This window comes from Akebia trifoliata, chromosome 11 (genome assembly GCF_017979445.1).
Source record: "Akebia trifoliata isolate Shusen 1 chromosome 11, ASM1797944v1, whole genome shotgun sequence".
NCBI classification, from domain to species: Eukaryota; Viridiplantae; Streptophyta; class Magnoliopsida; order Ranunculales; family Lardizabalaceae; genus Akebia; species Akebia trifoliata.
In genome coordinates, this window is record NC_141385.1 from 5,798,643 (window position 1) to 5,870,731 (window position 72,089).

General features: G+C 34.1%; 2 protein-coding genes across 12 annotated transcripts; both read left to right on the plus strand.

Annotated features, from left to right (window-relative positions):
* The first annotated feature begins 17,952 nt into the window (after positions 1-17,952).
* On the plus strand, positions 17,953-30,647 carry LOC147390566 (agamous-like MADS-box protein MADS1). 3 transcript variants are annotated; one of them, XM_086458240.1, is made up of 9 exons: positions 17,954-18,112; positions 18,584-18,820; positions 26,185-26,266; positions 27,768-27,829; positions 27,914-28,013; positions 28,124-28,165; positions 29,163-29,204; positions 29,408-29,574; positions 30,373-30,647. In XM_086458240.1, the coding sequence occupies exons 1-9, from the start codon at positions 18,081-18,083 to the stop codon at positions 30,374-30,376; spliced, it is 768 nt and encodes a 255-aa protein (XP_086314366.1). In that variant the 5' UTR covers positions 17,954-18,080; the 3' UTR covers positions 30,377-30,647. The 3 variants fall into 3 exon arrangements, with proteins under 3 accessions (XP_086314367.1, XP_086314366.1, XP_086314368.1); XM_086458242.1 differs by lacking the exon at positions 17,954-18,112 and adding an exon at positions 18,278-18,420; XM_086458241.1 differs by lacking the exon at positions 30,373-30,647 and having other exon boundaries at positions 17,953-18,112; positions 29,408-29,578.
* Positions 30,648-45,929: 15,282 nt separating this feature from the next.
* On the plus strand, positions 45,930-72,029 carry LOC147390567 (alpha,alpha-trehalose-phosphate synthase [UDP-forming] 1-like). Of its 9 annotated transcripts, none has more exons than XM_086457237.1 (19): positions 45,930-46,136; positions 49,778-49,804; positions 54,559-55,033; positions 55,361-55,458; positions 55,620-56,008; positions 57,670-57,784; positions 57,994-58,095; positions 59,113-59,263; positions 59,677-59,765; positions 60,704-60,752; positions 60,972-61,072; positions 63,102-63,289; positions 66,150-66,267; positions 69,383-69,559; positions 69,642-69,773; positions 70,704-70,791; positions 71,042-71,172; positions 71,275-71,373; positions 71,491-72,029. In XM_086457237.1, exons 3-19 carry the CDS (start codon positions 54,643-54,645, stop codon positions 71,884-71,886), a joined length of 2,814 nt encoding a protein of 937 aa, XP_086313363.1. In that variant the 5' UTR covers positions 45,930-46,136; positions 49,778-49,804; positions 54,559-54,642; the 3' UTR covers positions 71,887-72,029. The 9 variants fall into 9 exon arrangements, with proteins under 9 accessions (XP_086313363.1, XP_086313360.1, XP_086313362.1 ...); XM_086457234.1 differs by having other exon boundaries at positions 54,569-55,033; XM_086457236.1 differs by having other exon boundaries at positions 49,778-49,801; positions 54,568-55,033.
* Positions 72,030-72,089: the final 60 nt, after the last annotated feature.

Consider the following 72,089-nt stretch of genomic DNA (forward strand, 5'->3'; position numbering starts at 1 on the left):
TTTGGCATGACCGACATGTGGGATATGTATCATGTCTTTGCTCTCATTTTTCATTTATTCTCTTAAATATTTTCAGGAAAAAAAAAAAAAACCTTGAATTATATATTACTTTTTTCAGCATGTTGATTATTGGTAAGTAATGACTGATCAAAACAACGCTTAAGGGTGTTTTGGTCATTTAAACAGAGCATTGGACCATCTATAGTCTAGTCCGTTCATTTCGTTATGAAATCTAACCAAAATCCAACCAATTATTGCTAATAGCCAATCTAGACCTGACAGGAGAGAGTAATTCCCATAAGGTGAAGGGTGTTACCGTCATAATACAAGGAGCTCTATAAAAGTAAGGACGTCAAAATTAAATGTATATAATTCTCTAAATTAAAACTTAATTATTCTTGAATTTTATGCTACTTCGATTGTCAAAGTAAAAGAAAACAACTCTCACACAAACATAATAAAGGGAGAAAACTACCAAGAATTACAAAAAAATTATAAGAACTGATCAAATTGTTTCTCTTTATTGTAAAACTTTAAGCTGACTTTGTCAGTCGGGCTCCCAGCCTAACTAATGCTTCTGAGTACACTACATGAAGGAAATATCTGCTATAGCTTGCAATGGCAGATTTACAGTGGTGGCACTTGCCCTCAAAAGAATTTTCAAAGCGTATGGATCAGCGAGCTGTTGCGACAGATTTTAGGGACGAATAAAAAGATCTTACACTATTACCCCCACAAAAAAAATTGTCTACTCTTGGTTGCCCCCACAACTATTTTTTTTCACTCTTAGTTGTCCCTGCAAAAACTTTTATACTATTGGTTGCCCCCACATGGGCAAAATCCTGGCTCCGTCCTAATAGCTTGATTTCCTTACGTACTGAGTAATCAGTTATAGGAATCTTTCCCTCTTCGCAGCATGCCAAGAATTGTTAGGCCGACTGCCAGTCTATCTATATTAGTCAGGTTTGCCCTACTACTCTTTTATTTGGGTTTCGACTTCACAAAATGTACTATAGAGGGAGAGAGGGACATGATGCTTCAATACCAACAGAGAAATGCTAAATGGACGCGGCTTTTGGCGCACACCCTTGATGCCCTATGAGGTGTTGGCTCACAGCCCAACAAACGTTTGACATTTGGCGCAATGACATCACTAATAGAGAGAGCTTCTCTCTTTTACCCGCTGCCCACATGTTTATTTTTTTAGATTTCAAATCTTAAAAAAGAGTTGTTGGGCCCACATTGATTATCATATTGACAATCCAACAACACAACCTTATAGATTTCATGAAAATGTTTATATTCAAAAAAAGAAAATTAAAAGAATATTTTTTTTTAATTGGATCTAAGGTGTTGAAAATGGACGGCCACCACCATATACCCAAATTTATAAATTTTGAAAATTTACTATTAAATTTTTTTTTTTTTTTAAGTTCATATACTTTTGTCCTCTATGACTCCATTGCATCAGATCATGTTTTTGAAAGTCAAAAGCTTATCAAATAAAAAAATTTACTTTTTTTTCACTATGGGCAAGAGAGAGAAAGGGGGTCAGTGGCATTGGCCAAAAACAGTTTGCATTTGGCATCACTGATATCAATATTTGATGTCTGGTGCAAAATTTCATTAATTGGGTGTTAAAATAAAAGGTTGGTGTGTGACAATACAAACTCGTGTGTGTGGGTGTGAATATAATTTACCTATGTTATAGAATTGGAATCTGTGGATTCATGAAAAAGGATTCATAAAGAAATACGAAATCCCAAACATGTAAACATGTTGACCAAGATTTATGGTATTATTTACTCTCTTTGTTTTTTTTTTTTTCAATAAAAAGAAAAGAAGCTGGAGAGGAGGAAGGTCATGTGACTGTGATGTCTTCAGGGAATTTATGGTATGTATTACTTCATGCATACTGATTCCAAGCTCTTTTGAAGACATAATTATGTTCCCAGTGGTCCCTTCAAATCATAATAAATAATTTTAATTCATGTTAATCCCACATGGCTACTAAACCGTAAGTCCAATAATGATGTTAAATCATTTGGTGATTCATCTTAACAGAGTTGGTTTTATCTAAAAATTTTGAACACATTTAGATAGTCTGTTTAGAAAATAAAATAAAATAATAACAGCTTTTATTAGAAAAAGATTCATGATCTAGAACGGTGTCACCACCGCACCTATAACATAAGAATGGTGACTACGTGGCAAGTTTTAATTGGTGTTTAAAACACATCGGATTCTTCAACAAGCTATGCACACAGTCCTATGTGTTTTAAATCCAACCAAAACATATCATGTAGATACCTTTCCTGGCTATAAGAACTGGGCACTGTTCTGGATACAACTCTTAGAAAAAGGGTATAATAAGAAAACTTTTAAAAGGTCAAGATACAGATTTGTTGTGAAATAGAGTTGGAGTTATAACAAAACTAATAAAATAGGTGATTTGACTTGTCTAATATGTGACAAATGCGAATAAAGAGTGGATGAGATTGTGTACAATAATAATAGTGATCGAAGTTGTACATGTGGTCCTCAAAGTAGATATTGCTAGGATTTTCGCATTGAGATGATGAAGAAAAGTATTTATTCTGTAAATATTAGAAAACAGTGATCATTCAAAACTATAATGAAGATCCTTTAGGTCTGAAGACATGAACAAAAGGTGCATTAGAAGTCCGCTTAATACAATGTTGTCCCCATACTTGAGAACAAAGTAGATTAAATCTTTTTGCCTCGGAATACACAACTGCATATATTTATGGGGATGTGCAAATGTGTATCTTGAGGTAAAAGATTTATTATTCTAGCACATGCCATGTCAAGAGAGTATCTTGAGTATGCCATGTTGGAGAGTCAGATTATCACGACTCTTCTTATTTATTCATTTTGTTATGTTTATGCATTGTCTTCCGATGGTAGTCTTGAATTGGTGAAAGAGAGACAAATTTTGTGACTTTCATCCAAGGGGCAATTTTGCCTTTGTACACTTCATAGATTCATAACCAACTCGTTTTAAAGTTTCTACAAGAGATTCTCAATTTTTCTCCGGGGAAAGGAGATTGAGATATTGTAACCCTTATTTTTTTTATTAAATAGTAAGCAATCTTGTCAAACCACATAAATCATGTGTTTTCTTTACTTCTAAATTTTTTTTTTAATCATTATTCTCATTTCTTGCACCATTTTTTTTTTTTTAATGGATTATGTTTGATGCATTCTTAAGATGTCTGGTGTAATATCTGAGAACCGAACTTCATGAGCTCAAGTATGAATGCAACCCTGAAACCTGTCCGAAGGGGAGATAATTAAAGAGTCGAAGATTGCGTTTTGAACATTTTATGTCAAGAGCTTGAAATCCCAATGTATTTTGCCCACATCCAGATTCATGTTCAAAATGCTGAAAAAATTTCAATATGGCTATGAATCACCCATCAGGCTTACTTGGTTTGAATTCGAGCTTGCAGTTTGTCACACATGAACAAACCCAATTTGTAAGAGTAGGAAGTGATATATGATTCTTCTATAAGTTTAGTTTGGTTCAGGGGCGAATTTACAGAAGGAGCACATGCCCCCACAAGAATTTTCAAAGTCTATGGATTAATGAACTATTATAGATATTAGCGATGGATAGAAAAATCCGTCACTAATTCCCCCAAAAATATTTTTTTTCCACTCTTAGCTTCCCCTACATGGACAAAATCCTGACTCTGCCCCCGCTTTGATTCCCTAATTTTTTCGCTAAATAAATTAACATTCAAATGCATATGCCACCTACTTAGTGTTCTTTTACTATTGTAATAAGGGAAGGGTGAGTTTTATTGATACAAAACTATGTTATGTAAATCTTTCAAAAATCGTTAGGTTAGGCTTCTTTTTTATGGAAATAATATTATCCATCTTTGGTAGAACACCCTTTGAAAATAGTCCAAGGGCAAGTCATCTCGGTATCGTTCATAGATGAGACTAGAAGTCAAAACCAATATTTAATTATTTTGTTCTATGAGACAACAAAATCAGGATTTAATTTCTTCACCTTCAATTTATTCTCTGGTTTTTCTTCTTATTGTTTTCCTTCCCAAAATATATGCACTATTTTTCCACAAACAATTATGAAATTCTTAAAGAAGTCAACCCCTCTCACTCCCTCCCCCAAATAATAATAATATTAATATATAAAGAAAATTGGATTGGGTCTGCATCACTGAACCCCAACCTTCGAGTTGGGGGCACGGTGCCCCCTACTACCATCCAGCCAATTCAAGGGGAGTTAGACCTGTGAGATTCACTCCTTGATGTATCATCCCTTTTCCCAACAAAGTACAAGGCATAAACATAATCTTCCTTTCTTATATAACATTAGGTCAAGTTCTATTAACCAACCAACTACTCCAAAAGATCGATTTGTTTGAGAAGGGGAGAACTATGAATATAAGAGTGTCATGAAACTTAATTGGGGTATGACGCTGTAGGCACCAAAATTTTGATGAAACCCTTACAAATTTTATAAATAAAAATCCCTAATTTTATTAATGGGCCTCAGATCCAAATTGAGTCCATTAACTGGGTACGTGCCCCCTACAAGCTTGAATTTTGGGCATTCGCAGATAAAGTCCATGATCTAAACAAAACCAAGTGATCCACATAAAAATTGGGCCTTACACCCAAACAAACGAGTTCGGCCCAATAATGATCCATAGAATCCTTAAAATGGGATTTGGACAAATTTAGCCTTTTAAACAAATCAATTAAACCTCTTTAAGTTGGGGTATAATTAGAAAGCTAAATTATTTTAAGTCTATAAATACAAGAGCCTCTCTCATGGAGAGGGAATCTGGATCACTTTATCTCAGAAGATAAAAGCTCTCTCTCTAGAGAAGAAGAAGCTCTCAAGCCCTCCTCCAGAGATAAAACAAGGTTCTCCAGAGATCCGGACTCCAACTAAAGAGAAGATCAAGTATAAATCCCTTCTCCGGAAGTTAATAAAACATTCTCAACCGATAAAGCTCGAAACCCGGAGAGAAGAAAATCTACATAAGCCTCTACAGAAGATTAAACACAAAACAAAGCCAATGTCAAAGCATCCTTCCCAGTCGATAAAGCGCGAAGCCCGGAGAGAAGAAAAGCTACATACATCATCACTATTCTTGTACTTGACTGTTAATCAGAGGAAACACTGAGATCTGTATCCACTTTTCATCAAAAATCAATAAAATCATTTACGATCTTATTTCACGAATCTCGAGGTAGATCCGTTGAAATTTGTTGTCGACAGACGCAACTGAGAGTGGAGTGGAGAAAATCTCAACACTCTTCAAGCATAAAAGTTGAAAGATTCGAACCCATGACTCATACAAATCTAACACTTTGATATCATGTTGACAATCATTTAATCCAAAAGATTGATTTATTGAAAAAAGGAAAAATTATAAATATAAGAAACTCACGGGACTTAATTGGAGTATGTTGCACCCGAGAGTGGAGAAAATATACACTCAACAAGCTCTTATTTGATCCCAAATCCCGATCCATATTTAATAATCATACCCGTTTCACAACCTCAAAAAGACTTTCCATCTTTTTGAAATGACATGGATCTTGTACCCCGGCCCAGGTGTTGGTTAATTCCTTGCGGCAGCATTTATCCATTGATGTGTAAATTTACTATGTGCTAAAGTTCTGTACCCATGTCAACCCTCAATGCTGCTCCATATGTAGCAATTATTTTATCCATTTTGTAGAAACCATTTTGCCTGAATAAAATTACATGAAATAAATGAGTCTCTCTCTACTGATTTTAAGTTTAAGTGAAGTTCACGTAGGCTACTTACCCTAATGTAGGCCATGGATAGACTTGTACCAATCTTTTTCCTCTTATTCTAGGTGGGTCCTACTATAAGCACAAAAACTCACCTCACATTATTTATTGGAGATCCAAAGTCCAAACCCATCTTACCTTTTACCGCCACTTCTCATTATTTGTGGTCCACCCATCCCCAAATGAAAGCTTGTGGTCCTCTGTCTTGTGTAAAGGGCCAACACCAAGGAGAGGGGCTTGTACTTACAAAACAGTTTTGATCCCTTTTTTATTTGTAAACAAAGGGAAAAGTCTTAGCTCAGATACGTGAAGAATGTGAAAAACAATAAAAGTGGGAGCCCATGTTCTTTGTCTTTTAACCTAAATTCCTTAAATAATGGGTTCTTCTTTAGTTTTGTTTTGCTTTTATTGGTGTCAGTCAAATTGGTTAAAAACTCATTTGTTTTGCTTATTTGGGTGTGAAATTATGATAGAATGTATTAAATTTGTTTTGGATTATAAAGAAAAATTACATAATTGTAGGGTTGAAATGACTATTGACTGCATGTGCTAAGTTCCTCGATCCAACTTAAGCTTACTGAATAAGGAATGCGAGAATAAACCGAATTTCTTCATTAAAATATTTCTTCTAATCATCATCTACGCCTTATTTCAAATATTAGGTTCTACTTCGATGGACCACATTGGTCCGAGTGACGAACCTGTGAGCAAGGATTTGTCAACCTCAGCCCCATTTTATATGTTCAACTCTAGCTTAACTCCACGATGAAGGTGAAGCCCAAACCAAAGCCCCTTGTGTGCCTTTCCTTGCATTAAACTCTATTTCCTAACCGTATATGCCCACATTCTGCATGAAACAAGCCCATTAAAATGTCTATTTTCATCCCTCTCTTTTTTTTTTTTTTGGTAAGAACCTGTAATATATTATAAACAATTTTCTTTTTTGGTAAAACTTAAATAATCTAATTAGACCACCTCACCAGCTGGAAATTGGAGCTTGTAGGCCCAATGCATTTTGCATGATTTAGGGTACTACTTTAATCAGGATGAAAAGACCCGGCCTGACCCATTAAAAGTCTGTTCTTCAACACCACAAGGCCGGCCATTAACAATTCTTATGAAAAGGTCTACGTATTAAAGAACTAAAGTCATCCCTTCAGTTGCCTAAATTTATAAAAATGTGAGATGAATTTACTACATCTTTTTGTTTGATTCTTTAAAATAGTATGAGTTTTAATTAATGGAGCAGCTCAACAAGTTGGGTCTGGATCAAGGTTAACCCCAAAACCAACCCGAACTTTAGTTCAGCTAACCAAGCCTGGGCCCAACCTGACTCTTGCCATGGATAGTAAATCTGTGCCCAACCCCAAGTCGGTTTGTCTAGGGTTGAGTCAAGTTGGTTGAATGGGGTGAGAGGACATATCAAATGTAACTTGTCAATCAATAGTATCTATATGATAGTAGTTTACTAGTTTAGCAACTTACTAAAAGTAGGCCAATAGCTAATTGTAGGCTATATTTATTAGAATCGTGATAATCTAACGAACTTTTTTGTACACTCCCCTCACAAAACCATGGATCCATTGCTCCAGGATACCCAAGGACAAATAGTTATGGTTTTATATGGTTCTGTGAAGAGAGTATATAAAAAAGAGCGTCAGATTATCACGACTCTATTTATTTTTAATAAATACATAGATATTTATTATGATTGTGACTGAGTTACTTATTATCATGACTAGTTTTAGGCGAATAAAATTAAGGGGTTTTGGTTATAGATTAAAAATGATGGTATTTAGGTTGTTTTTTGTAAGTCTAGAAAAGAATAACTATGTCAAAGAGAGTATGTCATCCGTTTAAAAATTCACCAAAATGTAGAGGGTGTCTAATCACCCAAAACATCGGGGAGTGGGTAAGGGGAGCAAGATCAAAGGGGGTATCTCATTATGTTGAAAATGTAGCGGTTATCTAAAATATTCAATAGAAAGTAGAGAGTTGTCTAAACTAAATCACCAAAAAAATTAAGGGGAAGGGGAGGAGTTGGGCAGGCGGAGAAGGGGGAGGTATCTCATATAGTCACCAAAACATAAAGGGGTGTCTAAATCACACAATAATTTGAGTACTCCTCGATGAGCTCCAATCTTGGAATATATGAGTTGCGCTGGAGTAACATTGAAACTGACATTGTTTGGGACATTGGTTTGCACATAACCATAGATGCTTCTCACTCGTTTCTCGATGGAAGCATCTATGGTACTATAGACACATCCACATCAGCAATGTCTGAAACGATGTCAATTTCAATGTTACTTCAATAGTTTCCTATTTATAGGATCGGGTTCAATAAACATCATTTTAGACAAAGTTTCGTCTTATATGACTAAAAAGTTTCATAATGGGCTCATAGAGATCATCCTCACAACAACAAAAAATCAGCTCATTCTGAAACTTCTAACCCCATGTAAAGTGGTTACAAATTAACGGTAAAAAAATAATGGTTCACGATTCTTCAACTTATAAACTTGGGTTAGAAATTTCAAAATGGGTTGATTTTTTGTAAGGATGATTTTCTCACCATAGAGATCATCCTCACAAAAAATCAGGTATATATATATATATATATATATATATATATATATATATATATATATATACATAATCATCCTCACAAAAAACCAAGCCATAATATATATATATATATATATATATATATATATATATATATATATATATATCAAGAATACATCACATATCCTCACAATAGATCTCAATCATTGGATTTCGTATTTTATGGGTTAGAATTTTTTTTATTTTTTATGAGTCATTATTGTGAGCTATTGATCTCTCTTTAGACCTAAATCCTATATGTAAATATGGGTAACGTTGAAGTAACATTGTGGGGGACATTTCTGACGTGGAAGTGTGTAGGAATCATAGATGTTTTTCATCGTTACTCCAACACGACTTTATAAATATCGAAAGAAGGTTGGGACATCCAAGGGTATGAGATCCTTTCGGGTTCCAAACTTTGGGCTCTTATTCATTTTTCTTATCAAATAATTTGCAAATGATTTCATTAAAAAGAATTGTATGCATGGGGCATACACTACGAGTGCAATGGGAATGTTAAATTTGTAGTCCCCATCATGTCTCCAATACAATATCTCTGACCTTTGGGTAATAAACTTGTAATTTGTATTTTCTTTCTATTTTGATATACATATATTATATTTATTTAAGAGTTGTGATAATCTAACTCCCCACAAGGCATATTCAAAATACTCTCTTGACATGGCATGTGCTAGAACCATAGGTTTTATGCATCGCGATACACATCCACATAAAATCTATGGTGATGTGTAGATGTGTATCACAAGGCATAAAACCTATGGTTCTAGCACATGCCACGCTAGGAGAGTATTTTGAGTATGCCACGTGGGGGAGTTATAAAATCATTACTCTTTATTTAATTCAAAGTTCTTCTCATTCATTTTGATTGAATTATTTTAGTTGCTTAAAACAATATGTTCATTGCACCGATACAAAAAATCAATGTGTTCTTTGCAATTGACACTCAAGGGTTGAGTAAAAAGAATGAATAGGTCATAAAAGAAAAGATTATTTATTTTTAATTAGAGAACAACCTTGGTATGAATGAATGCAGGATGGGATTGAATTGGCTAAGATCTCCTTTCCAACTTTTCATATACATTAAGAACTTGATTCTTAGTTGTAGTTTAGAGGTAGCAATTTAATGGGTTCACATTAAAGAAAAAGACTCAAATCGTGAGCCTTACATTTGACAATCTCCCCAGTGACTATTTATAAAAGGTAAGTTCTCTAATGATTATAAAAGTTTTTGGTATTTTTAAAATATTGTTATTATCGACACAATTATCATATAATGTTGATAAAATATCATCAAATTGTTAATTCAACGTTAGCAACATTTTAAAAATATGAATTTTTTTTTTTTTTTTTTTTAACTATTTGAAAATTTGCCCATTTATAAATTTTTCTAATAATTAATATTATAATTTGTTGATGGAAAATGAAAACATGAGAAGAGGAAAGTACGATTATGATTTCTTCAGGGCATTAATGGTATTACATAATACATGATGTAATACTTCGTCATTCAACCTTTTTGAAGTCCAATAAAGATACTCCAAACACAGTTTTCCTACGTATCAGTGCTGTCCATATGGGATTAGTACAGGGTTTGCTGGGGATTCTTTTCTGCTCGGGGTACCTCGAATCTAACTGTCTGTGTCGTGGAGTGCCGCAAACATTGGCTGAGAAGAGGCTAGTGTTTTCCAAGATATTATTACCTTCCAAGCGGTCTCTTCATAGTCAAATCAAGATACATACACTACCTAGTGGCGCTGCCGCAGGCGGGTGAGCAAAGGTTGACTCCAACAACCTCGCGTCATGTGTCGGCATAGTTAGTTTGCATTTTGCCTCTAGTATATGGGAAAAAAAATAAAAATGCCCATTCAAATCGGATTGAATGTGGGTATTGATATTGACCGATCCAATCTGCCCGAATTCAAATTTAATATAATTATATTTTAAAATTATTTCTTATCTTGATTTTTTTCACACTCATAATTTATATTTCAATATGAATGTTTTCGTTATCAATGTACTTCTACTTACTTAATAATATATATATATATATATGAGATGAGATTATATGGACTGAAAGACTATCTATCACTATGGACCACATGCCAATGTGTTATCCAAAACCACCATCAAGTGCTACGTGTATGTAGAGCATACAATTTTATGAACTTCAAAATAAAAAATTGAAAAAAGAGATATTTTACACTGATAGATTTAAAATTTAAATATGAGAATTCTAATTTTAAACTCAAGATCTAGCCCAATTTTTTTTCAAACCCATTCTAGACCACAAATCAAGAGGGATGAGATGTCGATTGGACTCATGTGGTAGTCTACATGGCTCAAATGTGGACCTTGGTCCATATTCTACATGGTCCCCCAATCTATGTAATCTTTTTCCTATGCATATACACTAAAATTTTCTCGTGCCTACAACATGAGCATCCTCGTTAAGGTAAATGAGAAAGTTTAGTAAAATTAGAGGGATATTATTGAAAATATGAGAGGAGGAAAGACAATAAAGTTGAAAATGAATAAAAGGAAAAAAATAAAGTAGGATTGTGTAACGTCTCAATTTTTAACCCTACAAAACTCTAGTAATTACAGTTGTAAACAACCCAATTTGCCCCTCTAAAAAAGGCCCATAAAAATATCTTTTTTACAATCAAAAGACTTAAGAGTCTAATTTTCGAAATTCCCATAATAAAATGACTTAAAGCCTTTTAATTGGCCCATGAATTTACACGTACTTTTGTGAATAAGAAATGCAAGAAATTATTAACCCTATAATGACAATTAGGGGTCTAATTTGGTCCAGTTCAAATCGATAGCTTTGGGGTGGTTTAGAACAAGTTGTGATTCAATTCCAGGTTACGAAAATGGAGAACCGATCAATTTGGTTCGGTTCTAAGATCAAGCTTGTATAGAACCGAATCAAACTGAGAACCGAATACTTATGCAATAAATAAATATATATGTATATAATGATTATTATGAATTATTTTAGGAGTTAGGACATAGATTAATGATCTTTTATGGATAAACTAGAGATTTTTTCTAGATAGATTAGTGATTTATTGTATGAAATTTTATATTTATTTTTTCATTAAAAGATGTTACTTACAATTTATAGAATATTGACAACCCACAGAACTGAACCAAACTGACTTTAGTTCGGTTTGGGTTGGTTTGGTTCCAATGGAATTTGGTTTGGTTCTAGTTTTTATTTAGTGGAACCAACCTATATCTGTCGGTTTGAGGTGTTTGATTCCAATTTGACCTCAAACCGGACCGAGTTTCACCCCTAGCAACGATCATGGGTTGGCCGTCATTATAAGATTAATAATTTAAAAATAGGAAAAAATGCCTACAAACAACTATTGATTGCTTGTTTCTATACGGTTAACAATTTAAAATAATAAAAAAATTAGAAAAAAAAATGTCGATAGGGATGGCCAAAGAATGGTCCATGAGAAAGATTTTGATTTCCAAAAGGAAAAGAGAAAATAGCAGGGGAACCAAAGCATGGTAAGCCCATTGACTAATAATGCATTGGAGAGATATGAAGTCAAAGATGAGACTATTTTGCTCGAGACCATAAAAACGATATGATTTTGGGTAGGTTGTATATCCTTTTACATATGGAACATTACTATTGTGTAACAAATTTGGAGAGATTTTCTCTAAGTTGCATCTACAAATAAGGCATACAAAAGATATTGGGAGATTTTCTCTCAGTTAAAGCTAGCCCAAAGATGAAATAATCCATATTCAGTCAATTAGGTGACTCAGTGTTTTTTTCTTTTCTTTTCTAAATAATTAGGTTACTCATAATTAAGATTCTATGTTTTTATTTTTTCTTTTTTGTTGTTGTTGTAAAATTGTACTTTTTGCTAAAACATCAAAGGTTTGGGTCTGGATCAGAATCAATTTGACAAGTAGTCTATTTCATAACTTATTGATTTGGAAACAACAATCTCCCAGTCCAATAAAGAACAAAATGTGAGATGACAAGATCCCATTAGGGTTGTTGCACCTTTTCTCAAATCTTGTTATGATGCTTTAGGAGTTGATCCTTCCTACATCCTTTTCCCTAAAATAATAGAACGTGCTCCCAAATTTTTGAGCCCGCTCTATATGAAAAATATCACTCTATTGATAATATTGAGTTTATTTTTCTTAAACAAGAATTTTCTTTATTTCTTTAATTCTTTATGTCCTTAAAAATAATTATTACAATGAAATATTGGTGCTTTTTGCAACTAAAGGATTACAATAACTTGATACTAGAAAAATTAAAATATTATAACAATTACAGGATATATTGGAAATCTTCAAAATAGAAGAAATTGCAATTGTTAAAGACTTACTACTACTAGCACCACTGATAATAATAATAGTTGTAGAAAATGTTGTCAAACTGTGGGCATGAGGTGGGTAAAAATATAGCTAAGTTATGACCCATGGTAGTGTTTTCATGACCCACTTTAGTTAGTTAAAATAAATTTACTTTCTTATAAAATATCATTTTTAAATAATGAAAGAAGTTTTTCTTTTGAAATATGAATAATACAAAAAGAAACGAACCATGCTCTAAAAGGGATCCACGATAAATATTTTTGAACTTGAGTCGCGATCGAGAACGATGTCCCGTTCCAATAACAATGTTAGGTGTCTACATGGCACATTTTTATTGGAGTTCAAACACATTGGGTTGTGTGCACAGCTTGGTTAAGGGGACCGGATCCTCTGTGGTACTTTTTTCTTGAGGCTCCCTGTAGTTTGGATGGGCAGTTGATAGAGTGCCACATGGTATAGAGACCAAAATCCATTTGTGAAATTTTCAAGCTATAGTAACCATTCATTTGAAATTCATATCATCAAATTGAAGAAGATGTGTTTTTAATTTTTGTTTCCCAGATCTGATCCAAGTCATGATCAATACATGACTGATGTATAGATTGTGCTTTTCATCATTATCTCTCTACCATTGATGGAGTACTACAGGGAACTACAGGAAAATGGTACCATAGAGGATCCGCTTCCTTGGTTAAGAGCCCTAGGTGTTTCAAATTCCAACAACAACGTGCCATGTAGACACCTTACCTTATGCTCTTGCTCATGCACATATTCCATGCTCTAGTCACTCGGTTCTTTCCCATACTAGCACGTGCATAGCATGTCCTTTCCCTAGTAAATGTACAACAAGAAAATGAGCTAGTTCACTTTAGAACCTCTCAAACTTACTCAAAGGAGTGTGTCCCCACTCTCTTTGGTTCCCTAACATTCTTCTGTTTTCCTTTTCTCCATCAATGCTCCTTTTTTTCTTCTCTATTAAATTATCAAAATGGCACAATAAAATTTAAAAAATTACCAAAACAGCACACCATTCATTTTAATTCCGAGCGGTTAATTATTGGTAAATCACCCCCTTTTTTTTATTATTATTTTTTTTTTATAATAACCGGGTATACCTATAGACAGCAGACCAAGCCCGTATCTGGGCCCGCACATCACACGCACCGGGCAAGTGAGGGTGAGCCCTTGCTGGTGGCCCTGAGAAATTATTGCTCATACTGGCTAACAAACTCACAACCTACGGACTTTCATCGCTTATCGGTTCAAAATTTCCGTTAAGCCAACCTCTCGGGTTCACCCTATTTCTTTTCTATAATCATTGCAACAAATTAGGGAAAAGAAGAATATAAAGAAAGAGAAAAACAATTGGGGACATCCATCATATTTGAGGTTGACCATAGGTTTGTTTAAAAGGTTAGCAAGAAGCAAGACTAGAATGTACAGGTTAAAAAAAAATGAGAAATTCTATTGGAACTCAGACTTTTATTTACTACACCTCAATTACTTAAATTGTTTATCACTTCCCAACCATTAACTCACGCATTCCATTTAAAACAGGAATTAACATTTCCGCATCAAAATTTTCTTCATAATACTTGCACAAGATAAAAAAGACACGAATTGCCACCATTGACAATGTATAACCCATCAAAAAGAACAAGTTGACATCAACAACGATTGTCTACTCTCACCTATTGATGTTGATCTCGTGCTCTTCTCCCTTCATATCTCTCCATCAAAGAGAATAAAATATCTGACCTGGCGACTTTCTTTCATGAAGAGAGAGAATGACATTCTCACCCTATTAATTTTTAATTTTTTAAATTCAGTTGGGGTGCCAATAGAAGTTCTAAACAATATACAGGATGTTTTATAAAATTGGTCAAATATTTTGCAAAAACTACGGAATCAGCCATGTTTATAATATTTATCAAAATGGCCACATACCTTCATAATTCTTTATTTTTACTCGAATGATAATATATTGTGCGATCTCATTTGCTATTTACTTATTTTCCTTTCCCATGAACCTACACTCAAAACATGGGCATAAAGGTAATCAAATTGTCTCAATTGTTCATCACATAAAAAAATTTCATAAAAGAAAAATAATTATGTAAACGGGTATATACCATGCATTTTTATAGATATTAAAAAATTGGCAGATTCAATAATTTTGGAAAAATTCAAAGTTATTTTAGTAATTTCTTCAAATATATATTTACTTGTATTAAGATGAATGAGATAATATCATTACCATTATGCCTCTTTGGTGTAAGATCAAGTTAGGATTATAATCACAATTATAATTTTCTAATTAGATCAAGTATTAGTGAGTATTATGTAATTAGAGAATGTCTTAGTCAATTAGGATATTAGGGTTCATCCATAAGCATTCCACCTAAATCTTACTATAATCCAAGACATAGCTTAAGTCCTAACTCATCATCGTAAAAGATACACTGGTACTGATATGATTTATATCATTCCCTTAATACAACACCCTTTATTCTATAAAAATGCATGGTAAATTCTCGACACACGAAAGAAAATTTTCGCATTTCTTATCTCTAGATTCACAATTTTCATTTCTTCCTTGTTTTCTCCTTCAATTGGATTAATTTATATGAAGATTAATCTAAATAGAATTTAACATTTTTTTATATTATTAAAAAAGATTTTGATAAATTCCAATAAATTCTTACTTAGTGTAGTGATGAGATTTCTTAAAAGAATCATGGGGATCATGGTCTTCTTCCTCCTAGGAGAGCGGCATTCTCGTTTTTTTGCTCTTATGGACCAAAAATGCCTCAAACTTTAGGGAAGCTAGAACTCCTTGGATCATCACGTGGGAGATTTAGCTTATTAGAAATTCTACAATATTTGATGGTGTGTTTAGATCAGTGGTTGGAGTTAAAAGAAAGATTGATGCTTGGCTATTTGAAATTTAAAAAAACCTCAGGTTTTCATTGGTATATCTAAGATCCTCTCTGTTAAGTGGAGCAGGCCGCCCTCTAGTTGGGTTACGCTAAATATTGATGGTTCGAGCTTGGGAAACCCGAGCGCAACTGGAATGGGTTGTGTGATTCATGATCATGAAGGATGTTTGATAAAAGCTTGTAGTGTTTTCTTAGGCCAAGGAATGAAATCTCTTGTTGAATTTCTCGTTATGTTGCACAGGGTGCAGCTCATTAATCTCAATGACAAGAAGTTGTTAATAGAATCAGATTCATCCCTTCCCGTTGGAGCTTCCAAACGTGGGAGATTCCCTTGGTTTCATAAGCACATTGTAGCTAAGTGTCTGCTTTTACTTAGTGAAGTCGAATGGGACATAAGGCATGTCTTCAAAGAAGGGAATAATGTAGCTGATGCATTAGTGGTTTATACCTCTTCATCTTGTTCTTCCGAGTCTTTTGACCTTGTAAATAATCTTCCTTTAGTGGTAAGATGGGCTTTTATTGGAGACCAATTAAGTCTTCCAAATACCTGAGTTTTGTAATCCTCTTTTTAATATTATTGCTTGATTAACAAAATAAAATGTCCAAGGGACTAACCTAGTTTATGTCTTGGAAATAAGAAATAACAAAATTTTACCAAATATGGTAGTAGATGGCACAAATGTTGTTCTCACCACCACGAATAATCTCAAGTTCCAAACTTTATGGCCTTCTATTACAAGTATCATTTGGCTGAAGATGGGTCAAACCATATTGGACCTACAACGATCTAAATAAAACCTTTTTCTTGATCGAAATGGTAATCCAATTTGAAATGTTGAATGAGCAAAACTATTCAAGTTTAAAGTCATGTAGACAATACTTTTGTGCCATAAAAGAATAGTAAAATTCTAATTTCTAAATACAAACAGCACAACTATGTGGGTTGTATAGAGGATGTGAATGCAGATATATAAGGCTTTAGATGATGCATGGAATGAGAATGATAGGGATCATGAGGTGGATCTGAAATCCCACCGAAACAGAGAAGACATCTATTCAAGGATCGTTGCGTTGGTCAAAGAGGAGAAAGATGAAGGAAAAGGAGTTGCATGAGAGAGAGAGAGAGAGAGGGTTAGAAAGTGAGCCCTTCTCCTTTATTTCCCTAGAAGCTTATTTATAAGTGGCATGAAAAGATTGAAATGCACATTACTCTCATGTATCCAATGACCTGCAATACAATGTATTTATTAGATAAAATGCACTAAATGAGCAATCATGTAGACCATATATATTCATGGTCAATTCACATGACACACACTTGGACTGATTCATTTTACACTATCTCCTGAAGTTACTTATGTGACACACATTTAGTTTCAGAATTAGCTCAAGCAATTGTCGAGTTTGGAACCCTCGTCATAAATATTTTTTTTTAAAGATAGTATACCAAGATAAATTCCTCCATAAACTTACATCCACACCTATCAACATTAGACACGCTAATTAAATTCCAAGTGTAGAGGTAAATAATGAAGTCCATAAAGGATTGTGATATTCAAGTATTGAATAATATGCTTGATTTTTTGTTAACGTTTGTTATTGTTGAAGCATGCATAAATTGACCAAGAGAATTAATCCTGTACGCTCTGTCGAGCCTCATAAATGTCAAAAATGAATTTTGTAAAATTTTGGTATGAAGTGATTGAATAATTTCAGATGAAATGTGTTGAGGGCAGCGTACAATCAACAATTTTTAAACAATCAAGTAAATTACAAGTAAACTTGTAGTGATACAGTTTATCTCATGCACCTCTATGCTCTAATATCAAGTCTAGGCCAAGTCAGGCTTACACGAGTGAGTCATCTCTGTCGGCAATCACAAATGAACAAGGGAATGGAGTGAGGGTGGCATGTTGGAAAACAATCTAGTGGGAGTGGCATACTTGCTTGGAGGATCCAACCAATGGTTCTCAAATGAAAATTGGATCTCAAAATGCAACTTAGAATACTCAGTGACACTGACCCTTTGTTGCCATAAATGAGCAGAAGAATGGGAAAAGGAAGGGCAGGGCATCACATGGGGTGATGGGGGCACCTTAACACTTACACAATTATACAATGCAACCAAACAAACAAAAAAAAGAGAAGTCATAATCTTTTTTTTTTTTTTTAATAACAAAAGCTAACTCAAAACTCAAAAGAACTGAAAACATGAGATTTGTTTTTGTTATTCTCCTCTTCTATATTAACTTTGAGTGCAACTTAAACCAAAAACGTCTCATTCACACTATTAATTTTTTTCTTCCCATAAGTCTCTTTCTCCCTCTCCAATGCCCCATCCATCATACACATCCAATACCTGGTAATGGATTCTCTCTCTCTCTCTCTCTCTCTCTCTCTCTCTCTCTCTCTCTCTCTCTCTCTCTCTCTCTCTCTCTCTCTCATAAGGGTGTAACAAGTCCCCCTCACCTACTTACCTTTGTTCTTAAGTGTAACAGAAATACAGAAAACAAGAAGATGAGTATGGGTTTATAGTTTTAGGTTCTATTTCAAGACTATAAGTATTTACCCATCTGCTAAAACCAGCTCATATTCCATTTTCTCCATCTCTCTTGTGCACAGAGAAAGAAAACTTATTGAAACTGTTTTTCCTCCTTGTTTCCTTAGTGGGTTAGTAATCAAAAACCTAAAGAAAAAACATATATTCTCTCATAATTCCATGCCTTCCCTCTTATGGATTCATCGATTTCTAGTACTAATTCTAATTCAGGCCTAAAATTGTTCTTCTTTGTTAACAGAATTATGAATTTTGTTTTGCTTTTTTTTTTTATAGCTTAACCACGGATTTTCCAAATCGAGCACCCGTGGATTCCGATCCCCAAAGAAAAATGGGAAGGGGAAAGATCGAAATTAAGAGGATCGAAAACACGACGAATCGTCAAGTCACCTTTTGTAAACGTCGCAATGGGTTACTCAAGAAGGCTTATGAATTGTCTGTACTCTGCGATGCTGAAGTAGCCCTCATCGTCTTCTCCAACCGTGGCCGCCTTTACGAGTACGCGAACAATAGGTATTACTTTCTTCTCTTATACACACACACACACACACACACACACACACACACACACACACACACACATACACACACAAGCATCTCTTTAGATCCATAACTGTTATATACATCTCCCTCTATATAAGAGTAAAATTTTTGAAAATAGGGAAAAACCCACGATTTCCCCCACAAAACTTGGCAGTTGGAACACCCCTCAATAAGAAATTTTTTCTTTCTTTCCTTAGTTAAGATCCTTAGATTCTCTTTGTTTGTTATGTAGTTTAGGCCTACATATATTGTTTTCTTATTTTTATTTTATGTTAAAAAGATTTTTTTTTTTAAAAACTAGATCTTAAAGGGATCTTTAACCATAAGAGCTCAATCATTTTGTACAGTTCAGATCGTAGTTCTAACAAAGATTCACTTGTCTTTCTTCTCTTCTCTTCTGTTTTTCCTTGAATGTGCTTTTTTTTTTCCATGTTCTGGTTACTTTTCAGTTCTTTGTTTAGGTAGATAGATCTGTTATAGATAATAGGAATATAACTATGTAGGAATAAATGGTAGTGAGTTAAGAGGATGTTTGCTGATCTTGGAAATTCATCCTCATTTGCATCTCTCTTCCACTGTTTTTAGCTTTGCTTTGCTATTTCTTCTCTTTTCTTTCATTTTATGCTTCATTCCCTCTCTCTCTCTTTCTCTCACTGTTTCTAGTTTACCCAAAAATTTTCTCTTTCTCTCTCTACTTCATGTCACTCTTCAGTCTACTCAAATAAAGCTGTCATGCTCTCATTAGCCCATTTTCTACATCACTTGACACTTCCTTAATAAGATGTCATTTCAACTAAAAAGAAAGAGAAAATGAGTTTTACTATCAAAAGAAGATTAGGGTTTCAAGATTTCAAATGGGTTTCTCTTTAAACAGACTAAAAAAAGTCCTTCCACCAATCAAATCAAGATTAGGGTTTATAAGCTTCATAGGTCTTCCTTGTTTTTGACGGTTTTACCCTTATAGACTCTAGTAGCTAGGTTTGAAGGCGAAGGAGGAAGGACACATGTTTATTTAATGTGGATCTGTTTGTCTTAGTTACGAATCTTTGGTCACGTCACACACGATTTTTCAGTTCTTCACTGCTGACAACAAAGCTATGATCATGATTCCTGCACTGGCCTTCTATTTTTCTTTTTTTAATTTTTTAAACTATATTTTATATTAAACCAAACTTAAGAAAAATTTTCAGTATCATCTCTATTAGCCTTAATCCTTCAATCTAGACCGTTGGATGGGCTTCAAGTGAAAGTAACAATGTCTTGGTTGTTCTTATTGGTTCTCTTTCTGTTCTTCTCATTTCCTTTAACAAGCTTCTGAACTGCTGAAGCTGAACCAATATAGAGAGCTCAGAGAGAGAGAGAGAGAGATGTACGACTACTGCGAGCCAATGGGGGGTTCTGCACTTTTAGGGTTTAGGCTTTGGATACATGGAGAGTGTGCAGAAGTTGACGGAGACAGCAAAATATATATACATCTATATATATATATATTTGAAGTTCATTGGGTGGCAATTTTGATATTTTTGGAGTTTATTGAGGTGGTTAATAGAGAGCTATTACACTCCGGGTAATTGGGAGATTTACACGTGGCGATCATCAGTAATTTTAGATTGCACATCCAATCATGTTTGGGATCTCGTGCCAACGTGGCAGAGTTCTTCCAACAGGAATTTCGATGAAACTAAGGTAACAGTTTATCAAGAACGAAAATGCTGTTTTTGTTGTATTTACAGCTAGCAGTCTAACACTCCTGACTTGTCTCTGTGGTATGCCTATTAGACTACATAAGTTTATTAGGAACCATTTATGAACCAAATCTGGACCGTCCAATCTTAGGACATGTTGACTAGAACCTGATTGAAAGTCCAGATTGGTGGAACGATCGTGACTGTTGGATCAATCTAACTCTTCCCATTAAACTTAAAAGTAGTATATATGAAAGTTAATTCCATTACATTACTATACATGAGATAAGGCCTTGAAGGACTTTTATGAAAAAAGGAATGCATGACCATTTTGTATTCTCATTTAACAAATATTGATGGCTGGTGTAAAAAATTGGGTAATGAAGGAATAAGATTCGTTTAGCCAACCCCAAATCCTTAGGATAAGGGTACGACGATGGTGGTTATGAATGGGGGATAGGGGTGTGGTGCCGAATAAGCATTCTCGTAAGAGTCACGCTACACTGACTTCGTTCCACACTATGCTGACATGGTTGTGCACAAAGACCTATAAATTTCTTTCCTCGACATACAAGGAAAGAAATACGCGATTCTTGTTTATAACTACATATATACTTATCTTTTATATATCTCGTATTTTACTTATCTTTTATATATCTTGTATTTTACATCTTATTGTTCCTAGATGCTTAATTAGCTTATCACATATAATGCTTAGCTAGAGAAAATAAATTTTAGCTCCTACATTTTTATTCTCACTAAATATTTTATTTTCAAATATCATTATTTGGTATCCCTATATATTTTCAACATTCATAACAAGGATAAACTCATAAATTTCACTTGGTGAAATATGGGAGAATATATATGTACATGAAAAGTAATGGAAATTTTTGTTTATAGAAAATATCAATTATGAATTAATATGGTCTAATTTTGAAAATTATTGTAGAAATTTGAGAAGAAAAATTATACCTTAGCAGAATAATCATTTCGAGTAAGTTCAAACAATCGAGTTACGATTGAGAGACCTGATGTTAGAACAACCAATGGATGTGGATTGTGAGAAGGAACTCAAAAGGTTTTGAATGTGTTCATGAAAGTTATCAAATTCAAAGTAGGTAAAGGGGGGAAATTTTGGAAGGTATGTTTTAGTTTAGGAGAAATCTAAATGATTGGAAAGTTAATTCCACAGCTCATATCTCGATTATCAAATTAACCCATAAAAATGAGGGTGTATGAGTATGGAAGTTGAATCATACTGGTTCAATCTCTATATGTTCCTCAATTTGCTGCCTAAAGTTAAAAAAAATGAACTAATATCCCAGCTTATATTTTAAGGGGCCATCAACTTAGTTGAGCACATTGTGCTCCACTATTGTTTTCATCACTTAATTCTCCTAAGCAAGGCAATCTCCCATTTTGCGCCTCTTTTTTTTTACTTCCCATTTCTCTGGAATTTGTCGACAAGTGATTATTTTAATTTTAATTCGTCCCAATGGTGGTAGATCTTCAAATAGGCATGTTATCACAAATAATTCCTCAATGGAAATATCTATTGCAAAAAGAGGCTATTTGATAATCAATTCTAGAGATTTCTTCAAACTATTTGAGATTGTTTTGTTGATCTCATCAGTTTGAGAGGTGTTAATTAGTGAAAGAACCACTACCTTGAAAATAAATATTATAATTATTTTTCAGACATCAAAATGTGTTAATGATTTTAGAGATAATTCCCAAATACGATGATATTTATATTTTAACCTCTAAACTTTACCCATCTTTACTATTATCTAATAAAATGTTTACAATCATGAATCTTACTTAGGATTCATCAAGCCCAAAAAAATTATCAATTCAATGTCATCCTCATTTGCATCATCATTTTCTGATACTTCTTTGGTAAAATGATCACTATCATCTTATGAATATCATCCCTCCTTATTAGTGCATCGAACAGGATTGGCTATGAGAAGGCTGAAATTTTATCCAAATTGACATTCCTTAGAATATTAAAATAATTTCAATTTTTTTTTTCATTTTTCAATTTAATTGCAAAGTTTGCGATTTAATAATGAATTTCATGATTTAATCAAGAAATCTGTAAAAGTCACGAGTTAATGAAAAATTCAAAGTGAAGGAAAAAAAATCATAATTTAATCGTGATTTTTTCAATATATTGCCGAGTTTGCTAACTAGCACTGTTGTGTGGGGGTATTTTTAGGATATGTTTTCAGTATCATGAAAGAAACAAAAGGGATATTTATAGATGGTTGTTGATGTCGACTAGTAAAGGTTTTCTCTTAAGGTAGATTTTCTTATTTTGTATTGAAAAGATAACATTAAATACTCTCTATTAGTGTTTGTATTCTTCTTTTGCTAAATATTAGAAGCTTAAGATTGTTGGGTATTATCATGACGTCGTTTATAACAATGGGAGTGAAGGTGGACAACTTTATTTTTTGGGGGGAGGGGAAGGTGTTTGGTAATCATTTTTTAAATGAGATCAGTAACTCAGTGATAGCAAGAATCAAATCATTATCTATAATTTTATCATCCAAAGACTTTACCAAATAAGCTAGCTAGCACTTGCTAAGGTGGGTTACTCAATAAAGCCAAATTATTGGATTTTCGCTAGGATTAGGTATAGATAGCTTGGTAGGTTTCGTCGGTGTTTTGGGAAGTACGTCTTGACTTCCATTACTATAATTTTCAACTTGAGTAATTAATTTCTATTTATTGGTTTGTCTGTGGATGTAGCCCCATTGTAAGTGAACCAAGTATATTTTGTGTTATGATTATATATAATGTCTTAGATAATTTTTCTATTTGTTTGCACTTGCATTACAAATTCTTGGGGTACTAGTTGCTGAAATTAACTAATTGTTTCTTGGGAAACTTGATTTTTGTAACCAATTTCATGCTTGTGAATGGCATAGCTGTAAATAAAATTAAATGGATGAACAAAACTTATCTAGCCACCTTAGCTTTTTGAGATAAGGCTTTGATGATGATGATGTTGAGTTCTTTTTTATGTTGGTGAATGGGTCTCTTGAAGACTTTTCTAGGAGTTCCAAGAGGTTGAGACAAGGGGATCTTTTGTCTCCTTTTCTTGTTTACTATTATCAATGAGGCTCTGGATAGGATGCTTAGTGAGGCAATGGAGAATGGAGATATAGTAGGTTTTTCCTCGGGACAAGAGAGGTTTATGGTATCCCTCTTTAGTTCACAAATGATTTGTTGGTGTTTGTCGGCGAATCTAGGAAGCAATTGGATTTTCTATGGGGAAATTCTCAATTGCTTTGAGGCAATTTCAGGTTTGGTTGTGAACTTTCAGAAAACTAATTAAAGTGTTTGTTGTGTGGGGTGGGGTGGTGTTCCAAGAATTCGGCTTTTGGTAGTGTGCTTGGGGAGGCAGGTGGGCAATCTCCCCTCTATTTACTTGGGTTTATTGTTGGAAGTGTCGTATAAGAGTAAGGCAACGTGGGAACTAGTAGTTGAAAATGTTAATAGAAGACTTCTCTCGTGGCAAGCAAAATATCTTTCACGGGGAGGGAAGCTGACCCTCATCAAGAGTGTTTTGGCTAGCATCCTAGTGTATTTTTTTGTTTTTATTCACTATGCCTAGGAATGTGGAGGTTGGACTGGAAAATTTGTTTTAGAATTTTATTTAGCTTGACAAGGATGATAAGAGAAAATTTCATTTGGTTAGTTGCATACTATGAGAGAAAAGACTTTAGACATCACTTTTAAATGATGTCTATAAGAAAAGGTGGTGTTTATAGGAGTGATGTCTATTCTTTGGATGAAAAAGAGCATGTAAAATGTGGTTTTTAGACACCAATTTTTCCAAAATCGATTTATAAAGATCAAACATAAATCGATGTCTAAAGTCCCGCATTTTTTTTTGCACGGTCCTGCCTGCAAAAAATACACTTTACATGTAAAAATTGATGTTTATTTAAAAGAAAGTGATGTCTAAAGTATTTTTGTAGTAGAATTGGATAGTGTGTGTGCCCAAAGGTGAGGGGGGCTAAGGAATAAGAAGACTATGTGTCATGAATCCAGCTTTGTTAGGAAAATAGCTCTGGAGGTTTGGCATTGAAGAAAAAAGTTTGTGGAAGCTAAGTTTGGGGTGGATTCCTTGGGTGGGAAAGTAGAGGCTCTAGATACCAGTTTGGGTGTGGAGTTTGAAAAGGGATTCTGAAAATTCTTACTGAGTTTTGGAAGAGAATCAGATTCAAGGAGGAGGATTCTTTTTTGGGATGATATTTGGTGTGGAGAGGCTTCACTTTTGTCTAGAGTCCCAAAGCTTTTCCAGTTGTCTACAAAGAAGGGTCTCCCAGTTGTCTCTTTCGTTCATCAGGATAGGGGGAGCAAGGATAGGCTCATGGGTTTAGAAGAAATCTCAATGACTGGGAGGTAGTCGGGGTGGCGCCTCTTTTGGCATGTCTTGATGGTGCTCTTACTACTTCGGAGTTAGGGGATGAGAGGCCGTGGATGAATAGCCGCTCGAGCATCTTTTCAGTCAGCTCTTTCTATAAGTCTTTAGTTTGTATAGTTATTCATCTGACCCTATTCAGGTACTTTGGAGTCAAAAAGTTCCCTCTAAAGTAGCTTTTTTTATTTTGTGTGCGTCGTGGCTGAAGTTTCTGAGTATAGACCAGGTTATAAGGCGAGGTTTTCCGGTTCCCAGTGTATGCTTGCTATGCATGAGAGACGAGGAATTGGCAAAGCATGTGTTGCTTCACTATGTCTAGTTGTGTCAGATTTGGGACTGTTTGATGTGGAGGGTTGCTTTCCATCTTCAGTCTTGTCTCTCTTTCAGTCCCACCAGAGTGGGGTTCTTTTTTCTTTCTTTGATGCAAAGAGATTGCTTGGAGGCTTACTCCTTTGCAATATGCTCTGGGGGATTCCATCAGTGCTTTGAAGGGAAGATGCGGATGCATCAGCATTGTCTTTATCCATTCTTTCTTGTCTTTTTTTTTTTTTTTTTCTAGTATAAGGTCTTTCAAGAATATAATTGAGTCGCTTATTTGAGTCTCTTCCTGTACTTTACGTCTAATTGTTCATCTCGACCACTTTCTTAATAAAATTTCTTTGCATTTCCTCTATGTAAACCTTCAAAGGATGGATGTAGGTGCATTTAATCATCAATAACAGGCCCCTTTTAGTTGGATGTAGGTGCATATGTTGATGCTTAGAACTTGCCCACTTGGGTTGCTCAATATTGTTAAGAACTATATATTAGTAGTATAACAAGGTTCGGCCACAAATAATAATATACTTGATCTCTAAACTTATCGATCAGGATTAGAATTAGGAATTTGATTTGAATTTGTATTGTGATTCATACGTTGAGTTATACAATTTTCTTTGGCAATAAGCATTGGATTTTCATCTGAAAATCTACAAAGAATAAAGTGATTTTGTAAAAAAATGCTAGGAGCCTCGATCCCACCTTGAATCAGGATGTACCAATTGTCCGATATATATAACTTGAATAATCAGATCATTCTCTCAACTTCTTTCTATTTTATTGTTTTATTTTTGGGATTTGATCATCAAAGTTAAGAATCAGGTTCTTAACATTCAAGGTCATTTAAGGATTCTCTATAGTCATTATATGGTTAAACTGTGGTGATGCAGTGTAAAAGCAACAATTGAGAGGTATAAGAAGGCCAGCACAGATTCCTCCAGTTCACTGTCTGTTTCAGAAGCCAATACTCAGGTAAGATTTCCAATCTTCTATTAAGCAAATATCAATTGGAAGGTATGAGAAAAGACTTGGAAATGTTTATTTTTGTTGAATTAGCATTCTCTTTATGGTGGACTGGAATTGTTTCTTTTGATTGATGCCATTTTTCAAATGCACATGTCTGTAATGTTGTTTCTTCACTCATGCTTGCTACTATAATATTTTTTTTTTAATAAAATGAACTTTAAAGATATTAGAGTATGTGGATGTTATTTTTCATAGCGGACGCAATTTTTTTTTCCAGAAGACTTTAATGATGACAAGGAAAATTAGACTTCATTTTAAAACACTACATTTCATAATGCTCCTTTGTCAATTGATGGTCCCAAATACAAGAATGTACATTTTCTTTGAGTGTTATATTCTCAAGTTCTCAATAATCAGAATGCACAATGTATCAATTTTGGCAATTCCCCTAGAGCAACAATAATCTAATATTTACCCATAAAAAACAAAACAAAAAAAAATCTGATATTTATGTAGAAAAATAAGTAATACTTCAAAAGCAACTAGGTGTTAATGTCATACACACAACCACACTACATAGCCGATATGTCTACGAAGGTCTATTATGTGATGGCTTTCACTTTGGTAATCTCTTATAGGATTTTTAAACAAGATTACGTGGCATTTGAGGTCTTTGCCAGGTCTTGGATTACCTTTCGCAAATCACCTTCCAAGCTCAAAGCTGAGACATGGTGTTGGCTCTGGTATCATTTGACACAAACCTTAAACTAATACACCGAAAACACCTAGGAGGCTTCAATGGTGTGGAAAGTTAAGCCCTTACTCTCTTTGGCATTCTCACACGGATGCCCGTTATTCACAATTTGGAAATCGTTGTGATTCATGAGTCGACTTGGTTATTTAATGTAGTCATTGTACAACTCGACTGGTTCTAACATGACCATAAAAGGAGATACTTAGTTGATCGCAACTCCTTATACTACTCATTGAACTAAGCCTAGGTGCTAAGCTATCTTTCCATCCTTCTTATTAGATTCGCTATCATACAGAATCCAACTCTTCTTTACATCTTGTTGGTCATCCTTCCTAAAAAAATGGTAGTTCTATTATTCAAATAGATCAGAGTTCCCTCTTCATTCGTTTGGCAATCCCTAGAATACTTGCTACCAAGGTTTAAAATCTCATCTCGAGGCAATAGTTTGGTTGGGAGAAAACCAAGACAACCTCGGCCGAAACATTTTGAAACAATCCAAAACATTCCCATCACTTTACCACATATATATCTACTTCTTGATCATCCATGGCTTCTCATTGCTCTTCCAACATGAACTCCCCCAAAAAACAATTAAAAAAAAATCATCTATGAATAAAATGAAATAATACACCTTCCTAAGCAAATTTTGTGACACCATCCCGAAAATGTGTACGTGTGTTACATGTCATCGTTACACCCCCAACGTTATCTATCATTGACCAAGAGATATTCTAACCCTTATGTACATCTCAGTTCTACCAGCAAGAAGCCTCCAAACTTCGTCAACAGATCGGAATATTACAAAACTGGAACAGGTGATCTTTAATGCATTTTAATTTCTCTCATTCTTATGGGACTTATATATCGGGTTCAAGATTTCATTAACGCTTAAATTACAGGCATTTGATGGGTGAGGCTCTTAGCTCTATGAGTGTTAAGGAGCTCAAACAACTTGAAAGTAAACTGGAGAAAGGCATAAGCAGAATCCGATCCAAGAAGGTATTTGTTTCTCATTTTTAGTACTAATTTCTAATTAGTCTAGTAATATTTTTCAGATTTCTTCTTTTTAGCAGAATATGCGTTCTTACTGACACATGCATTTGTTGCAGAATGAATTGTTGTTTGCAGAGTTAGAGTATATGCAGAAGAGGGTAAATAATGATTCTAAATCCTCCTACATTTGAAATTCTGGTATAAATAGTTGGTTAAATTTGTAAGTAGCCCTTTGGGTTTTGGTTAAAATTAGAGATACTCCCATGCACCCCTGGGTTTTCTAACTGATTATGTACTGACTTGACTTTGGTCTTCTCTGAAAGACTAACGAAAAGTACCGAATATCCTTGTCTTCAAACTATTGCTAAATTGAAATATGAAAATGGTAACTAGTTTAGATATACCCCTCTAGGTTTTTGTGTATATTTGGCATACCTAGGTTTTCGAAAGGGTGAAGGAGATATGGGTTCCAGAAAATCAAGTTGTAAGAGAAAAATCTATGGTTTCCAAACAAATGAAACACAAGATTTTACCCTAAAAGTGGGAGATAATAGAACTTTGGGGAATAATCAAGGGCTCTTGAGTAGAGGTTGAAGTTGGGTACTTCTGTCATTTTATGTGAGTCTATCGAAGAAGACCTGTGGGGGTATGTCACCCTTTTGAAAACCTAGGTATGCCAAATATACACAAAAACCTAGAGGGGTATATCTAAACTAGTTACCATTTTCATATTTCAATTTGGTTCACCCAACCAGACAATACAAATTGTGAAGGAAGCGGATCCTCTGTAGTACTTATTTCCTATAGTACCTCGTAGTACTTTTTGGACAGTTGAAGCAGCGCCAGGTTGAAGAAAAATAACACAATTAGGCCTTCAAGATTCATGGTCTAGATCAAATTTGAAAAAAGAAAAAGTACCATAGAGGATCCACTCCCTATTTTAAAATACTATATGGAGGAGGTGTGAGTGAAGTATACTCAACTCCTAACTCTCGATTAGGTGGTAGTTCTGTTAGTGTAATTTAATAATATAAATGTACGAATTGCTCTAGGCGAATCGCTTGCCCAAACGTGTAACGATTTTGTAGTTCACCCTTAAATTATTGAAAAGTTGATTATTAAACTTTTTCTTTTAACAAAATGAGGACTATGCAGGAAATTGATATGCAGAATGATAACATTTACCTCCGAGCAAAGGTTTGTCTCCCGCGTGCACTCTCTTTCTCTTAATATATTACGAGTAGTTTTGAGATATGGAGTATATTTGAAATACTTGGAAAATTATGAAATTCGTTTACTAGATAAAGAATATTTTTCTATTTAGGTAATAATTCTTCATGAATATGTATATGTATGTATGGATGGATGATAATAACAAAGAAATTATTTTGGATACATAGATAGCTGAGAATGAGAGAGCCCAACAACACATGAGCCTGATGCCTCCAGGGAACGAATATGAGGTCATGTCTTCTGCACCCTTTGATTCTCAAAACTTCCTTCAAGTAAATCTAATGGAGCCCAATAACCATTATTCTCGCTCTGATCAAACAGCCCTCCAACTTGGGTAAGCTTTCCTTCTCACAGTACATTTTCCTCACTTTTTTTCTTTTCTATACCTAAAGAACCATAAACCATCATCATTTAAGACATTAATTAGTGCAACACATCACACACATCCTACATTCATACATTAAAGCTGGTGCCCCCCCGCCAAAAAAAATAATAATAATAATAATAACTATAGTTCAACACAGTGAAAAAAACCTATATTTAATGGCCCAAGGCCACCGAATTTCATAAAATTCGACAGATCAAGGTGTAAAAAATTTTCATTGTCAATTTTTTTTCCGACAAATAGAAATCATCAAATTAATGGAGGATGGGAGAAATTTGATAGCTCTAAGCCGTTGAATTGGTGAACATCAAAAATTTCAGCAGCCATGGGCAGTCGAAATTTGGTTTCTAAAATTTGTGGGCTTTGCCCGGTCAAAATTTTCAGTTTTCACATGGTGCAAGTTTGATTTCAATTAAAAATTAGATAAATGAAATAGTTAATTATTATTTATATTACATTTTAAGATTTTTCCTTACGCGTCAACTTGTATCGAGCTGGCCTGACCACCACCAATAGTATTCAAAATGAAATGTCATGTTGGCAGACATAATGCAGTGATTTTGTTAGAAATATTTCTGTAATTCCCTTAATGTGCCAACTGCCAACCAATATATAAAAAAAATGCCTGGAAGCATCAGTTCCATATTATTAGGAGAACATTTATTTTAATTTGGTCCCTTAACTTAATCAATCAAAAGGACATACATAAAATATATGTCTAATTATATTCTTTTCTTTTGTGTACAGTTGATGCTCAATGGTCTCTCTCTCTCTCTCTCTCCATGAAAGCTACAAGGTAAGATGAGGGACTTAGCAATTTCTCTAAGAGAAGACTCGATATTATATTGTGAGAGGGCTTGTTTTAAGAGAAAGAATGTAAGACTTTAAACCTCGACTGCAATCCACTACACTACTATGATAGATAAGTACTACAAACATATAGGCCCTCCCCTCATTTTCTTCTGACAAATGTGTTTAAATGTCTATGTGCTTATATTAAATTTTATGTCAAGTTAGCTGAACATGCCCAATGTATGCAGTTGGTTTTTTATCACGTTTTGGGCAAACTTGCTCAATTCGACACAAATTAAATTATGGTTAAATAATCAGGTTTTTGGATCGATTTTATAGTTTTTGATCCAATCTAACATCCCAATGCAGATTGCCATAACCCGACCCACATGGGCACGGGCTGAGCTTGGGCTTTGTATCGGGTTAAATAAAATTGATTAATAAGATAACAACAAACTAAAATATAATTTTGTTTTAGATTTTATTTTAATAGTATTAATTAGATTGTTGTCATATATATTATTGCCCTTTGGAATGGAACATAGGTGCCGAATTTTAGATAAAGCACCATTGTGCATCACATCTGCACCATAAATATAAGTTATAAAATCCCAAATGTTCTAGGAGTGCTGAAATCCACTTTGTCCTAACAATTTATTTCTATAACCCAATATGTATAAGCCAAACTTTTAATTTACTGGGAGAATATCAAAGCAAACTAGTAGCAATTCTTGCGAAAAAAATCCTAACTTCATATATTATTAAGGTTAGGGTTGAATCCAACCCTACTTTGCAGGTTTGAGATCAAGGCATTAAACTGTTGGTTTTTGGAGCGGGCCCGCTGGGTATGTGAGCTGTCGTCTTAATTAATTAACCCAGGCTCAACCCGATTGATGGGCTAGCCTGGGCCAATTTATGTAGAAGATGAGTTGATCCTGGGTTAGAATATCTCAACCCAATTTCAATTAGATTGAGTTCGGGTTGAGGGTACGAGCAACACCATCCTGATGCTATATACTAATATATAAATATTTTTATATTAATTTTATTTTTTTTATTTAGCTTTTATATTCCATCTTATTATTATGACGTGTGGACAATTAGTTAATATTAATGTGAACTTTGGTTTAGTATAGTTTGTCTAAATATTCTCTCAATGATGGATTTGAAGGTTATATGTGATTTTATTTACAAGCAGTTTTATTTTTTTATGTTGTATTTTTTTTTAAATATAAAGTTTAATTTGCTAATTAAAATTAAATTAGGGTTATTCAACGATCGCAAACCATCCACAATTACCTATCTTGGACTAACTCAAACTCAACCCGATTTTAGAAGATCAAGATTGAGTTGAGATTGGGTTAGTGAGCTTAGGCCCAACGATCGGTTTGAGGGCTCTGCTACTTGGGTTGAGCCTGGGTTTACACTCCAACCTGCCAAGGTTGCAGCCTTATAAAGTAATAGCTCTAGTGATGTTGGAGTCCACTAAGTTTGACTTTAGTGTGCCATGTAGAAACATTTGGCATGATCAATACAGGGGGACAGGTATTTGTGACAACAGCTCAGATCTCATATCTCATGCCCATAGCATCAACTTTATGGAATAAAATTTATACCACCTTTGAATGTTTGTGAGTAGCCTTCTTACATAAGATTGCTAGAATAAAACATCATTTCATGGTTGATCATATAGACCATATCAAACAATATCTATATGATTCGACTAAAGCATTTTATGGTAAAAAGTCAGATACGATATTATTTACCCATGTTCCTCCAACTTAGGTTAAAGATGAAGAACTCCATAGTGCCCTCTTTGTACTCCTGCCCCCATCATGCCCTACTAGGGGGATAGCATGGCACTCGCTCAAATTGTTTTAATATTAGAATAATGCTGAAGTGACCTCAAGATTGAACCTCACGTCGCACATCCTGACGTGAAAATGTATAAGAACCATAGATGCTTTTCATCGAGATTCGAGTGTAAAAGCATCAATGGTTCTATACACTTTCATGTCAGGATGTGCAATGTGAGGTACAATCTTGAGATCACTCCAGCACAACTCTTAATATTATAAATAAATAAAAAAATTACTTTTCAAACATTAGATTTGTAGGGGATTCAGAGTTAACTGATCTAAAAATCCGGAGAAAATTTAGATTTGTAAGGAGAGAAAAGAAATCATATTAACTACACTATGTAAAAGGAACTCTGCATCATGTAAGGGTACTTTTATAATTTAAAATTTAAAAATAACTAACCTCAAAATTTGCTTCAAAAATATTTACTTAGGACTGTCTACGTACAAGTTCGGGTCGGGCTTGGACGAGTCCTGACCCATCCCTAGAAAGGTGGTTGTACCTTAGACCAGTCCTAATTCCCATTGGGCCTAAATTGGATAGGCCCAACTCATCCCTAATAGGGATGCGTTAGTGGGCAATTTGACAGCCCTGCATTCATTCTTCCCTCATAATAATGGTAAAGATGGGAACCTAAATGTTGGTTATAAATAACTATAACCCAAATTGCTCACAACAAAGAAATTCAAACTACATTCATTTTGGGGTGATTGTTATTAACAAATGATGGTTTTAATTGGTTAAGCTCTTGAATTTTTCATTCTGGGGATATGTGTTTAGTTGACGGCAAGTAGACGGCAGGGGGTAAGTGAACCCATTAGATAGCAAAAGGGGAGGTTAATGCAATTGTCAAAATGTTAGGGGCTCAACATAGAATTATGCCAAACTATAGGGGTGCAAGTGTAAATATAATTTACCCTTCTTTTTTGGGCTAGGCAACCAAGGTTATGGGATCAACACTCCTCAAGATTTAAAAAGCTTAGCTAAAAAATGTAATTAATAACAGTTAGTCATATTTGCTAATTACTTATTTACTTCTTGTGAATCTAGTTACATTCAATGAAAGGGTATAAAGGTAAATTCATCAAATTGCTAGTGCAATGATGGTCCATCAAATAAATAAAAAATTATAATGACTCTCCATCAAATGCAACTAGGTTGTACTCATACTAAAAGTAGTATGTGTTTGGAAAATGGATGATTTCACCTTGCAAAAAGTTTTCATTGATATTTTTTCTTTCCACTATTTTTCATGAAAACATAAATATCCAATCACCCTCCATTAATTTAAAAAAAAATGTGGATAAGGAACACAAGGGCTTACGTATATACGCCTCTCGTGTATTTATGATGGAGTCAAACAACGAATGAGAGGCAATATTTTAGAAGTTAAAATGATAGTGGGAACTATGGCATATGGAGTGGTATGGAGTGCAAGGGTGGGACCATCGATTAGTAGTTCGACATATTTTCTTCCTAAATTCGCTCAAAATCGATGACCTATGTGTGGCCAATTTTTTAAATGAACGTGACCGTACTTTACGTTGAACTTTATCCTTAAGGCCACTAATAGGAATTCCACCTCCCTTGGTTCCCTCTCCCATGAATCATGACAACGGCCTCTTTTGAAGGATTAAGAACATCTACACTTAGTTTTTTTGTATAATCATGTGCCCGACATGCCAGGTGTTCAAAACCAATTGATAAGTCCCTTATCGATGTAGCGTGTTGTGTATTGGCAAGCCGAGCCTTGATAAACTCTTTAGGAAGAGTAGTTCAAGTGTTTGAAACCCTACAAAGCTATGAATTTCTTGGGGCCACCCTCCAAGGTCTGGTTGACCCTTAATTCAACTTATTGCATGTAGGACTTTGCAAGGGGGTGGTCCGTGTGACCTTGGGATTAGTCTCAACCGAAGGGTAGGGATACCCATGATATCAAAAAATAAAAATAAAAAAAGGTTGTGTATTTGAGTGAGGGCCAGATTTTCTTCATAAATAGATGGGATCATCAACAAATCCATCCCAATTAGGGGTGCATTCGATGTAGGCAAAATCATAGAACGAGGTGAAAATGAGAGAAGATGAAGAGTCTTAGTTCTTTATTGCAAATTAGGACAAATGCAAGAATCTATCTACATATTTGTGAAAAAGAACTTAAATAATAAAGACAAATTAGGAACATATCAACAATGTGAAATAACAAAATTTCCCTTAAACATAAAAAAGGTTTTAAAAAAAAGACTAAATAATTGTTTCAAAACATGATTCTTTAACGATTAGAAGGGCGAGACAAACTATTGCACCATTCATTGAATGGAAATTTTGATTTCACCTAAATACTATCTTTAGAAAATGGATGATTGGAGCATAAATGGCAACTAAAACAAGCTAAGGTTTCAGCATCATATCAACATTGTTGTCTATCATGCCAGTCGAAGCAAGGAGTTTCACCACTCTCCAAGTAGAAGTTATAACCTCCACTTTTTGTTCTTAATTTCAATGTATGATGATAGTGAAAGAATCTCTCAACTTCTGTTTCCACTTTCCAATCAAGAGGATTATAATCATTAAGTTTTGGAAGATCTAATTAGAGGGTTCGATGTTGCATGATCAGAAGACGGGGTACATTCCATAGGAGCCTCGAAATTAAAAATGAATTTTCATGAGTCATTCCTAATGATTTTTTCTTTTTAAAACTCAATCGAAGCTGTCATACTTCCTCAATGACCAAATGTTGAAATTCATCTTTTTTTTCTTCACTATAGTTTCACAAGAGAGCCCATCATCTCGCTAAAATCTCATTAAACAGGAAAGAGTGCCTAACCTTAGATTGGTTGTGTCATTTTTTTGCCCATAAGATCCGTCCTCTGATACTAAATTGATGGGTTTATGGATTGAACAATTATTGATGGGTTTATGGATTGAACAATTATATGAACAAGTTGACTCACCCAATAAGGGAGTTGGCCCCCTTAAGATGTATTTTATGAATTAAAATTCTTAGTTTCTGTTTAACAAATTTCACCCTTATAATCTCAAAGAAACAGACCTATTGGGGAACAAATCCCACAAATAATCCTAATAGGAAATAAACTTCTTAAACAATCTTATTGGGAAAAAAAAAAATTAATTATAGAAAGGAGAATAATTAAAAAATCAATTCTGATCGGAAACAACCCATTATTAATTAAGGGAAATTATCCAAAGAAAGATGGATAATAAACAAAATATCCTAACATAAGTTAAGGGTTGGATTTGTATAGAAATGAGTTTTAGTTATAAAAAAAAATAATTTTGAATAGATGAAACAATGGAGAAGAAAAGAAGTTGAGGGTTTCTACAAGAGATTAAAGATGAAAGTATTTCGCCACTTTCTGTCGGTGGTCTCGTAAAGAAGACTAAGGTCAATAGCGTTATGTCTATATCAGTTTGAAAACACAGGGGTATGTTAAACATTCACCAAAATCCAGAGGGGTATAATTAAATTATCCATTTTTCTTTTAGATACGAACATAAACATAAGTATAAAATATAAATGCTTTTCTCACTGTCCTTTTCACGAGTCCTTTTCACCTGTCCTTTTCATAAAACTAATTAGCGTCACTTAACTAAAACTTAGCTGCGTCAACAAATTTTGTATTTTTGAGGTAAAATAATAAACAAATAAAAATTTTATTAATTAATGATTTAATCTAAATAAATGTGGATATTTTGTTAAAGTGTGCGCTAAGGGCATACTTTAAAATGTAATAAATACACCATGGAAATTGGAATGTGAGATTATTTTGGCAGAAAAAAACTAATTTTTTAAGAGTATTTTCGATACAAAATTCAACTTTCAAAGTGTATTTATTGCACTTTAAGCAAGACCCAATAAATCTTATAATAATAATAAAAGAGATTTACTATTGTCATACCAACTTTTACTAACACCACATTAATTGTGTGCAATCCTTTAGTGATTTACCTAAGAATTGGTGTGGCATTAGTAAAAGTTGGTGGGGATAATATAATCTCTCTAATAAAAACTTATGATTATTTAAATATAAATACATATTGATAAATAATTTTATAAAAAATTAAGAGAGTTGATATTGCAACACCAAATCCTATGTAAAAATCCCAAATGAAAGGCCACAGTTGGTGTGGCAATAGTAACTCTAAAATTTAAATAGGGTACAATAGTCATTCAAAGAGAGATATCTTGGAGGATTTTCAACCCTGATATCTGGGGCCTAAGGAGGACGTACTTGTAAGTGACGGCATCCTTTTATTGCAAAAGAAGTTCTCAGTGGGGTCAAAAGTAAGGATTCTCTCGAGACAAAGAAAAAAATGAATTCTAATGACTTTGCATCTTTTCTTTCCCAAAAGCATATAAACTGATTATAAAACCATCCCTTGTCGAGTGGTAGGCGTGAATTTATAAAGCTTCCTCCGTATTATTATATAGTTTGGCGCACGTCCTATTCTGCATCACTTTATATCTTGGATTTGTTGCAGCCTTTCTAGATCTAGCTAACTCGACTCAAAGAGTGCTGATATTCTGTCATGGGGATTTGCATTTTTGTTTTCCGAGAAAATAGATCTATGATTCCGTGTCCATAACACATCAGTTGAGTATTGACCGAGTAAAGACTTTCTAGTTAGACAATCAATTGTATATTCTTTTTTCAAATGATCAAGCAATTGCAATTGTTGGAGCGTGTTAAAGCATAAGATGACTTGTATTAAGGAGCATGAGATACATTAGATCATTGTCAATGTATCTAATCACATATGGAAGGCTGTGAAGAAGATATCATTTCGTATTTTTTATATTAGAAATGATTTATGTTAATTAGGATTTTAGGCTTACCATCTTGGTTGATGTAATCTCTATAAATATCTTATTAGGATTCATATAATGATCATCTAAAAATTCTCAATAAATTTTTTTTTTTTTCATTGTTGACATATTAGTCACTCCATGCCTAATACGAAGCAGATGGGATAGATATCATATTTTTTTTTTCAGCTGGCTCATCAACAAGAGCACCATCACCTTAGGTACCATGTTTATTCTCCTTCACGAAATGGTCTCCTTCTAGCATGCATATGCCAAACGTCACTCTTAACTTGGCATGGTGATTGGTTGATTTGGTTCCAACAAGGCCTCCAACTCAAGAATACTATCCACAACTCTAAGATCAATATAAAATTTTATGCAAATTAATCTTAATTGGTGTTCCTATGTAGTTATGCCTTCAATGTGATTCCTATCAACTCATACTTGACTTCAAATAAAAGAATAATTGAAGATAAAAATCAACTAAGTCCATCTCAACTAAGAAAATTGTAGAATGGCGTTGTAAAGTGTATCACAAGGTGAATCCAATTCCAGCAAAATAGTGTCTGGAAATGTGGGAATAACAGTTAACCACTAAATGCACTTGAGCTGTGTAACTACCCAACAAGAAAATCATCTCCCCAAGATTTGATTAAACCGAGGCAATTGTCATAGCATTTCTCTCTAATGTGGTTCGAAAGAATGATAATAATTGTCATAAGATTGTCGAATATGGTAAAATTGATGTGAGACTTGTCAACCATGCACATCAACTTCTCAATAATAATTATAGGTCAGTTCCACTAAATTAGAACCAGAACTAAACCAAAATGTCATTGGAACCAAACCAACTCAAATTGAACTAAGGTCAATTTAGTTCAGTTCGATTCTATGGATTGCCAATATTCTATAAATTATAAAATAAAAGTAACATATTTTTAATGAAAAAACATACTTATAATAAATTTAAGATTTCATACAATAAATCTTAATCTATGCATAAAAAGTCATTAGTTTATTCATGATAAAGTCTTTAATCTATGTCCAAACTCCTAAAATAATTCATAATACATTAATATATATATATATATATGTGTGTGTGTGTGTGTGTGTGTGTGTGTGTGTGTTCAATTTTTTACAAGCTTGATTCGAGAATCGAACCAAATTGATCTGTTCTCCATTTTCTTAACCATAACTAAAGTGTAACTTGTTCCAAACCACCCCACCCCCAAAGCTATCAGTTTGGTTCGGTTCTTGGTTTGTACCGGCCCAAGTTGCACCCCCCAAGTCGTACTACATGCATATATGGAGATATTGGTGGAAGAATTTTTACAATCGAACTTTCCTATTTTTTATTAAATAATTACACATATTCATAAAAGTTTCTTTTGATATTATTTGGATACAACAAATATATATATATATATATATATATTATAATAGGAAAATCGATATCTAGATTTTACAGAGACTAAGTTGGGAGCAAAAATTTGTCTTATATGAGTTAAAAGTTTTCGATTGGATTGATTTTTTTTAGGATTATCTTTATGGCGAGGAGACCATCCCCACAAAAAATCAGCCCAATCTAAAACTTCTTACCCCATCAAAAGTAATTTACAAAGTTGAAGAATTGTGGACCGTCGTTTTTTACCATTAATTTATAAACCACTTTTGATGGGGTTAGAAGTTTTCAAATGTGTTGATTTTTTGTGAGGATGATCTCCTCACCATAGAAATCATCCTCACAAAAAAGTCTACTCAATCCAAAAACTTTAACCCACATAAGATAAATTTTGGATCCCAACATGGTCTCCCTAATGAAGGTTGCCGAACAAGATCCTATATATATACTAGAGTTCGCCCAGCCTACGACACAAGCATCCTCTTTGGGATTAGGGGGTAAAAGTAGAAACAATAAATGAAATTGGAGACATTATTAAAAAAAAAAATTGAGGTTAAAGGTTAAATGATGAAAAACAATAAATTTAGTTATTCTATATTTGTACAAATGACAATTTAATGAATTTATCTTTATTCCTTTGAGCTGAATCTAGGCTATAAGAAAGGTAAATAAGTAAATAGCAAAATTGATCATACATCAAATAACTATTTTTGAAAGATAATTACAAAATCGGGTACATGGCAATTTTCATAACTATTAAGAAAACAACTCTCATTTTTTGCAAAATACACAGGGCCACCAAAAATATGTTTTTTGCATGAAAAAGATGTCAACTATATATTTTGATGACCCAAAAATGGTGATCTAAATTCCAAATGGAGCATACTTTCACAGAACATTCGAATCGTCGGTGAAGCATAATAAAAGGGAAATGACAAAAAATGACTCCTATTTTTCTAGTACAAAAGCTTTTAGTAGGATTTAATTATTTCAAGACCATTTTATAGAGAATCTCATGCATTGGATATTTGTCTAGTATGTGCCTAGCATTAATGAAATATCCAAAAGGACAAAATCAATATCAATCATTCAATTTTCAAGTATTCCTTTTGCTGGTAAAAAAAATAAACCTACCAAATCTTCACAAAAGTTAAAGATTACAATATAAAATGATCATGTGAGATGACTATTTTTTTCCCTAGGAAAATTTTATTAGGCTAGTAGAATCATTGATGGAAGATTTTGACTCTTAAACCAAAATGCAACAACATGTCAAGACAAAGTGTAGTGTTAGAGATTTTGAGTAAAATAAAATATTTGGTTTGGATTCGCATTTTGGTTTAAAGAAAGAAGAAGAGCTAAAAGAACGTAGATGAAGAAAATGAAAATAGATAGGAACGCTTTTTCGATAATAAAAAACGTGACTCTGGACAAAATTAATGGACCTTGAGAGGAAGATTTGTTTGGTAAACCCCCAAATATTTGGGATAAGGCTTTAGGACGAAGACATTGGAAGGTTTAGACCCAATTATGCTCAATCACAAAATTCATCAATTTTTTAATAAAATTTTGAAAAAGTTGCTGAAAAAGAGATTGACAAAGTCAAGAAAATTGTCGATTTTTTTTCTTTAAAGTATCATTAATTTCCCAACAATTAATGGGACAGTTTGGTCCGCATATGTTTTGAATTATGGAGCCAACATACTGTTGGATGGAGTGGAGAGATTTTGATTTTGTCTAAGAAGTTTATCGGATGAGACCCATTTGCAGACATTATGTCCTCCCCTTTATTGGTATATATAATAGACCCTACTTTCTCAGGAACACGCATGATTTCCCAAATTACAAAAGCTAAATGGGCTTTGATTCAATGTTTGGAGGGCTGTCACATTATATGGTATTGCTGGTTTTAATTGGAAATGTGGAATACAGACTAGCCGACAAGGCAACTAGCCTCTTAGAGCATCACATCTTGCCCAAATCCCTCTGAATATGTGATACAGAGCAAACCACACTTACCAAATAAGTTGGGATAGATCCCTGTGAATACCAACGGGGGGGGGGGGTCCTTCGCCCCTTTTTTGATGAGGCATTGACCACTATACTCAACACTTGTTAGTTGTGGAATGATCAATTTAGAATATGTAAAGATGTACTAATAATAACTAACTTAATATCTATACAATAAAGCACAACAATGGGTCCCACTCCAATTATATTTGTAGGGTATAAATATCCCACAGCAACTATAGTGAAGTGGTGTCCACATTGTCCCATTTTATTGTCTTTCGTTTTCAATTCCTTTAATTTTATTATTTTTCTTCTATTCCCTTTCTTTTTTTAATAATATCCTTCCAATTTTACTATCTTTTCTTTTTTACCCTTATAACCTCAAAGAGGATGTTTGCTAATATAAACTAACCTAATACATACGATGATTCTGAATTAAAAGGCTGAAATAAAAATAATATAATTAAAGAGTTTGTTGAAGCATCCAATTTTCAATGCCAAACCAAATAAAGACCATCTAGTTATACATGACTGTAACTAAACTCATGATCCAAGAACAATAAAGTTTAAAAAAAAAAAAAAAAAAACACACACACACACACACACAAACGTATATATATATATATATTTATGTGATTCCCTCAAGATTGAGGTATGTCCATGGATCTACATCGATTCCACTATAAAGAGAAAATTCTTTATTACATATTACACTCTTTCCCAAAATAAAGAACATAAATACGCCCACAAAATGCACTAGGGTTGGGTTGGGTCAAGCCAAATTAAAATTTCACTTATGTCCAAGCTCGAATTGAACTGATCCGCCAAGTATTTGGGTCTATTTATGGGTAGGTCAACCCACACATTTTCATCTAAATATTAATAATACAAGTATAAATATTATAAATGATATTTTAATATAAGTAGGTGCCCCAGCCGCCTCACGAGCCTAGCTGTCAAGCTCAAGCCCGTCCCTAAACATGAATTGGGTCTAGCCTTGCTTGATTATTAAAGAACCTAATGCACTTAGGGGTGCACACGGTTCGGTTTAGGGAACAAATTGGAATCGAACCAAATTTGATCGGTTCTACAAATCTGAAATCAAAACCGAACCGACTACCCTAAACTTTAGTTCAGTTTGATTTGGTTCGATTCTCGATTGTCGTAAACATAGAACCCCACCACATATGCATTGCAACCCCTATTTCTACAAACCCAGTAACCACACCACCACCACATGAATCCCACCACACATGCATTGCGAAAATGTCGTTTTGATCAACTGGATTACCACCTCAACAATCCAACACCTCATCCCTCTAAGTAACTTTGAAAAACTCAGATCCAACATACTACAATTGCAAACTACCAAGAGAGAGAACCTCTTCTATTTTTCAATGAGGAGTGCTGACTGCTGAAGGTCGAGGGTTGACGATAGGGTTTCACCAAAAGAGAGATGGGAAAAAAAGAGTTACATACTCTCTTTTTTATTTTTGTTAGATTTAAAATTTTATTTTGTTAAATAAATGTAAGTATTATATAATATATAAGAGTATGGTTTGGTTCTCGATTTGGTTCGATTATAAGATTACCCTAAATCAAGAACCAAATCGAATTAATCAATTTTTTGAAAAAGTAACTCAGAACTGAACCGAAGACCTTAAAACTCGAACCAAACCAATTTGAAATGACTTGTTTAAGTTGGATTCTCAATTTGACATTTAAAATTTGGGCCAGCCAATGTGTTGTGTTATTGAGGTTCATCCTGATCACAACTTCATTCAATCTAATAAAAAGTACATGCAAATATATAATGTAGATTATATTTCTATATAAGGTAGAAAATCGAAATGCGCATCATGTACTTATTTCAAACATATTATTGGATTGGAAGATATTGATTCAAAATCGTATATGTAAGTTATCAAATTGGATTCTTATTGGAATGGGTTTATATCGGATCCCTATAATACTTTAAAAAAAGTTCCAATAATTATGTTTTGGGGGCAAAAATAAAGAGATCCTAGGTAATTACTAAGTAGGGTTTAAAACATTCAGATTAAAATTGACCTTATTTATTTATTTATTTATAATAATGGGGGTGTCGAGACCTACATCCAACTAGGGGACTGGATGAGTCAGGGTCGGAACCAAGGCATATGGGATCCTCCCCTAGGCACGCTCAACGCCTGCACATCACACGCACCAAGTAAGTGAGGGAACGCTCTTGCGGGTGGCCCCAAGGAAATGTTGCTCATAATGACTTTCCTCAATTTTCAAATTCTCAAATTTAGGAGGGCTATACCTAGATCAATACTATATTGCTAATTTTCCAAATAGGTTGCTTGAATCCTGCCAGAATCTAACCTTGGTTGGGTTTGGGTTGATTTTCGTGTTCTATTAAAAAAATAAATTGAAATTATTTGAAGTTGTTTTTCATCGAACTAGGATCAATTTCTTTCCTTAATTAACCCCAAGGGGTGGTTCAATGGCAATTTCGAATCCAATAAATGGTAAGAGTCCATAGGTTGTGCGTTTGATACCCAATATGAGCAATATTTCCTCGAGGCCACCTACGAGGGTGCTCCCTCACTTATCTGGTGGTGTGATGCGTGGACATTGCACGTGCCCGGGGGAGGGTCTCGTCTACCTTGGTTCTAGCCCTAGCTCATCCGGTCCCCCTAGTCGGACATAAGTCCGGACACCCCATTATCAAAAAAAAAAAAAAAAAAATTCCCTAATTTAGGTTAAAAAACCATATATCCATCTACATTTAATGTACACATAAAAAGTACACTAGCGGACTCAGCCGAGTCGATCCCATCCCTACTCGAATTTAATGAGTTTGAAAATTTTTCAGCCTAACCCTGTCTTTATAGGCTTAAGATTAAGGACCTAAGCCTTCGCTTTTTTTTTTTTTTTTAGTATTGGTCAGGGCTGGATTAACAGCTCAATAAACTCAATTGACACCCCTAAAATGGGAAAAAACTTTGAAGCGTTCAAAATTTTGAAGGAACCCTTTCCATTGGATTTCACATGACATTTTAAAGGAGGTTTTTAAAATTTTGACAGAAATGTAAGGGCGTGATATACATTTAAAAATGCCACGTGTCTTACAATAAAGAAGGCTCCTTGAAAATTTGAAGCGTGTTGGCCGCTTCAAAGTTGGACTCCCCTAAGACAATCAAGGGGTGGGAAAAAGTGGTTGTATACCTTGGCTTGCCATATATAAAGTTTAATTTAATTTTGTTGTAATTTCTTCCAATAGCCCTCTATAGTAATTCCAAGCTGGATAAAAATGGGGTTGAATCAGTTTATTTGTATTTTGGGTAAGCTACTAAAAAAAAGATAGCTTCAGTGGATTGAAAGATATGGCAAGAAGGAACGGTTCAACAATAATAATTGTACTTGTTTCCCTGCTTCGATATAATTTCTTAGGGGTGCGCTATTCACACCCACATTTTTGCTAGTTACCGCTACTTAAATGTTAAATATTGATAATGAGCAAGCATGTAAATACCCTTTTGAATTTTATTATATTTTATTACATACGCCCACCGTACAAACATGACTTTTCTCTCCTACTAATTTGAAGTATATCAAATCCTACCAAAATATCCATATCAAAAAATCATATCAAAATTATGTTGAATCCATATAATCAATTGATTTTTCTTTAGAAATTTATCAAACAATCGTTTTTTTATCCATTTGAGGGATATATTATTCTTTAAAATCTGTTTTATTTATTTATTTATCATTATTTGATCTAATTATGCATTTTAATAGATGGTAGTGAATTTTCATTATTTATTTTCATCATCTTTTGTTCTTGAGATTATTTTTAATCGTCTTGCAAATGAATCATGTTAAAAATTGATTTTATCTTTATCATTTGCATCAATTTTTTTTTTTTTTCAAAATTTTCAGTATGTTCGGTAAGTTAGTATCGAACCCATCAACACTATTTCGGTAGGTACATACTTGTTGAATGTATATTTTTTTTCCAATCTCGGGTGTGTCATACTCCAATTAAGTCCTATGACCCTCTTATATTCATGATTCTCCTCTTTTCCATCGGATTAGTCTTTTGAAGTAATTGGTTGGTTAACATGGTATCAGAGCACTGATTTGTATAAGTCATGGGTACAAATCTTTCTACCCTTATGATCGAGGGGGAGTGTTAAGTGAATATTTTCCTCCAATCTCGGGTGTGTCAAACTCCAGTTAAATCTTGTGACCTTCTTATATTCATAGTTCCCCCTTCTCCATCAGATCAGTTTTTTGGAGTAGTTGGTTGGTTAACAATATCAAATGCATTTTTTCACGTGGGATTCTCATGTAAAGAATTGTTCGGTATGTACCAATCTAAATTTTTTATTATTTTTCTATCAAATGTATCGTTCTTGGATCGATGATTACATATCGAACAATTCCTTACATGAGATCCCATGTGAAAAGTATTCGATATGTTATTATTGAATTTCTTTTGAGAAATGTTCGATATATATTTATTGAAAATTATTGAACTTTTGAATAGATTATTATTTATTTTAAAATAAGTTGGTGAATGAAACTAGCCAACAATATAAATTTTTTTTTTTTTTTTTTGCTACATACACCCTCTAGTAGATACTCTATAACTTTTGGTTCCATGGGAACTCTCTAAAAGAGTAGATCGAGAATTGGAGCAAGAGTAGTACGGTTGGACCCGAACCCAAACTTTAAGTCGGATCCGACTTTAAACCATGGACCACCCCAACTGAGTTAATGGAGTACCTAAGGTGCAGTCCGGACACAGTGTCCTTGCCTAATCTTATAGGTTGCATGCGAAAATGAACGGTCAGGATTGATTGAGTTGACACCATCATTATAACACACTACATTTAGAATCTATATTCTTTATTTATCCCATCAGTGGTCAGAGAATCAGACAACGAAAAGTAGCAGATTCTTTGGCTAAGTATCATGCTAGATTAGCCCACTGATACAAGGGTATTTTCGTACTTTCAAAAAAAGATTTTAAACCTGACAAAAGTTTTCATCATGGCTGCATCAGAGAAAAGCAGATTGCAGCAGCCGCAGGGGCTTGAAAAAGGCAAAATAATTGAAGTAATTATGAACTTTTCAGGGGTTACTTTTGTCAAATCACCTAATTAATTTTAATTTTATATATAAAAAAAAAATGGTGACACAATCGTCCCAAATGATTGGCACTAGCAAAGTTGGAACCTCCTTATGAAAAAGCGCTCTCGAAGGAAGATGTCCTGATTCCCGCCTTTAAAATAATAAAAAAAAAAAACAAAAGTTTTCTTCGTTGTCCCTATGTTTTAAACTGTTGATGTTCCTCGATGTTCACAATCGCGAATCTCTAGAAAAGTAGGCTATGTGGGCCCATCTATTCGGTTATGCTCCGGATCACATCATATTTTTTCCTCTCGTTCTCGAGGACTCTTTAAAGATTTCTTGATCAGAAGAAACACACAGAACTCACTCACTCACTCACTCGCTCTTTTCCTATAAATCATCTCTGCAAGAGAAGTAACTATAGAGAAGATTCTTTAGGAACAACTGAAGGAAAGCTCGGAAGCGAAGCGAGTGCGACTGATAGATAAGTAAGAGGTTAGAAATCTGTAATTCCAGTTAGATTATTGATTTTATTTCATTTATTTGATCTGATTAAATATTAGTTTTATTGTGTTTGAATTAAATTTTAGTTTGATCTGATTAAAGTTCAGTTTTATTGAGCTTGAAAATTGAATTTTATCTGATTAAAGTTTAGTTGTTTTGGGATTAAATTCCAGTTTTAATTGCAGTTTGAGGTTTAAAACATCTGTGTTCTCGAAAATTTCTGATTTAATCTTTGATTTTGTTGCTCGATTTTCACTATTCTTGATGAATAAATTGATCGTGTAAATCAGATTATCGAGTAAATGATCGATGCTATCTATATCTGGATGATAGTTTGTAGTTTGTTTCAAGAATCTGTGATCTTGAAAAGTTTTTCATTTCGTCTTTAATTTTGTTCCTCAATTTGCTATGTTCTTGATGATTAAATTGAATTTGTTCTATGAAGGAACAAATAATATCTACAGCATGAGCTCGAATTTCTTGATAGGTTTTGTTTTCTTTACGATGAGGGCATTTAAGGTCATTTTTTGTCAGTTTATAAGAACAGACTTTGGTCAAGGTGAAAAATTTGCTGTTTTTTATTTTTTACAAGAGAGACGTTCTTGCCACATCAACTTTTACTAATGCCACACCAATTCCTATATCAAGAATTGTACCCAATTGGTGAGGCGTTAGTAAAAGTTGGTGTGGCAATAGTACCTCTCTTTTCTATACGCTGCATTTACTGGCTTGAAAAATATTTTTGAAATTTGTTGGTCATGTAATTTCCTGTTCTAATTTTTCCCTGATTTAAATTAGATAACTTCCATTAACACACCAAATTTTACTTATAATACACCAATCTAAAGTTTGGCAATCAATTGATTTCAAAAGGATTCCTAAAAGGATATCATCATCGCTTGTGCATACAGGCATTATCGAATAGTGACCTTAAAAAAAAGTAAATAAATAAAAAAATTTCAGAAACTTTTCGAGGATTATAAAAATGACGTTTTTGTTATTGAGATCTCACGATTGAAGAAGATAGGATCTTGAGGTTGATGTGTGTGGACATTAATCGGCTCGTCCCTTGTTCGAATAATTTTCAGAAAAAAAAAACAGAGAATATTGAGACAATGCAGTGAAAAGGATTCTACTAGAAATTTGATCTTTTTCCAACCAAAATGATTGTGTGGGGACCATCCAAGAGGTAACAAACCAACAAGTTTAGGTGCTTCTTGTTGATTTTGTATTGTTCTGTAAATCAGGCATTGTTTTGCAACCAACTTAATTATTTATGTAATATTAGTTCATGAAGCCTACGTAGTTGTGGATGGGAAGAATAAAATAAAATAAAATAAAATAAAATAAGAAAGATGGAATAAAGATCACCCCTAACTAGAAGAGAAACACAAGAACTATTATTCAATAATGTAAGATAAAGGAGCACTTATATCTCAGTTTCTGTTTCTTCTGTCTTCTCGACATTAAATGTTAATTGTATAAAATAACACATTCTTATATAAAATAGTAGTCCATAAATGAAAATAGATTGTAATGTATATGAAGACGCTATGGAGTTGAATATATTAGGTTTGTCCATTTAAATATTTAATATAGTTTTATAGTATGATGGGTCATTTAATATAGTGCAAGGTTATGTTTTTCAATTTAAAATAAAATTTAATAATCTAGATTTGTCATTTGTGTCAACAATAGTAAATTTAAAAAATTAAGTTTCCCAACAATACTCACCCTTGTCTCATTGTAATAGAAAAGAAAAATGTAATAAAAGGGTATTTTTACATTTTTTTTTTAAAATTAGTAAAATTCTAAAGAATAAGGGACTTGGTTAAATTGATGAATTATTTAGCTATTTATCGATTAATCATAGAATATGAAAAAATATTTTACTTTTCACCTTCAAAATTTTATGTTCTTCACTATTTAAATGGAAAGAGTAAGATAGGTTTTTTTGGGAGGCTCAAGATGATGGATTTGATGGATTTGGTAAGAAACCCATAAACCTCATATGTATATTTTTCAATTTTTTTTTTGTTTGATTTTTTGATTTTTTATGAAACTTTCTCGAATTTATCCGAATCACTTGAATTGAACTCCACTGAATAATTTTCGAATCTGAACTTTGTTACTATGTTTGTAATAGTAATTTTTAATTTTATAATTTGCGGCAACGATTGTGTTGAGAGTTGAGATTTGAGATGATTTTTATCATACATTTAAGAAATCATGTATATTGTGCAAACGTGACATTATTCAGTCCCTTTTCAAATTGGTCCCCTTGTTATTGAGTCCTTTTTAGCTGGTCCCCTCACGTTGGAAAGCACATGATTGGGAGGTGCAAAATGAAATGGGCTAATAAAATTTGGAAGAAAAACACTTTTTGCGTTGTTGGTATCAATGCTGTGTTGGGGGACTATTTTTGTGGTCTGTGGATGCTTTAACATTATGTTGCTTAAAATTTCAATTTGTACCAATTTTGTTTGGGTTGCATCCACTTGGCTCCCTAACCTTTTTAGTGTAAATGCTTTAATGGAAACCAGTGCAAAATTTCAATTTGTGCCAATCGTTTTTTGGGTTGCATCCACATGGTTCCCTTAACTTTTTAAGTGTAAATGCTTTAAGTGCACTATGGTTTGTTAGTGCTGTGCATCATGTTGGCATGATTTTTTTTACTAAATTGTGCAATTCTTATCGGAACTCCGAAAAGTAATTTTATCTTTGTACAATTTAGATATTTATACGCGGTTGACGTGGCAAGTGCAAATCTCGAAGAAAAAGATCTACGGTTCTGTGCACTTGCCACGTCAATCGCGTACAAAACACATACGTTTTAGCATGTCAGTTTATCACGACTCTTGTAAAAGATTTCTACAAGGGATTTTCAATTTTTTCAAGAGGAAGTGAGTTTGAGAGACTATAATCCTGATTTTTCAAGTAAATAGTGAAATCATGGATGTAGACAATCTTACCGAGTCATGTTACTTTTGACTTGATCCATTCTGGACAGAGGTTTAGGTAATTGGATTGGGCCAGGCCCGATTAGGATAGGGCCATTTACAGTCCAAGCCCCTTAACAGCCCAAGTAGCACCAAGGTCTAATAACATCCTTCCAAGGATGTAATGTGTTGTTCTCAGATACATCTTTCATACTTTCATGTTTCCTCCAAGTATTGTAGATAAAATATATGTTCTTGTATGGTTTTTCTTGCTTCACCTTGCTCTCACATTTCCATACTGTTTTTCCTGTTTGCTTGAATCCTCCTTAGGTGAGAAATGAAAACTAAATGATGATTTCAATAACCATAAAGTCAGTGGATATCCCCTTAATTTTCAAGGTCTCCTGTTTGATTGAGTTTTATTTCTCTTATAGAACTTGCATAATTCATTCGAAGGAGCACAAACTACAACACAATTCCATTAGTCAATCTCCATAGTAAATTAAAGAAGACCAAAAATATGACTAACCATCCAATCTTAAGTTTTCCTTCATAAACTTCCAGTTAAATTTTAAATAAAGGACTGATCCAGTGATGGGCACAAGCTTCTCTTTGTCGAGTCCAGATTATTATTTATGGCAGATTATTTTTTATTTTTTATTAATTATTAATTTATATTTCTGGTTGTCACAGGCTGTCCAATCCTGAAGGCTGTGTGTGGTAAGAATAATTCATAATTCCACTTGCATTTTGCAGCACAAATGCATCTGTCAATTATCAGTTTCACATTTTTCTTGCTTTTCCTGTTAGCCCACTCTTTCATTTGTATTCTCATTTATTATGGTTCTCTGTTTATTCAAATTTTTTTCCCTTTGTTGGTATCTTTGGGAGAATCCCCACCTTAGGTGAGACTATAACTCCCCCAGGAAGTTGTGCAGGCTGTACCATACCCTGGGGTTGGTCTCAAGGGAATCGTTGCTTTCTTGGAGGTTTTGAACACCTGACCTAAGCTTCTTGAGGGGCTTATCAGGGCTGGGCTTACCACCAGGCTAACCCCTTGGGGTTGGTTCTCTATTTCTCTCTCATCAATCTTTGTGCTTCTTTTTTTTTGGTTGCCCTTCAATTGGTAGGGTTCTGTCTTTGTTTTTATCTTTTTCTATTAGAAATTCTCACCTTCTATCAATGTTCATTTGAAGATCAAAATCTTTAAATTGAAGGAGTCCCCACCACCACCCATTTTAAAGACAGAAATTAATGTTATCTTAGCTCTTCTACTTTTAAAATTGTTTCCACACGTATTGGCACTTGGACATGTTAAAATGAAGTTTCCTTTTAGAAAAAAAAATTGTATAGAATATTGTGTAAAATATCAGAATGCTTGGGTCCTTGAAAATTATTTGTATGATATTGAGTTGCAATAATATGACTCGTCAGGTGGCATACTCAAATGATTCCATGACATGACAAGTTCGGGTATCGTAGATTTGAACATCTCGAGATATACGATTGCAGTTTCCCGTAAAAAAAAAAAAAGTGTGTACCAAGGGAACCATGTATCCCGAAGCGTACGAATCTATTATTCCTGAACTTGTCCACGTCATGGAGTCATTTGAGTATGTCACGAGTCATACTATCAGGACTCTATTAAAATTTATTTGAATGCTATGCTATCACACATAGTTTAACTTTTCATCTTTTTGTCTATTAGATTCTTTAATTGGTTCTCTAAGAATTTTTTTTTTTTTAAGTTTTGTTTCATTGATATATATTTCATATATAACATAACAAATAATTGACATATTCTATATTTAGTCTTCTTCTATTACGTTTTCTTTATTTCTAAGAGAATAAAATAATATGTGTGCATCTCTGTAAAATAATTTGATAATGTGAACATCTGTATATTTTTTATATGCCCATGTCATTATATTCAAATTTTTAGCCGTTAACATGCCAAACACTTGTCAGCACCTCAATACTTGAAACTTGTGCCACATGTTTACACAACACGGAAAACTCATTGATGGTGACACTTTCTTAATTTTAAGATTCATTTGCTTGTCGTGTATCGTACATAATATAGAAATGTTAGGTTGCACATTTGACTCCCTAGTAGCATAGTATAAGGGGACAAACATACTACTTTATATTAGTTTAGGAGTGATTTTAGGCAGCATTGATTACACATTTTCTCAAAGTTGTGCTTTTACACCTTTTTTGAGTTAATTAGCACTAATGTGCTTGACCAAAAAGGCCAAATCCGACTTCGAAACGTGGTGTTTTGAATTTATTTCACACCCTTACATTTCTGTAGAAATTTGAAATACCTCCTTAAAAATGCCACAAGTAATACTTTGGAGAGGGTTTCTTAAATTTTTTTGAAACGGACCACCCCCTTCAATTTTTTTCCCCCCCAAAAAAGACCTGTTACCATGTTCATCATGCATGAACCAGGTGCTCTTAAATTAAAAATGGTCTATTGGGGCATGGCTCAAAAATCAGACCGTTGAAACGCAACTGCCTGCGCAATTTACGCAAATTTTCTCCTGACTGATGGGCTTAATTGATTTTGAGTCTTTCTTGCTCATTGTTTGTTTCAGAAAATTAAAATATGACCAAATTAGCCAGGTTTGTGGGGGCTATGGGTCATTGATTGGATTTGTTCTGGAACAATTTATGCATTTTACTAGGTAGAAGATGTCAGGATTGATGAGTGGAAAGGTTAGTCATGTTATTTCTTTTTGGCATATTAGGTACCATTCCTTTTTTTTTTTTTTCACCAAGTAAAGAGTAATAAAGAGTTATTTATTTGATGTTTGAATGGAGGCTCTAATACGATCCCCAACTTTTGAATAAGGTTCCAACAATTTCATCTACTTATTGGAAAGCTTTCTTATTATTTTTTTCCCTTCATCTGTTTTTTTTTTGGTAGATTAGGCGTAATCAGCCAATGACCTGATTATTGGTTTTTTTGTTTTTTCAGTCTTATTGAACATGTTTTTGTTATTGTCCAACTCATGATGCTTTGCTACTGAAATTTGGCGAAAATTCAAAAAAATAAGAAAAAGAGATAATATAAATTTTTTATAAAAATACATAACTTTTTTTTTTCCAAGGTAATCATGAAATTGAATTCTAAAGGAGTCCAACCTAAGACATGAGAACACTTTTCACATGTCTTGCCAATTTTACTAAATTGGCATCTTCTAAATTAAGTATGCAAATAGTTAAGTGACCCCTCCTTCGGCTGAAATATGATTCATTCCCCGATGACAGAGTTTGTTAGGTCGAAGGATGATTTCAGATTAGCGGTTGTCAATTACTGATTTTTTTTTTTTTTTATATTAAATTTTAAATTTCTGTTTTGATAAAGATTTAGGTCACATGTTAAAATATCATATAGTTCAAATCTGAAATTATGAAAGCTTATTCCACCTAAGCTCATAGATATTATATATCAAACAATATCACATACAAGTTACATTAATGGAAAGTAGATGAAAATGACCTGCATTCGGCTTTTTTGGAAGAACCTCACGAGGAATTTGGGAAAATGCAGTTTGATATATATTATGTGGCTGTCGTGAAGGATTCCATTACCTTTGGTTCACAAGGTCCACACTCGGATGGTCTAGTAGGTTGAGTGTGAAACTGGTGGTCCAATGGTGTACATCCTCATTAAGCTCACGTCAACACTCTTCCTTCTGTAAACATGATCATCTTCGTTACTTAGGGTGTGATTTCACTGATTTATGATACGTTTGACCAAGGTCTCCCTTAGTTTAACAAAGAATGACTTAAATGCCCTTATATTCAGTATCTAGCCAAAACCCTCAAGTTTTCTTTTCAAAACCAGTAAAAAAAAGTTTATCCTTGATCTTCAAATTTAAGTGTTGCCTCCTTCAAAGTTCAAATCTCAACAACAAGATGATATTTTTCGGGAATTAAAGATGATGGAATTTAGGTAGAAAAATTAAGTACTCTATTCTTTGCAAAAATATTAAAACAAGATTGAATAAGTTAAAAATAATTTACCATTATCAGGAATGGTACAAAGATGATTCTCATTTTAGACATCTCGGTATATTTTGGATGAGACAACAATGTTCCACAGATCTCATTATCTTTGAGAAGATAATAATGTTTTTACAGATTAGTAAATCAAATAAAACAAAAGAAGAAGATAAGGGAATAGGATAAAAAACAGGGATGGCAGGAGGGAGGGAGGGAAGGGTGTGGCGGTGGTGGAAAAGGGGCATATCCTCCTGTTCTTGTCATATTCATAGACGATACTGAGATGATTCGGGGAACAAAAACCATTATTTTTTACTAGAGTTTTAAAATGAGGGCATTTAAGTGATTTTTATTAGTTTAACAGAGGAGACCAAGGTCAAGGGATTGTCATCAATATGAAAACCAAGGTACCGACAGAACGTGATTTCTAACATCATACTAAATGATTCTTTGAAGTATAAATATTGATTATAGTATTGAGTTTGATTCATAAATTACAAGTGGGGCAGTGGGTGGGCGAGGCATTTGATTTTTGATGCTCTCTGCATGTATGATTGGTGTCACCTGGTTTGAGTGAGAGCAGAAAAGCACATATATGATGCTTCCATGAGGGCTTTATTACTCTCTTCACTCTTATTCTGTCTCACTTGTCCTACTTATGGATTATCCTTTTGTTCCGGGAATCAGGAGATTTTTCTCTATCCAATCTGTCAACAACACCCCAAAATATCGGTATGCCAACTTGCTCTCGTCCCCACAAAGTAGAGACGGTTTTGAAAGCTTATTCCAATTCTGGCTCCGAGTTATAATAGGTGAAGTTGGTGATAGTGAAAATCAAGGGATTGATCTTTCAGATCCGAATTAGGTGAAACCCATTACTATTTTGGGTATGAATTTAGTTTAGTCTTGCTGCTATTTATTTATTTTTCATATATTTTTTTTCTTTCTTCTTCTTTTATAATTCTGGTTTTATTTTTACTTTTTTGGGTGGTCAGTTGGCACTATTTTTATTTTGCTATTTACTTTTGTTCTTGGAGATGATTTGTAATTTATGGTTTATCTAGAAAATGTGCCCTTGATATCTAAGTCACTCAGTCTCTCATGTTTAAACTTGTAGTTGAATTTGGGAGGGTCCATCAGTACTCTATCTGCACATTTATATGTTTATTTTCTCTTGTTTTCACTAATTTTCTGAGGAAACTGCTGATTTTTTTAAAATATATATCTGAATTCTTAAAATTCATCGACTAAAGTGGATAATTGAAATTGCTTATTAGTATTATGGATTTTTTTTGTTTGGGATAAATTATTAGTGTTATAGATGATATTAGCAACAATGTAAAAATTTGTTGAATTTGATAAATTATTAGTGTTAAATATGCATAAAAATTGGGTGTGAGAGTTAAGTTTTGTTTATGTGGCTTATGATGCTTGCTGATGACTTAATATGGTTTTGAAAGAAAATTGAAGGAATTACAAATTACTAAGGAAGAGTAGAGGATAGTGAAGTTGGGATTGACGACCAAGCTATATGATCTGATAGGATGCCTGGGAACAAGTACAATGCTTATCCTTCTATCCCTACGACTAGAGTGGAAAGGATTTTGAGAGCGAGAGTATTAAAGAAATCTAACAAGACTATTCACGCGGATGAGGAGGCTACTGATTGTAATGGGGAGGCTGAGCTTCTTGAGCATGAATTGAGCAGCTTAAGGCAAGAAAATAACTGGGGAACACTAAATGAGGAAGAATCCTTGGAAGCATCTGCTGCAGTGAGAGCACTCAATGAAGGGCATGAAAGGAAAGTTGGAAAGCCGCCTTCCAAACAAAGACTTTTGGTGGTGGCTAACAGGCTTCCTGTTTCTGCAATTAGGAGGGGTGAGGATTCATGGTCACTTGAAATAAGTGCAGGGGGTCTAGTCAGTGCTCTTCTAGGTAAATAATAGCTGAACTCCTTATTCAAATGTTGTTGTTGTGTTTATATATATATATTGCTTATCCGTATCCCCACCCTTCAAGTGAGACTAATTCCATGGTCACACACACACACCGTTCCCTCGGAAAGTCCTATGTGCAACTGGTTGAGTCAAGGGGACCTTGGAGGGTGACCCCAACGAATTCATTGCCTTGTGGGTAACATAATGACACACACATAAGCATTGTTATATTTATTATGTTTATAAGAAAATTTTCTTGTATTTATGGCTCTTTGCACTTGAAATGGAAAGGCTAATGAATATGGGTGGGGTCAATTTTTCATAGGTGTGAAAGAATTTGAGGCAAAATGGATTGGATGGGCTGGAGTAAATGTACCAGATGAGATTGGGCAGAGGACACTTACAACAGCCCTAGCTGAAAAGGTTTGCATCGTCTGAAAATGGTCTTTTGGATTCTGTTTGTTCTTAAGATTATGTCACCTTCATGGGAGATGACTGACTTTTGAATTTCTTTCATGAAGAATATAGTCATTAACTCACTCACCTCTTGAATTGCCTGTTGAAGTTTGTTTCGTTCTCTGCAGAGATGCATTCCGGTTTTCCTTGATGAAGAGATAGTACATCAATATTATAATGGCTACTGTAACAACATCTTGTGGCCTCTTTTCCATTACCTTGGGCTTCCACAAGAAGATCGTCTTGCAACCACCCGTAGTTTCCAATCTCAGTTTGATGCTTATAAGAAAGCAAACCAAATGTTTGCTGATGTGGTAAATCAGAATTATGAAGAGGGGGATGTTGTTTGGTGCCATGATTACCATCTTATGTTTCTTCCGAAATGCCTAAAGGAGTATAACAGTAAAATGAAAGTTGGTTGGTTTCTCCACACCCCTTTTCCTTCTTCCGAAATACATAGGACACTTCCATCTCGATCAGATTTACTAAGATCTGTACTTGCAGCTGATTTAGTTGGGTAAGACATGATTCCTCTCACAATACATTTTTTGAATCATACATGCATTAATTCACATTGATTGACATGGCCGATACCACTAGAATGGTACACTTTGACTTTGAAGGGACTGAATGTCTCGACAATGGGCTTAGTCTGTACCCCATGGTCCTCCCCTCCCTTTCCCACATATGGTCTCTAGTGTAAAATGTCATAGCAATCCTAGCCCTTAACCAGAAACTTGACTCATTGCCTTCCATACTCAAATTAAAAGAAAAATAAGTTCTAAATATAGGTGGAACACTTTTTTTTTTTTTCCGATAGGTAATATAAGTGGAACTCGAAAGCCCTCAACAATTATTTACAAAATCTAACCACTTCATAACCAAAGAACACAATCTCTTTAGATGCTTGTGATCCATCCTTCTACTCTTGATACTTACGTTGTCTATGTTTAGTAAAAATGGATCTGGCTCTACTGAGTACTTCCATTGATTGTTTATTAATCTTAAGAATTTATGATTTAAATCCTAAGACTAAAATCAAATCTTGATCTAACGTATATGATCCGATATTTATCTTATATTATTTCAGGATGATGCCTAGTATCTATGATGAAGTCAAGGTCTAGTTACTCATTCCTAAATTGCCTATCTTAGAGTTGAATGTTATATAAATTTTAAGAGTAAAAAGCTTGTAGATATTAAGCTCAAATGTGGTTTCTATGAGAATCTTCCTGCCTTTTCATAGTCACCTATAGTTGTTCATTTTGAAAACAATTGACTCTGGACAAAATTTATTCTCGTCAACGTTATGGATAGGAGTTTCCAGCCATTGTTGATCAAGAAGAAAACTTTTGACGTCAAGGTTGATCACTAGAATTACGACGAATGGTTAGCAATCACCTAGGTGGGACATGTTTTTACACTAAACTGATGTTGTAAACATTTTTGGGCCTATGGATTGGTTGAGTTTTGTGGGGAGCGTCACACAAGTATCCAAGAGGTGCTAAACTTTGAAGGTAAGAGGGAGATTTGTGTTTTTTTGTTGGCACTAGTAAAAAGCAATGACCATGGAGTGTTCGTGGAGATTTTGTGCTTTAGGAGCCTAGGGAGGAAGGTAAAGATCATTGTGTCTCAGAAGGTAAAGATCTTGTTTGTAGTACTCAAGAAAATAATACTTCTATATGCTTGAAGTTGTATTAATCAAGATGGATACATTTTCAAGGAAAATGACTTTAATACAGAGAGTCTGGGTTACCTCAAAGTAGTAGGAAGTGTAAAGGAAGTCTGGACTAACTACTTGGCACGTAGGTGTACCTTTGTGAAATGGGCTACTGTAGTGGTATGTGACACAATCAAGGAAAATATGCCTTGTATGATGATGTGGAGAATGATAATAGGGCCTTGGGGTGGTCCAAAGTACAAACTATTCCATTGTATGATCCATATGTACCTTTTATGTTGGAGGCGACTAGGACTTTTCCCAGATATGCAATCATTTGTAATGCTTTCTTAAATTCTCTCTGAGATGTCTTAATTACTAAAAGCAGTCATTTAGGACATTAAGTTTTAATATGCTGCGTTGTTAGTTCATTTTGTTTCGTAGACTAGAACTTTCTTGCATTAACCTTGTGACCTGTGAATCCTCACTGATTTTGATTACTTCGTTCTTTTTTTCAGTTTCCACACATATGATTATGCAAGGCATTTTGTGAGCGCTTGCACTCGTATTCTTGGCCTTGAGGGCACGCCTGAAGGTGTAGAGGATCAAGGAAAGCTTACTAGGGTGGCTGCGGTATAATTATTAGTTAATCTGATCATTTCAATTATTGATTCAAGTCTATTTTCCTGTAAATTATTTCTTAATCTGTATTTATGAATTAATTTGTTAGTGTATGAACGATCAAACATTTTTTGTGAACTTTGATATGAACTTTTTAGACAACTTCCACATGATGCTTACTTTATGTTTCTTTTTGTTTCTCTTTGGGTTGGGTACTCCAGTTTCCCATTGGTATAGATTCTGAACGGTTCATTCGAGCACTTGAACTTCAAAAAGTTCAAGACCACATTAAAGAATTGAAGGAAAGATTTTCTGGCCGGAAGGTATGCATGTCGTATTTATAAGTTCGTACCCCATTTTCTTAAAATTAAATCCATCTTGATTGAAGTTCATATCATACCAGAATTGTGTACTTAGCAATTGGTGTAGCCATTTTTAAATACATGGTTTTCTGTCTACCTCCGATGAACTAGTATGCAGTTGTTTTCACTTCCACATGCTGTTTGATATGATTTATAATCTCATAAGCTTACTAAATGTGTGGAACTAATTGTCATTATTATCATTTGAGTATGGGATTTAAGAATTGTTTTGTCAAAGTTAGCTGATTGTTTTTTGAAGTACACAGCCTTTCGAATACGATTGGCCACAGGGTTGGAGACACATGGCGGAATCGCTCTTCAAAAAATTGTTCTTTAAATATAAAAACAACTCAGTTACTTTTTAAGCCAGGATTTCTTTTTTTCTTCGTAAAACTTGTTAATTTCTCTTCTTTAACTGTGACCCAGACAAGTTTCAGAATCAAGCTCTTAACTGTTTCACTACATGTGTGATAGATATGAAGGTGCTAAGTTAAAGTGTAGCCTAGGGGTTGTGGTCTGTAGATTCACAATTGATCCTGTATCATTATTTTATTTTATTTTCAAATTTAAAATTATTATTTTAATTAAACTCTGGGACTTGCTGCGTCTCTGATTTTTCAAAGCCATTGTGTTGCACACTCAGTACTGGTGTCAAACGCTCACTCCGTGTCCATGTTCTTGTTACATAGAATGATTTTGTTCTTAGCTTTACTGATTAAAATGTTTCGCCTACTCAGAATCATTTCATGATATTCATTTTTATTGGTTACTACAATGATAACTGCATCGGTTCCCATTATTCATGCATAACCGATTTTTCTGTCTTCAGTGGAGTACTTGACACATGGAATTCTTTTCTTTCTTTCTTGATATGGATGCATTTCAGACCATTAATTTCCTGAATTATTTCTTATGAATATCATTTGTAGTCTATTTGTTTATTCTGTTTGCTTATTGTAAATTTTTAACTGTGGGCAGGTAATGTTAGGTGTTGATCGTCTTGATATGATTAAAGGAATTCCCCAGAAGATATTGGCGTTTGAGAAATTCCTTGAGGAAAACCCAACTTGGCATGATAAAGTAGTGTTGCTGCAAATTGCTGTGCCAACCAGAACAGATGTTCCTGAGTGTATGCTCTTTCACTAGACATGGTTCATTTTCTTTCTAATATTGTAGAACAGAGTTGCGTGTCAGAAATTTAAACATATTTCTATGGAAAGGGCCATTTACTTTAATTTTCAATTTAGCTTTCCATGATGAAGAGGCATGATTTCTTGAATTTTCTCTTTATGCTGATAAGAAGGCTAAGGACGGTATGCCATCAATAGGTCCTAGCACATGGAGAAGATGGATTTCATGAATCGTTGTTCAAGAAAATTTAACTCTTAACTATTCCATGTTAGCCAATGAATGCTCATTGATTTGGCTTGCCACTTTGCATAAGTAAACTTTGATGAACTGTCCTTACCTTAGAACAAACCTGATGAACTCAGTAGAATTCTGTAACTTTATCATATTATTTTACTTTTTGTTGTTCCACAGATCAAAAACTTACAAGCCAGGTTCATGAAATAGTTGGACGCATTAATGGAAGATTTGGTACTTTGACTGCTGTTCCAATACATCATCTGGTCTCTTCTTACCTTTGCAACTTTGATGCATTCATTTTCCGTAAAGTTGCTTCTCAATATATTTGTTATTGATGGATGGTTTTTGTTGAAATTGCTTCTGTGTTTTTGATAAATGAAGTGTTTACTATTCTTTTAGACCCGTATACTTCTTTTTCTCATGAGATGAGAAGAGTTATTTTGGCTGAGCCATGATACAACAACTTTATAAGGATAGTTATGACTGAAGATAGGAGAAGCCTAGGAGGGAAAGATTCACTGTAAGAATAAAACAGACAGTAGAGAGAGAATTTAGAAAGGGATTTAGTTATTTTATAAGGTTAATAACAGGTTTGGCTTATGCTCACTGAAACGCATTGCACGGAAAACTCTTCTGACATAGCGAATGGATGTGGTGGCCTACTCTAACATGGAAAACTAAAGTATACCGTAATGACATGATCATTTGCCATGTTTACATCACTTATCATATTAAAACACATCTTATTAAACCCAATAATTGAAGTTCAATACGCAAACTGCAAAGTTGCATATGGGACAAAACTACTAATTGACACTCAGATGGAGCCTTAATGTTTCAAGAAGCTTAGGTGAATATTTTAACTTGATCTATCATCCACATAATAGGTACATCTACTTGGGGTTTAGTTCTGTTCCATTTTTTTTTTCCCTTTGGGGGGACTGCCCTATGGTGGGTCTCCTCGACCTCCTTTTTTCCGCTTCCCATCCTTCGATTCATGAAATCCTTTTACTTAAAATGTTTATACTTTTGCAGTGAGTTTTGGAATTCTATCTAAAGCTTGAGCATCTAGATTGTTAGGAAAATTGCATACAATGTGACAACACTATATGCTTTGTTTTAGTTGCTCAGGTTTTTTCTTGTAATATCTGGCAGTTAAGTTTGATCAACTAGGAACTGAGACATTATTTTTTATTCACAGGACCGATCTCTTGACTTTCACGCGTTGTGTGCGCTATACGCAGTCACTGGTACAGTGGTACTTATTTATTTATTTATTTATGTAGTTTCTTGTTTTTTGTGTTTATGTGGGGTATTGGGTCAATTTTCTCCAATAAGAGTAAGATGCATTCACATAGAAAAGAAGTATAAGTTGCAATAAGAGTTCCTTTCATTATTTTACATCTTGTTTACCTTTTTATGCTATTTTATGATTCTTTTTATTTTTATATTCCTGTTTCTCTGTTCAGATGTAGCTCTTGTGACATCTTTGAGGGATGGCATGAATCTTGTCAGCTATGAGTTTGTGGCTTGTCAAGATTCAAAGAAAGGAGTTCTTATCCTGAGTGAGGTCATTATCAATATACATTCTATTTCTAGTTATTTCTTCTTGTAGTTTATGTTGCATTAAAAGAATGTTTGTTAAAGTGGTTTTCTTAAATCTAACCATTGATCTTATGACTGTCAACAAAATTGTAAAAAATGATATTTTGACTCAACAGGTTGGAGATGAGGAGAGTTTTATTTGATCTCTTCTTCATGACTTAGTAATGCATGCTGGAAATTTTGTTTTTCAACTTATAGTCAAGTGTGAAGAGAAGACACTTTTTTTGTAGGAGAAAAACAATTAACTGTAGGTTGAACTTAATTGTAACATTTATATAATTCTAAAATAAGATCTATACCTCAATTGTGGCATTTACAAATGAAGTAAACAATCACAAATCACAAGATGAGCCACTTACAAAATGCTTCTTTTGTCCTGTATCTGGCTCGTACTTTCTCAGCTGAGACGATTTTTGAACTAAAATCATGATTACAAGTAATGAGTTCCCCATTAAATGTCTCATTCACTATAAACCGTACATCATTCATAATTAAAATACTTTCGTCTAACTGGTATGTTGGAGAGATGGAAATATTCCAGTAATGTTCCATGTTGATCCTTTTGGTATTTGGAATATCATCATAAATTGTGTAAATGTGTTTTCCCTTAAATATTTTATTCATGATTCACATACAAGACATAAGTAAACTGAAAAATAATAAGGGGAGACATAAAGTCATGCACTGTATTTTCTCCCCTTTTTGGTGGTGTTCATTGTCATTCTGTGATCACCTTGTGTCTTGATTTCCATCATTCTTCTCCGTAAACTACAGCTGTTTTAATTTTTTAATTTTTTAATTTTTTATAAATTTTTAAAAAATAATAAAATGTATAAATTGCTAGTAGGAAGGGCCTGTAAATTGCACACAATCATAGTAGTCACTAATAAAAATTACACACAATATTCAATTATTAGTATAGATGAATTAAAATTAGTAAGGTATTTATGTCATCTTATTTTAATATATTCTACGCATATTAATACATTCATATAAGCATGCACATACAATTATCCATGTTCTAATTTGTTGGATGAATTAGTAACGTACTCACATATTTAAAAAATCAAAATATAATAATGCATAATATGGTAGTTAATAATTTGTTCGATAAGCAAGTATTTTACATTGTAAGATGTATGTAGATAATATGATATTATTATTCTCATTTCCATGTAAAATATTGTCGTTTTTCACTTTTGAGATCTTAAATACTTGTGCGTACATGTAGTTGGATGTTGTTGATTGTCATCTCTACTCTTTATTTGGTTGCTTGTAGTATGTTTATGTCTATTTTTTCATTTCCTACCAAATTTTATCAAATTTTCATTATTTCCAAAACATTTCTATAAAAGTTGTATTAATTCTCACAATAATTGAAATATTTCCACGAATTCCATTTCAGACTAATTGTCAGACATTGAATCAAAATTTAAAACCTTGATTAGAATAAACAAATTGGAATTAATGTGAAGAGATTCCACGTAAGCTTTATGCTATTTGTCGACTTGGTGCATTTCTCGTTATTTTGGGCTTGGGATTGGAAACGCTGGCCCCTAGCTCGACATTGGTGGAGCTACTTTAATATCAACAAATCTGCAAAATCCCTTGTTTGGGGATAATTTATACTATGATAGGGTCAATTTCTTTTAGGTGAAGGTTCATTGTCCATGTTTGGAAATTACTAAATGTTAATGTGAAAAGGTCATGGAGCTCTTTTGATAGAAGCTTGAACAATAAGATCCACTAATATGTCACGCCAAATTGTCAAGATGGAATAGTGAGTCTAAGGAACTTGAGATAGGAATTCAAATCAACTAATCTTGTGCTCCTAGATGAGAACAAGAGGAGTTGGGCCGACCTTATCTGAGGAATTTTTCTTATATGATCTAGATTACAGTATGAATGCACAATGTGTATGTTTTATGTCAATTGAGTGCTTTTCTGAAGCTCCAGCTTGTTATGTTTTAATTCTTCCAAAATTTTTTTTCTAGTTTGCAGGAGCTGCACAATCTCTTGGTGCTGGAGCTATCCTTGTGAACCCATGGAACATCACAGAAGTTGCTTCCTCGATTGGTTATGCTTTGAATTTGCCAGCTGATGAAAGAGAAAAGCGACACATACATAACTTCAAGATTGTGACCACTCATACTGCTCAAGATTGGGCTGAAACCTTCGTAAGGTATTTGTCATTTTTTCCAAGGCAATTGTTTTAATATATCATGTCAAAATCTAATGATAGGCATGTGTAGGCAATTACCAATATGAAAGCATTGTGAAAATTAATTGCTAGGAATTATTTGTCTTTAAGATTTGTGCCATATAGCATTATGTTTAGGGGTGCAACTTGGGTGCGTTGGGGGTCAACACCAGCCCCACCTGAGGTCCATAACTCTCTACTCAAGCTCAATGCAACCCGTGATTGGGTCTACATGGTCAACCCAATTCGAACTTGAGCCATGAATCAACTTTAAACTCGTGTTAGGTTGGTCGCTCAGAAATAAAAATTGTCTTCACTTATGAAAATATAGCTTGACGGAGTAGATGCCGAAGCTCCGATATGAGGAAATATATCATACTCATCGAAGCCTTATCCCAAAGATTTGGTTTGGCTAAACAAATCTGATTCCTCCATTCAATTCTGTATAGAGCCATGTCTTTTGTTATTGGAAGTGTGTTCATATCTGCTTTCACTATCTCAATCCACATTCTTTTGACTCTTCCTCTAGCTCTCATTTAGCATTGTCAACTTGCATGTTCCTTCTACTAGGGTTGTGATTGGCCTTTGTTGAACGTGCTCAAACCGTCTCAATTGATTTTCCTTCAGTTAGTTGCTTATTGGAGCTACTCCTACATTTTGTCATATGCGTTCATTTATAGTTTTATCTTTCCTAGTCTATCTACTCATCCATTGCAATATCTTCATCTCTGCTATGCTCAATCTATTAACCTGATGTTTCTTGACCTCCCAACATTCAGCTCCATAAAACATTGCACATATTTTTGGCATCATATAAAATTTTCCATTTAATTTGATTGGTATGTGTTGGTCATATGACATTCCTCCACTTTGACCATCCAACTCTTATTCTATAGGCAACATCTTCCTCAATCTCTCCATCCTTTATGTACCCGAGCTAGTGAAAGTTGTCACTTTGGGTTATTTCCAAACCATCCATATTTACTTGGCATTCTTCTTCATGAATATTAGTACTAAAAATACACTCTAAATACCTGGTCTTGTTTTTAGCATATATTTCAATATATCCATTTGGGATTCCTTTCTTTTCCAATATCTACATAATTAACACTTTAGGTATTTTTTTATTAGTTTTCTCTAGTTCAATATAAATCAAATGGAAATTCTCTCAATTTTCTCTGAACTTTATCATTTATCTTTATAGAAATATTGTCTTAGTAGTTAATCTACTTGGCATAAAAACAAATTGATTCTTTGTTATATTTTTTTTGTCTTAATATTTATTCAAGCACACTTTCCTATTATTTTCACTTTTGAAACTCTAATTCTATGGATATATGTATACTCTCAAATCTCCCATGTGTATCTTGTTAGCACCAGCTCTCTTGTGCAGTTTTCATATAATAATATCCAAAAGTAACTCCTCCATCTTTCTCATTATTTCATCTCTTAGCATGACTCTATCATGTTTGCATGTAATTTATCTTACATTATTTAAGTCTTCAGTCTTCCTTTTTCTAATTCGCTCTAGCTTGTAAGCATCTTTCTCACATTCTTTATTACACATTTTGTTATATAGATCATAATGACTTTGGTTTAGATTTACTTGCCACTTTTTCTTCCTTTTAGCATTTTATATATAGGGGGCGTTCGGCTCACAATCTTATTCTCACAAAAGGCTCACAAAAGTTTTGTCCTACGTTGCTTAAAAGTTTCGGATTGGGCTGATTTTTTGTGAGGAGATCGTCCTCCCCAAAAATCAGCCGAATCTGAAACTTTTAAGTCCATCAAAAGTGATTTTAGAATTGTCAACCATCGATTGTTTACCAAAAATTTGTAAACCAGTTTTCATGGACTTGGAAGTTTCAGCTTCGGCTGATATTTGATGAGGATGATCTCCTCACTATAGAGATCATCCTCACAAAAAATCAGCCCAATTCAATATTTTTAAGCCACATAGGACAAAACTTTGGTGAGAATAAGATTGCGAGCCGAACGCCATCCTATATATATTTATTTTAAGTTTTCCTCTGTTTCAGATACTTTTCATCACTTAGAAATGGATTTTTTTTTTCTTTAATGCCCTTTTAGGTATCATCATTTCAGCACCAAGTTTCCCGTAAGGAAATATTACGTTACTCTTTTAATGCCTTTAGTTATATCATCCCACATCATTGTAGTCTCCATTTCTTGGTTCGACATTTCTTCTTGTATCTCATTTTTGATTCTACTACTTCATTCTTTTACATCCCTTATTCTTTTCCCATCTCTTTTGAATCTATTAGTTGAGCCAAAATAATTTGAGATAATTCCTTCTAGTTCTCCTGTCATCAAAACTAAAACTTTTTACCTTTATGGTTGATTGATGGTGAATTCTAATGAATGATTTGTTGTTCAATATTCAAACTTTCAATGTCAACTTAACCATATAATCTAAGTATTAAATTCTGTGAATATTGTTTGAGTCTCTCAAAGTCTTATCCCAAGGATTTGGGTACGGCTAAATGAATGTCGATGCACCACACAAATAGAATTAGTTGTCTATTCTAGGATGGATAAGGACTGCTCAGAGAGCAAAACATGTTTTCCAATTTCTAGTATGTTGCTTCTATTTTTGTTTTGTAGGTTAATTCAGTTCTAGTATTTTACAGCATTCCATTCCAGATTTAAAACTTATATTATTTATAGCTGTCTTTTTTCTTTTATTATTATCTCATTGATTTGAAAACATTTTTCTATGATCTAACAATGGAACATTTGTTGATGCATTCCATCCAATAATTATACAAACTTTAGCCAGTTTATTCTAATTTGTTTTTCTTACATAATACTTTGCATGCAGTGAACTGAATGATACCATTGTTGAAGCTCAACTAAGGATGAGGCAAGTTCCACCTTCACTTCCAGTCAATGATGCAGTTGAACATTATCTACAGTCTAGGAATCGATTGCTCATACTGGTACGCTTATGTCATTGTACTACACTACGCTTACATTTTACTAAATTTTAGTTGAAAAATTAGAAGTTATTCAAACTTACATGGGCAGTTCCCTTGATTGGTTATTGAAATAAAGTAATTCATTACGAGATCATCAAATGTCATGAAGTGTAGCAACAAAAGAGCAAAATAACAATTACAATAGAACTTCCTTTAAGTCTGTCCCTTTAGTTTGTTCATAGATGTTTGACTAGTTTAAATCTCATAGAAACGTTTGCCATCATCAGGGAGTAGTCTTCATTGTCACTATCATGAGCTGCATCGTCGGCAACATGAAATCTACTTCACCATTTCAACTTTATCGTTCATTAATGTTCAGTCTAGGCATGTGTTTTCCTGTATTTTATATCTCCTCCATTCTTTCCTTTTTTGGCCTTCCTCTGGCCCCTTTAGTTTTCGTTTACCAATAAAACTGAAATACCCTTAAAAAATAATGTTTTACTTTATCAATAAAAAAATAATTATAATAAGAATGTTTCACCTTTTTTCATTGATTTCCTTTCAGAAAATTCATAGGTAATTTCTACCATGACACGTCTCTCAGTTCTACTTTTTTATCCTTTATTCACAAAATATTTATACACCTCGGGTTTCCATGACATTATCCCTCTTGGTTCTTGGGTATATAGGTGTCCTATGCATTATTTGAGGGGTGCTAGAAACAATGAAACAGGGTGTTCAGAGTGAGAGAGAAAGAAAGAAGGAAAGAGAAAGGGAGAGGGAGAGAGAGTTGTGGAGGGAGAACTAGAACTATGTTTTTTCTTATTTTTTTATTATTTAGGACTAGATTTCATCGCTCATTTGATCTTGGCTGTTTTTCTTCTTGAGGATCAATAGATACATACGGAGATAAATTAATGGTGGAAGGAAGTAGATTGAATGGAATTGTGTCCAAGACTTGATCTTTGTTAATTTCTCCGCCAAGCTCCACCTGTGAACCTTCATCTTCCTTGCAAATTCTACATAACCTGAATCTTTCAGTAAATTTTTCTGAGCGTGCACTCAATCACTATCTATATCTCAATGGCTGAACTTGATTAGAGTATGAGTTGGAATAAGAGGATGGAGTGGGAATGTAATGGGTGTATTATAGGAAAATATTGGTGTGGCAATAGGTTTAATTTTTTTAAATTATGAAAATTAGATAATATCCATTCTTCTCCATGTGTAGTAGTGATTGAGAAATTTATTTAAATTTGGTCAATTAAACCAATTATACACATTGGTTTCTAGGAGATGAGAGCTATTTTTGGAGCTGAGGATGAGTTGGCAAGGAACTTTGAAGCTACAAAATGGGCCTCAAAAATTTCTTGTGCACCACAAAATTACCATTTTTAAGGCTTGTAACCTCTTGTAGACGACTCTAGAATTGGATAAGGTCCCCTTTTGCATTCCCTCTCGTCCTTATATAGATACTCTGGCTACTCTCATCCTGGTCGACTCTCAATCCACATCAGCGCCTAGTAGCATTGATCCCACTATGTGAATGTGTCAACTTCCTCCAGAAGCTTCTCACATCCCTGTGTTGTCTCTCTATTGACTCAACGACAATGGTCTTTTTTCGTGGTCATACCTCCACTATTTTGCCTCGTGCTCATATTCTAACCATCTTCTGTAAATTTATGAGTTGGTTGGCTAGCCACGAGTGCGCCCATTGAGGTACATTCACCATTCTGAGTTAGGTTTCCATACAATTTTGGCACATGAATTTGTCATATGTGGCATGCCTTGATGTCGTTATTCTATTAAAAATGCCACATGGCATTCTTAACCCAAAGAATGCAGAATGCGCCCAGGGTCCACATCTTACACCTCTTAAATACCAAATGGATAATTTGTGACAAAGCAGATCATCATCATCAGCAAGGCCTTGAGGCTTTTTCGTAAAAAGTTTGGGTTGGCTAAACCAATCTTGTACCTCCATTCAATTCTGTTCAAAGTCGCCTCCCATAAAAAGCTTAAACTAACATAATCCACCCATGTAGTGCCATTGATAATTAACATGCTTTCAGAAATTGTTTCGGCTTTCTCAACGTTTCTAAAGTTGAGGAGTCATATTATTCATTAGTTTTTGAAAATCAATTTTTAGCCACAAAAAATAGTAACCTCTTCTAAGTAAGGACTCTTAATTTTTGAAGATAAAAGTGAGTTTTGTTTGCAAGACTTTTTGGGAAAAGACTCCTGTTCCAAACTTTTTTTTTTTGCTAAGCAAACAAGGGTTAATTGTCCGCAGAGGTGAAGGCGGGTTCAATGGGTCTTGAACCCATGTCATAGTATCAACACTGAAGGTGGATCATTATATTTTCAATATGCTCTTAAAAAGGAAAAAAAAAAAAATTTATAAATTGAAAACCATCTTAGGACTCCCAACATTAGATACATAGAAAAATGCATCGTGAAAATGTCTAAGTTTAACATTAGATTTTCCACTCATGATTAAAAAGTATAATTAAAGAAAGTTGAGTCAAACGTCAACAGAAAAAGAAGTCAAACAGATGTACGACTAAACTCACGTGCGACCGACCGACCTACGGTGATCCGCACGAACTACGAGGAATGACTCGAGTGGAAGCATGTGGGCCTACCATCTATCATGGCTTCTCAGCCACAAGATCATACATAAAGCAGAAACCTTATCCCGTCAGGCCACGTGCGAGCTTCATCATATCAATCTCTAAACCCCACTTAGTAATGATAAAAATACTAGAGAAAGACAACAAGATACGCGCGTAAGATACAGCTGTCCACAGGTGGAGATACTTTTTAACGGCCGTTTCTACTTTTTGATGCCGTCAATAGATTCTCTACCAGGCAACCTTCCAGCCCCTATTATGTTGTTTATGAAGCTAGAACTGTGTGAAGGCTAAATTCATTAAGCCAACCCCAAATCTTGGGATATGTGTTACTTGATATTGTGAATTTGCATTAACCTATTTCAGTGAGTTTCTGTTGAGTTATTAGACCATAAAATATCATTATTTTTCCTCAAAAACAGGAAATTTGTGATTGCAATTGTTCAGCATGTGTTATGTTATTGCAATTCTTCTTTTCATGATTTTTTTTTCTCAATTGACAGGGATTCAATGCAGTATTAACTGAACCAGTGGATACTCCCGGGAGAAGAGGTGATCAAATTAGAGAGATGGAGCTGAAGTTGCATCCAGAGTTGAAAGAATCCTTGACGATTCTTTGCAACGATCCAAAAACAACGATTGTGGTCATCAGTGGAAGTCGCATTGAAGTCCTTGAGCAAGTACATCTAGTTTCACATTTTATCCTCTTTCCTCTCAGTAATGATGTATTGTGTATCCTTACTAAAATGAGTGCTTTCGCAGAACTTTAGCGAATATAACATGTGGTTGGCAGCAGAAAATGGGATGTTTTTACGTTGTCCAAAAGGCGAATGGATGACAACAATGCCAGAACATCTAAACCTGGATTGGGTTGACAGTGTGAAGGTGCTTACCGTAAGTTGTACAGTCATTATCTTTTGACTAATGATAAATTGACTTGAAATTCACTCTGTGACGTTGCATGTACATAGAACCATAGATGTTTTTCGTTGTGTATCCTGAAGAGAAAGATCTATGGCTCTGTGCACTTGCCACGTCAGTCAAGTGAGTGAATTCTGAGTCAGGTCATCACGGCTCTTATCTTTTATGCCTTAAACCAAATATTTGGTTTTAAAAAAATGGTCAATTACACTTTGACCCCCTGCAGAGTTTGAGTTTGGCTTAATTCAAAGTTGACCCCCTAACATTTTGACAATTGCACTTACCTCCCCTTTCAGCGGCGGTTTTAAAATTTCAGATGTTATTTTATCATTTTTTTAATACAATTTTTTTTTAAACCTATACAAATGTTCCCGTCTAAGCATTCATGCATGTGAATCCGTTTTTTCACAGGGATATTTTTGTTCATAAAAAAATTAACATTATGAAAGTATAATAGTCTTTACAAAATGTAAAAAAATATTTTTAAACTATTTGATTGATGGCAAGTAGACGGTAGTGGTTGGGGGGGAGGGGTAACTGAATCTGTTAGATAAATAGGGGAGGTAGTTGCAATTGTCAAAATGTTAGGGGGTCAACATAGGATTATGCTAAACCACTGGTGAAAGTGTAATTTACCCAAAAAAGATTGCTATTTCTTTGGGGAGGTAGCTGAATCTGTTAGATAACTACAGGGGAGGTAGCTGCAATTGTCAAAATGTTAGGGGGTCAACAAAGAATTATGCTAAACCACTGGTGAAAGTGTAATTTACCCAAAAAAGAATGCTATTTCTTTATTCAACACTAAGTTGTAACATTATACTTTTTTACTATTGGAAGTACAAGTCATTTATTTTATGAGATCTTCCAGACTTCTAACTTCTGAAGCTTGTAACAAATCTTCAGCACGTTTTCGAGTATTTCAAAGAGAGAACACCTCGATCTCATTTCGATGCTCGTGAGACTTCACTTGTTTGGAATTACAAGTATGCAGGTACTTGATCAAATAATTGCTCCCATTTTCTTTCAAAGCTGTTCTTTTCTAATTGTGCTTAGATTACTGTTTTTTCGTACCAAATTCATTCTCATTTTATGTGGGAACTTGGAATGAGAAAGAAATGAAGGTAGTGAGAGAAGGCATGACTTTAGACGGTCATGGACTTGAATGGATAACAAGATTCTTCAGCCAAACCCAAATTTTTTTAAAGTAAGGTTTTGAGGATGGTGTCTTATTATGACTGTAGATATTGAATTTGGACGGCTCCAAGCAAGAGATCTATTGCAGCATTTGTGGACAGGACCAATTTCTAATGCAACTGTTGATGTTGTCCAAGGTAGCAGATCGGTTGAAGTCCGATCCGTTGGTGTTACAAAGGTGTGTGTGGAGTTGAGTTATCATAAAAGATTTGTATTATTTTCATGTCGTCAAGTGAACTAGAAACAGAGTTGTTCATATAATTCTGTGATCTTCAATCAGGGTGCAGCGGTTGAACGTATCTTAGGAGAAATTGTTCATAGCAAACGCATGGTTACACCAATTGATTATGTCCTATGTATTGGGCACTTTGTTGGGAAGGTATATATTTCCATTCAGTTTCAATTATAATACCTCGTTACGTAGTTTCCTACAAAATATCTATATTACTATTGATTTATAGCTATCTTATATGTTTAATCATTGATACTCCTTCAGGATGAAGACATTTACCAATTTTTCGAGCCAGACCTTCCCGATGAATCGGCGGCTACTTCAAGAACCAAGGCAACTAACGTCGTCAAGACACCAATGGACAGATGGTCTTCCCAAAATCAAATGCCTAGTAAAAATGGGTCTAAGACATCTCTCGGTAAGAATCAGAAGAATTCTACGAGTCAGGACAAGAGAGCAACCAATCATGGTAGCAGTGGGAGAGGAGGGCAGTCTCCACAGGAGAGTAATACATTTAACGAGGGCTCATCGGTGCTTGATTTAAAGGGAGATAATTACTTTTCTTGTGCTGTCGGCCGAAAGCGATCTAATGCACGATTTCTCCTTACTTCATCGGTTGATGTTGTTGGTTTTCTGAAGGAGTTGGCACAATCAAGTTGAAAGAAAAAAAAAATGCTCTCGAAACTGTTCTAGATGTAATTGGGTTGTCTGTAGAATTTAACATTTGCAGTCTTACAATCAAATTATGACCTAGTAATGTTGATATGCATATTATATCAAAGTACTTTTCAACTTTGGGGATCCATTTAGTTGTCTTGGATTAGACCTGGTTTAAAATAGGTAGTTTTCAAATTGAACCCAGT

Excerpts from the sequence above, each read along its gene's own strand:
- LOC147390566 (XM_086458241.1), top strand. The coding sequence starts at position 18,081 with ATGCCCCATCCATCATACACATCCAATACCTG. Across the intron at positions 18,113-18,583 it reads TCATACACATCCAATACCTG|CTTAACCACGGATTTTCCAA; the intron begins GTAATGGATTCT and ends TTTTTTTTATAG. Across the intron at positions 28,014-28,123 it reads GCAGAATCCGATCCAAGAAG|AATGAATTGTTGTTTGCAGA; the intron begins GTATTTGTTTCT and ends CATTTGTTGCAG.
- LOC147390567 (XM_086457237.1), top strand. The coding sequence starts at position 54,643 with ATGCCTGGGAACAAGTACAATGCTTATCCTTCTATCCCTACGACTAGA. Across the intron at positions 57,785-57,993 it reads AGCTTACTAGGGTGGCTGCG|TTTCCCATTGGTATAGATTC; the intron begins GTATAATTATTA and ends TGGGTACTCCAG. Across the intron at positions 66,268-69,382 it reads GGAATCGATTGCTCATACTG|GGATTCAATGCAGTATTAAC; the intron begins GTACGCTTATGT and ends CTCAATTGACAG.